The 72,089-nt window shown below is 42.5% G+C and overlaps 1 protein-coding gene across 1 annotated transcript; it reads right to left on the reverse strand.

Annotated features, from left to right (window-relative positions):
• Nucleotides 1-17,314: 17,314 nt before the first annotated feature.
• On the reverse strand, nt 17,315-43,852 carry E2F7 (E2F transcription factor 7). The gene is made up of 12 exons (XM_056847134.1): nt 43,760-43,852; nt 38,119-38,397; nt 34,532-34,700; nt 32,321-32,608; nt 31,574-31,732; nt 30,667-30,804; nt 29,896-30,090; nt 28,533-28,599; nt 26,368-26,869; nt 22,792-23,056; nt 19,397-19,821; nt 17,315-17,547 (listed from the first exon to the last, which is right to left on the reverse strand). Exons 1-12 carry the CDS (start codon nt 43,850-43,852, stop codon nt 17,371-17,373), a joined length of 2,757 nt encoding a protein of 918 aa, XP_056703112.1. The 3' UTR covers nt 17,315-17,370.
• Nucleotides 43,853-72,089: the final 28,237 nt, after the last annotated feature.

Below are 72,089 nucleotides of genomic sequence, written 5' to 3' on the forward strand. Positions count from 1 at the left end.
TCTACTGCTGCAAGAGTCTTGGCAGCCTGCTGCACAAGTAACAACACAAGAACTGCCCTAGAAGCCCCCTAATGTAGCTCTGGGCGAGCTCTTGCAGAGAGGTTTGCCATACAGCGCTAGTAGCTCCTTTCCTTTCCTTTCTGGATCTTGGGATCTAATCTGGTCATTCTTCCTTAGCTGAATTGCCACCTGTTTGAAAGGACGCATGGTCAGCTGAGCACAGAACCTGGGGCTGGAAAGGTTTGTTGTGCTAATCTCAGTTGATGGTGATGTTTTTGTGCCTTTTGGAAAGATAGGGGCAAGGTTTTTCTAACTCTGTTGAAGTCAGTGGGCTTAGAAGGGTGTACCTGTGCTTAGGGTGGCCCTGTAAGTCTGCTTGTTTTAGTGGACTAGTCAAGAATATGAGCCTTTAGTGGTCCAATCGAGCATATGAGCCTTGCCATGGTGATGGGAAGACTGATGAAAGTCTGTGAAGCACTTTGAAGTGTGAATTATTGTATTAATATTTTATTTGATAGGAGTTCAGAAGTCAACCATTCTTTATACAATGGTGGGAAACTGTGGCGAGGAGTGTGAGTTCCTATTATTAATGCACCACAGAACAGAGGCACCGGGTACATCTCTGACCCTTTTACATTATTTGTTCAATCAGTATATAGTGGGGCCCCATCTTTTTCATGCCAGATTTTACTTCAATTTTCTTAGTAATTGCAGCCATTAATTAAAGCAATAAATGACCTTCTTTAAAAAAAAAACACTGAACACAGGGGAAAGAGTTTTTAACGTGCCTCAGTATGATTTGCTGAAGGTCTTTTCTACAAGAAATGATTTTTGCATCGCTCAGCATTTGATTTCTCTGGCTAGCAGCAAAATCCCTTTTAGACCTGGGAATGACTATTAAAACACAATAAGTTTCAAATACAGGCATTTGTCTGGTGATGATATTGGCAAGAATTGTTACAAAAGTCCAGTGCTAAGCTTCAGCTTTGACGTTCCTGGAGGATTTACTCTGTTTTTAATGTGCTGTGAGTAGACTGCTCCATCACAAGGAAACAATAAGGCATCTTGATGAGAGCTATTGAGCAGAATAACTTTTCGTGGTCACCAAGTTCAGTCAGCAACACTCTGATTGCAATTATTCCACATCTGTAATAAAGAAAGTGAGGAGAGAAGAATAGTAGTGAGGCTGTCAACTAGCCTCATCAGCCGAGATAGAGACCCTTCAGGAGACTTCCAGAGTGAACAAGACTGCTTGAGTGGAGAGGTGCAGCACATGGGTTGTTGCTGAAGGCATTTGACAAAGTTTTGGAAGGAGCAGGAGAGCCAGCAAGGGTATCCACAGATAGGGTTGCTGACTCAGGTTTGGGCAGTTCTTGAAGATCTGAGTGCAGTGACTGGAGAGTACAGAATTTGAGGAAGGGAAGGAGCTCACAGGGATGGGATGCTATTGAATTCACCATCAAAAGTTTCTATTTTCCTCCAGGACCTCATCTCTGGAGACTGGTTGTAATTTGGGAAGAATTTCAGGCGCCACCTAGAGATTGATACCCTTATCCACTGACATAATTCTAGGAGAGGGAAAGGTCTGGTAGCCGTCACCTACTATTGTCTCACTTACTGTGATACTTTTTGGGTTCTGATATCTGAATACAAAATACACATGGATTGTGTCAGTCATGAAAGGGCTTGGGATGTGGTCATGAAGGGGACTAGTTCGTGGTTTTCTCACTATACATGTAAGAGGGGTCTGATCTCCCCCTGTCATTGCTTATGTGTGTTCTGAAGGAGAAAGTTGCAAATTCTACACATGTACCCATGATAACTGGCACAGTATGTATTTCATTTTTCAAAATGTAACAAACAGCCTCAGATCAGCATTGGTGGCTGCCCTTAGCAGCAGTTCTTTTACTAGTTAGTGTTTTCCCCTAATACTTGTGGGAAATGTCTGCATACTTCCCACTAAACTGTCACCCTAACAGCTGAATTCATATAGTTGATTTATAACTGATAACTGGATGTCACTTAAAAGACTCTTCTCCAAATTAATAATCCCAGGTTTTTCTGGCCTCCTCCAAATTACCCTGGATGTAGAGGAAGCTTTGGAATCATGCTTGTTATTCTGATCCAGGCAGAAGGCTATTTTTTTAACTATCTTTATCTGGGACCAAGTTACGTTTTTATGAAGTGTGGACACTGGACAGATCTCTTTTTAATAAAAGGGGGAAACCTTGTATTTGCAGATATTGGTTACAAAAAGGAAAAACAGGTATTGGTTTAAAAAAGCAAAAGCAAAAATTGTCAACAACTGCTGAGCAAAGGGGAAAATGAAATGAGCAACAAACACAATTCTCTTTCCATACATGTAAAAGTTCTCTGTATGATGAAGAGTTAAGAAGTAGACAGACTCATCTTTAAAGTATTTGATTGATCCTTTTTTATGCTAGGCTTCTTCATGAAGCCACATTTTTTAGGCCGTATCTTGGCATCCCTTTTTCCCAGTCATTTCTGGCAATTCCAAGTCAAGTCTCTCTTCTTCCAAGATGTTCTCCATTCCAACATCAAGTCTTTCTCTCTTTTTTTGTCAAGTTGTCTAAGAACAGAGTTCTTCTTCTAAGCATCCCCACACTTCCTCATTTGAGCTGGAGTAAAGGAGGTTTTCTTTGCTCTGGCTCAAAGGCAAAAGCCCCAGGATTCCCACAAGTCATGCTGGAAAGATCATGGACATCATGTGGAAGCTGCCCAGAAAGTGGTGGGATGGCTGAGGGGAAATGCCAATGTGCAGTCTGTCCTCATTTTTCTCCCACCATTTCTCAAAGTACATTTCTCCCTTGCCCTTTTTATACTCCCACTGTCAGGTTAAGCTGAAGTTACCTGGGCTGCATCGTGGCTAATTTAGTGTTTGAACCCAGGTTTTAGTCCTACACTCTAATCATAGCTCCAAATGCAGTATATCTATTACATCATCCTTTTATATGTGTCTAATGACATTCTCAAAAGACTCTAAAAGATTGATCCAACAGAAACTCGCTTTGCAGAATCCTCACTATTTCTTCCTTAAACATCTTGGAATGAGGGAACAGCGTAACCCAGGGGTGTCAAACTCGATTGTTACGAGGGCTGGATATGACATAAATGTCACTTGGTAGGGCTGGGCCATGCCTCGCCAGCCCAGATTGAGAGTTGGGGGAGGGGGTGGCTGCCTCGGCCGGCTCGCCAGGATCTGGCCTTTGGGCCATATGTTTGACACCCCTGGCGTAACCATTAAACTTTTCTCCTGCAATCATAACTGGCATAGCCAAATATATGCAGGCCCAGATTGGTTCATGCAGTTAAGTCATTTAATGAAAACACTTGTAACTGTAACAATTTTATTATGGGGCCTCAAGTTGTTAAACAACTAAAATTACATCAGTAGAGCTGATAAATAATTGCAGCTTTAAGCAGAGCGGACAGAAAGTTGGCCCAACATGTCGACTGAGTACATTCCAATGCCTCTGCCTATATCCTCTCTGTAACAAAAATCAAAGTGGCCTAGAAAAAGATATTTGGAAACTTGAATGCATTATCTTCTGTCTGCTCCAGATTCGAAATACAATCACTTGTTACATGCTGAGGCAATTTATTTCCGTTCATTGGAGACTGATAGTCTCACAGTGTATATGTCAGGAGAAAAAAACAGAGAAAAAATCATGTTTTTAAAAGCACACTGCATTTTGAATTCACCAAATATGAGAAATTGCATGTTTCTCGCAGACTGGAATGATGCAAAGTAATAATTTGTGGCCTGTTGTTGCTGCTAGTATGTTCACAATCAGCTATATTGAAATTTGTTGGGGTATGTTACCAAAGCAGAGAGATCATATGCTGCAAAGCCTTACAGATATGGCAAAACTGAGACATTTTCATTGTTCAGGTATTTATTCAGAATCTGGAAAAAAGACCTGAATGTGATCTGTTTAATATATGCATTGCAGAAAATAAGAATTGTTTCTTAATTTGGGGGCTAGATACAGAGAAGGAGCCCAGTGGCGGAGAGTGGTAAGCTGCAGTACTGCAGTCCAAGCTCTGCTCATGACCTGAGTTCGATCCCGGCGGAAGTTGGTTTCAGGTAGCCGGCTCAAGGTTGACTCAGCCTTACATCCTTCCGAGGTCGGTCAAATGAGTATCCAGCTTGCTGGGGGTAAAGGGAAGAGGACTGGGGAAGGCACTGGCAAACCACCCCATAAAACAAAGTCTGCCTAGTAAACGTTGGGATGTGACATCACCCCATGGGTCAGGAATGACCCGGTGCTTGCAGAGGGGACCTTTACCTTTAGATACAGAGATAGTCACATAGAGGTCTTTAACACATATGTTTTCCTGTGGTTAATGCCAAACTGCAGTGGTTTTTCTCTGAGCTACCTCATGCCATTGTTGTCCATTTGTTGCTGGACATTGTTGCCCACTTGTTGTCTTTCCTTGGGTTTCCTGTCATTTTTGTGTGCTTTCTCATACCACCAATGTTGAGAAAGCACAGAGGAACAATGAGGAAACCATAGAAAGACAAGAAATGGGCAACGGTCTTGTGAAGAGACATGGAGAAACATCACTGTGGTTTGGCACCCGAACTGCAGGAAAAACATCTGTGTGAAAATCCCTTTATCTGTGAGAGATGGAGATTTGCATCAACAAATATATTCCTGTGCAGATGAAAATGTTTGTGCACTCCCAACTGGACTGTGCCATCAAGACTGTGTTGATTGCTTATCTTCAAATTCACAGAAGAGCCTTCATGAACCATAGCTTAAGAGCAATTGGTGCTGGCCTTCTCCATAGGTCTCCCTTGAATAAGTGAAAGATGGCATAGTAGAAAGTGGTCAGCTGGCCCCTGAGCTTACTGATCAATGGGCTGGGTCCGAAGCCATTAAAATAATATGGCACAATTTTTTCCTGTTTGTAGTATCCTTGTCTGCATGCAGTGTGGCAATCTGCAACTGGGTATTTACTTATGCAAAGTAACGCTTATTAGATTGGTCCAGCATTTGGTATAACTTCGGTGAAAACTGAAACAGCTGTCAATAAAGCTGGTACTTAATTATGGCCATAGTTGCTTTGTACAGTGTTTTGAATCCTGTGGGCAGTCGTATTGCTATCTCATCTATTTTACGATCTTGTAATGTGAGGAATGTTAGAAACCAAAAGGTTGTCAGTTTGCAAATTGATTTATCGATTATCACTGACAGAACTCACGGTTTCCTTTACACCACCGAAGAATGTTATTAAATGGAATCAATGGGCCGGTGAAAGTAGGAATGAAAGAAAGGATACAGAAACATTCTGCTACCTTCAGCTTGTTTGAGTGAAATTAGCAGAAATGCTTCCAGGCCCCAGCAAGCACAAATATACTTTTTAAAAATGTAGTGACTGCACAAAAATTGCCCTGGAATGTGCTTTATGAGAAGCAATTTGGTTCTGCTTGACGGACAAACTAGACAGTTACGTAATCCCCCTCTTTGTGGAAGCAGTTTCTTCTACCAAATAAGTTAAGCTTTTGGCAGACTAAATAACAACAACAACAAAAATAATAATAAAAAACAGTATTTAAGAATCCTGATCCTGACCTGGGTGTCTTGATCTCATCAAATCTTGGAAGCTAAGCAGGATTGCCCTGGTTAGTACTTGGATGGGAGGCCACCTAGAAAGTCCAAGGATGCTGCACAGAGGCAGGTCACCCCTGTTAGTCTCTTGCCTTGAAAACCCTGTAGGATCACCATAAGTCAGCTGTGACTTGACAGCAATTTCTACCACAAAGAATCCCACATTGTTATAGGTTTTATAAGATGTGGCTCAAATAAATTAAAGCCTGGGTTTATTTATTTATTTATACCCCACTTTTCTCCCCAATGGGAATCCAGAATGGTTTACAACATCTTTCTTCCCCACGTCAGTTTCATCTGCATAACAATGTTGTGCAGTAGGTTAAGAGTGTATGACTGACCCCAGCACATTTCCATGGCAGAATGGGGATTCAAACCTGGGTCTCCCAGATCCTAGTCTGACACTCTAATTGGTACACCACGCTGGTTCTCAGTGGATAGCAGAAAAGCAGATTCTACTTGAACAATGGGTAGAAGATTCAGACTCCTGGGAAAATCAAAGGTCTTTTCTTCAAGGAATTTTATTGATAACTGTAATGCAGTATCAAGAACCCCCTTGAGTTCATAGTATCATATGGCAGGTAGAATCACAGTTTTGATATTTACATAATTATTTTTTAAAGAGGTGAGTATTGTGATCCACATGACAAATGAGCACGGAACAATTTTGCTTAATCAGACTGAGGTCTATCTCACTTAAGTTTTCCATAGTAGGATCCACCAAAGTAAATGTTGCTTTTTTCTGCTTTAGCGCATAGACTAGTTTTGATTTATCCCAAGGTTAAAATTGCAAATACTGGACAAGCATCTCCCTTGAGAAATTCATGTTGAGCATAACGCTGTGCTGAAAACGTTTGCCGCTGGCTTAATTTGTTTTCAGCAAATGAAATTCTATAGCAAGAGTTTCTTTATAGTTGCAATCCTAACATAAAAGCTTATTTCAAGATACTAGTCACAAAGGCTTTTTTTGGGCATGTAATCTATTGCACAGTTGCAGAAATGCCTAAAGGGTTACCATAGTGGTTGCCAAGTTTTGCTTTTGTTCATGTAGCACTGCTGCCCACAGCTGGTGACAGTGTGGGTAAAGCAGCATTCTGGGCCCATTCCTTATGCCAGCACAAAACTCAGATCATAGCATTGTGCTAGGCACAGTGGTCAATGCAATTCATCCAGAGCTCTGGTCTTGTAGCCGGGTTCCAAACAACTGAACAGCTAGCTCTGCGTGGCCACGGGACCTTTGGGCTTCTGTTTCTTGACTGGCATCTCCACACACACTGCTTGACAAAAGCACTATGAAACACAGAAGCAGTCTGTGATTTGTCACAGGGGTCTGTTGTTAAAAGAAATACATTTTTTAAAAGCCTGTGTATGCTAGAGATTTTAGGTGACCTAAAATTGCTTTTTGAATCCTAGCAAGGACCTGGAATTCTATTATTCTATTAGAAATTTTAAAAAGCCAGTTGCTAGAACAGCTACTTTGGGACTGATCCAGTGATAGCCCTGAGATCAGGTCCTTTGCGACCTATGGATACTTTTTAAAAATATATATATTTTATTCATTTCTAAGGGAGGATACAGAGGGAAAAAAAGGGAAAGGACAGGGAACCATCTGCTATTAAAATACATTTATAGAAAGTAATGATAATGTTTTAACATAAAAAGGAAATACATCCTGATTACCACAATTGTTTCTCTAACTGATTAGATAAAACAACTTGTTCCACTAAAAAATATTCGTTTTGCTATCATCAGTAGTTGTACCTTTATTATTGTTCTGATAAAAAATTACTTCACTTTACTTAGATCAATATTTTTACCGCTTTATAAAGTTTCAGCTACTGGTTTCTAGATACCTATAAAACAAACTCCATGTTTCATTGAACTGTTCAAGAACAGCTATTTTGGGACAGATCCAGTGATACCCCTGAGATCAGGTCCTTTGCGACCTACGGATACTTTAAAGCAGTGTTCCCCAACCCCCGGGCCGCGGACCAGTGCCGGTCCGTGGATCAATCGGCACCGGGCCGCCCGAGGAACTTCAAATCATTTCACTGTGGCGGGGGGCCGAGGCGCAGAGCATTGCGCCCTCCCAAGCCCGCCCATTGTGTGACAATAGCGAATGAATAGCGAATGAAAACCTCACGCCATTGGCTGAGGAGGAGGCGCCACGGGAGGACTGAGGACTCGAGGTCGGAGACGCGGGGACTGAAGAGAAGCTGCCGTGAGGTAAGTGCACGGAGGGGGGGGGGACTCAGCACTATCAAACGGAAAGAGGAGCAGCAGTGGTTTTATTAGAATGCCCTCTCATTCACCCAGGCCTATTGCACTTATTTAGGTCAACAACTCCTGGGTCGAATGTGTTTGTGCGGGTTCAGGCATAAGTGCACGGAGGGGGGGGGGCGGGGGTTCTCTGCTATTGAGGAGACTCAGCACTATGGCGCGATGATCTCTGTATTGAAAGGGGGAATGCTGGGGCATCTCTGCATTGAAAGGGGCGCGATGATCTCTGTATTGAAAGGGGGAATGCTGGCATCTCTGTATTGAAAGGGGGAACGCTGGCATCTCTGCATTGAAAGGGGCACGCTGGCATCTCTGTATTGAAAGGGGCACGCTGGCATCTCTGTATTGAAAGGGGAACGCTGGCATCTCTGTACTGAAAGGGGGCACAGTCATCTTTTGTGATTTATATAAATAAAATTAAATTAAAATTATTAAATCAAAACAAGCGGGCCACGGAAAAATTATCAAACATTTACCGGTCCGCGGCGATAAAAAGGTTGGGGAGCACTGCTTTAAAGTACTTTTAAAGGTTTGACCGGGGATCCTGTCTCAGTGGTCTTTAATCACATAATACAGGTTAGAAGAACAGTTGAGCCTTTTATACTTGGCCGTTTCCCTCACGGTCACCCCTCCGATAACTTTTGATTATACATGCTGTTTCCGACCATCGGAGGTTGCCTCCCTCTCCCCTAGTGTTTCCCCACGTTTTGCCCATGTTTTCAAATTCAAGACAAAACAGCTCTCTGACTGTCAGAAACGGCATGCATGATCAAAACGAAGACCCAAAGTCGTCAGAGGGGTGACTAAGAGGGAAACAGCCAATCATAAAATGGCCTTGGAAGTCATGAAAAATTGTGAAAGATTTGAGGGCGCAATCAGTTATTCTGGATTACATCATTTCTGAACTGTTTCGCTGAAAAAAGCAACAACAGTAACAAGCATCGGGTAGTAAGGTCAAGCTGATAAATTAGCTTTCAGGTTATGTTGAAATAGAAATCAAAATTACTGGAATGGCTCATAGTCATGTTCAGCTTATGCTGAGGTGTCAGCGTCTGTCAGTTATTTTTGCTGTTTTTTTCTGAGGAAGAAAAAGGGAGTGTGCAAAAATAGCAGCTTGTCTAGGGAAAAGCATGGCTGATTGATTTACATCGTATTTTACATTGCTCAGCATAGACTCTTGGTTTAAACAGCACATTTTGCTTTGGCATCGGTTCTTGATTTATTTTTGCAAAGATGAGTGCATTTTCTATGTTCAAAGGCCACTTTGAGCTACATGACATAGCTCATCTCTCTCAAATTCTCCATGAGATTAGTTTGAGCAGTTGCAAGACTACTGAAACCAGACTTCATTTCTGTAGCCTTTATTACTACTTTATTACTACTACTGAACCACCCCTTTAGGCTCCACTTTCAGGCACCTTCTTGTTCACTAAAAGCCAGATATTAGTGGTTTCAAAAAGTATATGCATGCACTATCTTCAGTTGGATTTAAATTCAATTGCCTGTTTTCCTCTTGTATAAATTGTAACATGCTCCTAGAATTTAGACATAGTTCTGTGGGTAGTAATAATGTGAATGATTAAGAGGAGAAATAGAATCTTTCAGTAGAAGAAATATTTAGAAACAATTATCTTATATTCTAATATCAAAGTCAGTTAAACTTTGGATACTCAAATCCAGTGACCGGAATTGCAAACGAGCAAGATAGATCTTTCTACAAACCTGAAAAGGCCCCCAGGTTTGCAGAAAAAGCTGAAATCTTTTTTTTTTTTTTTTTTTTTTAAGATTGGGGAGCTTTAAAAACTTGAAAATGATAAAAAGCACTAGAAGCTTTAAGTAGCGGATTACCTCAGTGGCTATTGCTAGGAAAACAGATTCCAGGTTTTAGTTTCTGTCAGTAAAAGGCAGGGGAAGGGGGCGAAGACTCTTTGGGGTCAGGCCTGGCAAGGGTTGCCAACTCCAGGTTGGGAAATTCCTGGAGATTTTGTGGTGGAGTCTCAGGAAGGCAGGGTTTGGGGAGGGAAGAGGCCTCAGCAGGTTACAATGTCATAGAGTTCACCCTCAAAAGCAGCCATTTTCTCCAGGGAAACAGATCTCTGGCATCTGCAGATGTAATTTTGGGGTATCTCCAAGTCCCATCTGGAGGTTGGCAACCCTAGGCCTGGAAGCAACCTCTTGGTGACTTGATACTACCCAACTTGCATGACTCAAGTAGGCCTGGCTGCTTGCTTTTGTTCAACAACAACCACTCTATGAAAGCCAGTGTAATGTAGCAGTTAGAGCTTCAGAGGAGGGTCTGTGAGACCCTAGTTCAAATCCCCATCTTGGTGTGGAAGCTCACTGGGCAATTTTGGAACAGTTACATACTTTCAGCTTAACCTCCCTCAGAGGTTTTTGTGCGTAGAGACTAATGTAAGCTGCTTTGGTCCCCACTGTGGAGAAAGACTAGATTTCCATGGTAGAGGCTGCAGCGGGGAGACAGAAAGCTTAAGACAGGGGGACAGATAAAGATAGGTTGGCTGTTGGGTGAGGAGGTAGTTGCCCATTCCATGTTGGGAAATTCCTGGAGATATGAGGTGTGGAGTGGACAAACCTCAGAAGGGTATAATGCCATAGACTCCACCCTCCAAAGCAGTCATTTCCTCCAGGTGAGTACTGGAGATGACCCAGAATTATGACTGAACTGGACAACAGAGATCTGTCCCCTTGGAGAAAATGGCTGCTTTGGAGGGTGAACACTATATTATATCCTGCTTAGGTTGCTTCCCTCCCCAAACCTCACCCTCCCAAGGCCCCACCCCCAAATCTCCAATAATTTCCAACCTGGAACTGCAAACCTTAGCAGAACTGATCTATGTAGTTGGGGGATCTGTTGGTTCCAGGAGAGCTGCTGGTGCCACTGCTGCTGTGGGGGGAAGGAAGCAGGTGAGTGGCTGGGTGATGTGGGGCCAAAAGAGAGAGCGATGGGGGCAGAAAAAGAGAGAAAATGACAGGCATGGAGGAGAGAGAAAGAAAGGGGATGGCAGGAGGGAGATACTGAGAGAAGGGGAGTAAGGAGGAAGCAAAGGTGGGGAGAATGGGTTAGCTGCTCCTGCGTTTCTTGTGGGTCCCTACTTGTTATATCTATAGAGAAAGAGCAGATCTCTCACGCATTTGGTTAGAGATTATTACAAGTAGTAATGCTGAAAACTTTGCCGCAAACATGGTTGCCAGGTAAACATACCTTGTTTGAATGCCCTCAGTTACATGTGAGGCATGAATGGATCACCTTGATGGCCTCTTGAGTTCATCTTGAGCACAGTGTACTGAACCAGTTTGCAGTTGCACAGTAACCTCTTGGTCACTGCAGCTACTTTCACCAAGTCCAAGAACTAAAGAACCTCAATTACCCAAAGAGAGACAATATCCCCCTAGGGTCAAGGTCATTAAGTTTACTGACTTGTATAAAACACGAATTTGCTTGCAGTTTGTCCCCACACTGCATCTGCACCTTCAGATGCATCATTTAAATGACCAACATCAGATAGAATCCATTGGTAGTTATGTGCCTGCAGTCAATGGCATCTGTTCAAAGAGTGATTGCAAGAACTGATCAGTTCATGGGCAGGCACCAAAGGCACAAGTAATACCGTATATACTCGCGTATAAGCCGAGTTTTTCAGCCCCAAAAAAGGGCTGAAAAAGCCGAACTCGGCTTATACGTGGGTCAATACGGTAGGGTAGGGTAGGGGGGAAGAGGGAGGAGGGAACTTACTGCCGCCGCCGCCGGTCCCACGCCGCTTCCTGCTGCCAAGAGCGGCCTGGGCGGCCTCCTGCAGCTGCAGGGAGGTTGCCCCGGCCCTCGCCCGGCCACGCCGCCGCTGCTTGCGGCCTGAGGCGGCTGCCCCGTCCCTCGCCCGGCCGCGCCGCCGCTGCTCGCGGCCGAGGGTGGCCTGGGGCGGCTGCCCCGGCCCTCGCCCGGCCGCGCCACCGCTGCTCGCTGCCTGAGGCGGCTGCCCTGGCCCTCGCCTGGCCGCGCCGCCGCTGCTCTTGGCCGAGGGCAGCCAAGGGCGGCCTGGGGCGGCCTTCTGCAGCTGCAGGGAGGCTGCCCCGGCCCTTGCCTGGTTGTGCCGCCGCCGCCAGGCCCACGCCGCTTGCTGCCGGGAGCCCAGGTAAGCCTGCGGGGGTGGGAGGGGTTATAAGCCGACCCTCGGCTTATACGCGGGTGCCTAATTTTTCCCCATTTTTGGGGAGAAATTAGGCACCTCGGCTTATACGCGGGTCAGCTTATACACGGGTATATACGGTAAGTCTCATTTCAAAACTCCCAAGTTTGAACAGATTCATTTGAGATACATCCCAGGATCGATTCGTATTCTTTCATTTGATCCCCTGGGAACCATTGATTCATTCATAAAAATTTCAGCCATGCCTGGTACTGCAGGCAACCGTGGTCACCTGACAAACACAGAAAACTTGTTTCAAGTTTGTCATCACTATGCCACATTTTCCATTTCATTTATGGAGGCGAAGATGACCTTGTTAAAGGCTGATTGGTTCTGCTATGGTTTTTGTTGAGCCCATGTTGTCTAGAGAAACCTCTAGACAAAAACATTATCTATGCAAACAGCTTTAGAGGTGAGAGAAAACACCAGTTGCCTCTTCTGATCCAAGGGAAGGGATGTCACCTTACATATATACCTTTACCTTTTCTATCACTTGCCTGCGATGCCCAGCATTTGAAGCCTTTTTAATCTGAGCTGAGGAGTCAGCAGAGATCACCTTCCATGCTACAATATTTCTTTCCCACAAGGTATAAAGTGCCTTCTGGCGCACACTCTCATGCTTCCTGCTGGATTGCAAACAAACCTAAACCACAGGGCTATAGTTACATTTCCTATTTGGCACAAAATCCTTCTAGTTTTTTGCAAAATCAATTTAAGAAATGCAACCTCTGAATATATTTTAATGTTTCACGCTTCAGTACTGCAGTCACTTTGCTGATTTTAATTTATTATCCAATAAAGCAAGCAGAAGGTATAATTGCAATTGACCTGACACTCATAGCTGCATGGCAGCCCAAAACAGGCAAGGAATTAGACCCCCACTGAGCAAGAAATACCAAAATCAGAAGCAGCAGGAGAGTTTGTGCTGCTGCAATTTTAAAAACATGCAGATTTAGCTTCATGGTTTGTCATACAAGTGCTACTGCCATCATGTGGTAAGCCAAAGCAAATCCTTTTGAAGGGCCAGTGGTACAGAAGGAATGGGAACATGCAATTCTTGGAAGACACACGTGTATCGCAATATTCACCCTTCCCCTCTGCCAGTTATCTGTAGCACAATTTACCCTTGGTGGCAGAAGCACCAACATGTTGTAGTTTATTCAGTGGGTAGCTGTGTTAGCCTGTCTGCAGTAGTAGAAAAGGGCAAGAGTCCAGTAGCACCTTAAAGACTAACAAAAATATTTTCTGGTAGGGTATGAGCTTTCGTGAGCCACAGCTCACTTCTTCAGATACAGCTAGAATGTGAATCCATGTGGCTCACGAAAGCTCATACCCTACCAGAAAATATTTTTGTTAGTCTTTAAGGTGCTACTGGACTCTTGCCCTTTTTTACTATGTTGTAGTTTGATACTTGTAAAATGATAAATAGGGTCAACTGAGCATAGGCAAAGAACAAAAATACCGTAGATGTCGTTTTTCCACAAATTGTATGTACTCCTCACAGAACTTTTTGTATTATTAAGTAGTCAGATGATGTTTCTGGAATTAACTCCTCAGTGTATTAACAGCAATATGTATCAAGCTGCCAGGTTTCTTTTCTTCTCCTCCAACAGATTTCAGAAATTACTCCAAGGAAAACATTTGCAGCTGCATGACAGAATCTAGAGCACCTACTAACTAACCCGAGAGGCGTGGGAGCCTCATTCCCTTCCTGCAAGAGATTTTCAGTGGCTAATGTCCAAAGGCAATTGGCCACTTTAGGGTCAAGGACTGTTTTATCTTTTCCCCCAATATCTAAGCCTGGTTCACACATGCAGTAGAGTTGTGAATGACAAAGTAGGCCAGACTGTACCACTTCAAACTGCAAATGGTGGATCACATGCTCTCCCATCTTAAAAATACCCGGCAAAGATTGAGGAGAGGACCCCCTTTCTTCATAATGTGCCAGTTTCATTTTATTGCCACCCCATTCTCCTGCATGCATGAACCAGACCATATTCAGGGGAAACACAAAACAAAGACACACTTGTTGCATTTACCAAAAGGTAGCTGCAACAAGGGGAAGAAAAAACGATTCGGAAACAGGTTCTCAGACATATATGGCAAATAACTTCTTCAGATGAAACACACAATTGACTTTTTAAAACAAAAACAAGCAACCTCTAATTTTTAGCTTTACCTTTATTATTTTACAAAGATTATCTAAGTGAAAGTATAAAAATATGCCCCCCCAACAATAGTGTGTGCTCTTAATATTATATGCAGAGTATAGTTAAAGAATAGACAGGAAGAAAGACATTTCTAACCACTGAAGAAGATTTACAAGCAGCTGTAAAGTTAATAACAAGATAATAACTAGCAGTGCAATGTTATAAACAGAAAGCAGCTTTACATAAAAAAATTACAGCTTTTTAAATACAGAAATAGCACCTTTTATAAAAGGAATTGATAAATGTAAACGTGGTAGGTTGATTCAAGTATATAAATTATACACACTCTTCCCCTGCCAACACTTTTGTACCAGATCAGGAAAGGTTCACAAGACCTGAAATCCTACGCAATGTAGCGCACCCGTGCTTGCATCAGTGCATACAATGCAGCAATAAGGCTGCCCCCAATGAAGCAGTTTTGTCAGATTTTTATGCAAGAATGATAGGAACCATCGACAATCACCGCACCATCAGTAAAGCTGTGAGTTTCACCAGTCACTCAGCATCACACTCCTGCATTTATTTACAACAACAGCACAGTCCTAAACAGTTACACCTTTCTAAGTCCATTGATATAAATGGGCTTAGAAAAGGTACAATTCTACACAGGACTGCCCTGTAAGTTTTGCCAATGATTAGTGGTAAAAAGGTCAGGCCCAGAAGTAATTGATTATGCTGTCACTTGCCCCATACCTGTCTCCATTTATGTACAAAGTGGAATCAGAAAGCCATCTAGCCCTGGCATTTCATGTCGCTTTCAGCCTCACTGTTGTTCCCCCTTGCCTTGTCCATGCAGCAGGTAGAGGCAGTAGCCAGGCAGCACAGGCTGCTGCATCGCTGTGGAGCCCTTTCAACATTCAAGGGAGTTTCTCATAATCTTCCTGCTGCAGGACAGCAGTAGTTGGGAGGTACTTCTGGGAGACTTCCCACGTCTCCCAAGTTAATGATGCCTGCTAATGGGCTCCAACTTTTGTTGTAATGAGTCCAAATATGTTCACACTTCAGATTATTTATGGTTATTTTTGCCCCGAATAATTTATGTTTAAATGCGCTCTTCAAAAGAAGATGTGCCAATGGAAGGGGTCACTTTGCCTCCTATTCTGTGTGGCCAGAGACAGGTGGTATTTGGTACTGAATGTGCATGTCTTCATCACTGACTTGCCTTATAATGTTTTAGAGACACGGTAGGAATGCGTCCATGTTAAAACCTCAGCATTCATAATTTAGAACTACCACATTGAATTCTGTACAGAATACAAGTGGAGGAGGGAAGACTGATAAAGAGCAGGCATACCTGAGGATCTTTCTGTGGATGCCAACAGTTTTCTTTGAGCCAGAACTGGTACTTGGCCTAGCTGAGAGGAAGTGACCAGGCCAGTAACTCAGCCACCTGCCGCAAGCATACTTGGCAGCAACTGTGTTACTAACAGCCATTTTTCACTGGGGGAAACTTTTGGATAAACATGCAAATTCTGTAGTGTAAGGATGTTTAAAAATGTAACTGTAAAAATGTTTTCCTTCTACATGTTTTTAATAATCTATGATTTGACTGTTGAAATTTAAGATGTCCTCTTTCAAAATCTCTTGTCTACATCTAACACAAAGCTACTGTATTTCCAATTTACTTTGCAGCTCCGCTAAAATTCATTTTCAGTTTCCTTTTAGAAATCCATTCCGCTATTCAGAACCAAAAAAAAAATCTAACACCCGAGAAACAAAACAATGACCAAAACCCCAAAACAATTCAAAAAGAAACCATAATTCTTCCCCAGGCCTGGTCAAATGACAAATCAGAATACATGTCTAATCTTAAGAAAAACACATATACCCAATGACTACAAAGTCACCCCAAAGTCACCAAAGAACCAGTCCGTTTACTTGATTATAAACTCAAAAAATACCATGATGGGAGTTTCTTTTGAAACCAGCATATGTGCCCATTTACAGTGCAATCCTAAACAGGACTCCAAAGGACTTAGAAGGTTTTAGCTCGGTTTAGGGTTATGCTGTTTGTCTATTAAACTGGTGAAGCAAACTGATACTCAGTTACTTTGAAGTGCCAATAACCAAGAGTTTTGGGGAGTGTGAATGTACATGTGTTTCCCACTCCCTCCTTACACGGAACAAGTAGTAGCCCTTCCTTATAATTTAACTCCTTTCACTGATCACTCCAGAAGTTTGTGATAATTTTGCTGCAAATCCTCCATTTTTTACCTTTACGTATTCTTTTGACTTCAACTGCCACTCAACACTTTGCTCAAGGTGTTATTTCAATGAAATCTAAATACCACAATTAATGTAACTCATATAGGTCTGGGCACATTAGTCACACTGGCAACAATTAAGAATTAACTCGTACGTTTCCTCCCCAAAACAACAACACAAGGGAGAAGCCACAAGGTTCATTAACACAAATCCTATTGAAAAGTTTAAACTTCACAGTTATTTTGGTCTTAAAGTATGTCACATGAATACATTCATTCATTCTGTAAGTTATTAACTTTTGCTTAACAAGTGCAGCAAAAATTGTACATCAGTCGATCAAATTCAAGTACTCTGCAAAAGTCCATTGTTCTGCAATTTCAAACACTTTTTGCTAAACTGTGCCCCTCTAGCAAAGAAGCAGCTACTATTCCACTTTATTCAGACGTCCTTCCCACCTCATGCCAGACAAATAGAGTGTTTGTATAGAGTGCTACCCCTCCATAAGTGCTGGCCAGCTCCTCTTTTTTGGGCTTTACAAGCAGACCGGATCTCTTCTCTCCAATAAGATTTTCCAAACCACAAATATAAAGTTTGAGACTCCGTTAGATCAGCATGCACATAATTTAATTTCTAATTGGTATTCATATTAGTTTAGTCGGAGTAATTCATAAGGGAGAAAGTTAACAAAACTGTGTGTGAATGCATAGTGGGCAATTGTTCTGGGGGAATGACAGCTTTATGTATCCCCCCACACACACATGTTAATGTAATAACTATGTCTGTAGCATATGAGGCTATATTCTAAGCTGCCCACACCTCTTGCAATGAGCTGGATTAGCCAGAGCTGCTGCTGGAGATTTCTAGCCTTCTTTGAACAGAACTGGCAGTTCTGCTCTGATTGCCTTCATTTTTTCGCCATGCGACAGGATCTTCAAGGCTGCCAGGGGTCTTGAAAAATGTTTCTTGGTGTACAGGACGAATGCTCTTAGGAGTCAGGGGGGCTGAAGAAGGCTGTTTGTAAGAAGAAGACAAAGCAGTTCAGCAGTAGTTTATTCTCAAACCCTATTCTTCCCCTAGCCAAACCACTCAAATTTTGAGCAATTTTTGTAGAACAGAATGGAAAACCTGACTGTGGGGGTTACCCCACTTGTATTCCCAGCGATATATTAAGAGTTTGAAAATGTTATAAAAAATACTGTTCGCACTTTCTATGTATTTCCACCCATGTATTAAGAGTTTGAAAACGTTATAAAAAATACTGTTCGCACTTTGTTTGGCCCTTTAGCTGTGAAGACGTCTTCCAACCATTTATAAGCCGTGGTATCCAAAAACCCTTTTAAAGCAATGTTTTTTATAACATTTTCAAACTCTTAATACATTGCTGAGAATACAAAGTGCGGTAACCCCCCATGGTAGAATTAGAACTTCACGCCAGAGGCCTGATCCAGCTATGCACAGGCTGATCTCTGCATGGCAACCCACATATCAAGATGGTTGGCAACAACAGTGCCTATCACTGACTGGGGAATAATAAAGAAGACAAGTCAAGGAAATGGAATTTTTAATTGTCCTCATTTGCAGCCAAGGAGAAATGATATGGAATGGGTGGTGGTGGCCTTTGGTTAGTAGAAAAAGGAGATTTGGATAACAAGGTTATTTACTGAGGAGAGGGCAGCTGTTAAGACTGATGAGATGACTTTAGAGGATGGTAGAAAGGGTAACTTATGTAGAAAGAAGCTGGGAGGTTCTGACATGGGAAAATTGTGGGTTAGGATGGAATTGCTGCAAACGTTTTGAAAGGCAAGATATAAGAAAGATGTCAAATCAAGGGCTTGATGGTAGTGGATATTTCTAGTTCTATTTCTGCTAGCTTTTGCAACAAAGCCAATGATTTTGGTGGTCTCTGTGTGATAAACATGAGAACATCGGTTAGGTGCACTGGTTGACCTTCAACCCATTTGAGTTTGCTAGGTCTAGCATTAGAACAGTTCAATGTCTATTTTCATAAATGTAGCAACATGAGAAGACAAGAGACACTGGAAAAGACAATCATGGTAGGAAAAGCTGAAGGCAGCAGGAGAAGACCCAACAAGAGAAAGGAAGCCACAGCGCTCAGTTTGCAAGACCTGAGCAAGGCTGTTAAAGATAGGACATTTTGGAGGACATTGATTCATAGGGTCGCCATGAGTCGGAAGCAACTTGACAGCACTTAACACACACCCAGAGCAACATCCACATAACCTTTACTAGTTGCACTCAAGCTTATCTATATGCCTAATTATCCAAACATGTTGTATATTTCTGACATCCCAAAACACATGGATGGATGGTCATTTTCATTTGGAAAGAAATGCTTTAAGCACATGTCTTGTTCCATAGACTTACATTCATTCACACCGTCACTATAAATCCATGAGTGTTTATGAGGGATAAGAATCTTACAAGGGATTCCCTTTCACTTCAATAGAAAGATAGCGTTGTGCATGGAAGGGGCTGGATGCTGAGAGCTGCCTGTTGCACTGAAGTGAATATGAAACTCTGTGAGGGCAGAAGCTCCATGTATGCACTGTAACATGTGGAGTTTTGGACAGTGATGAATGACTTCAGTCGGGATAAAACATAAATAATGCTGGAATACTATTTACAAGGAATTATAAATTGGATTATAAAAAAGGTTCCTTGTTTACAAAACAAAATAAATATTTAACAGTGGTATTAATCATTTTTAGCTGTCCCCACCCCCCTTAAAAAAAGGCAGCAGAACCTTGGAAATAAAAGAACATTTGGCAGTTTATAGGCATTCCACCTGAGTTTTACATTCCGGGTGTTTATGCTTTCCATTAATCTTTTCCATCCTTACCTGCTGCAATTTGAGAAGGGTAAGCGGGTGGCCCATGCAAGCTGACGAGTCTACTTTAACAGAGCCGCAAGCGGATCCTAGCACAGAGCCCAGGCGTGCAGCTGAATGAATCTGCTGGTGTGGGTCCAGGGTCGAGAGCTGTGATGAGTTTGGAGTAATAACTGCGGGGGTCCCAATGAACACAGGGGCCGCAGAAGTCAGGCCAGGCATGCTGAAATTCATACAGGAGACATTGGAGAAAGAGCCAGCAGGAGCAGAAGAAAGCTGGTTTGTGACCGCTGGAGAACAGATAAGAGGGAAAGACGCCAGTGCAGGAGACGGGACCACCACGCAGGGAACGCCAATCGAAGGCAAACGGCTCGAGTGGAGGCTGACCGAATCACAAGGCGGGTTGGCAGGAAACAGGAAATTAAAATTGTTCAATCCTAAACAAAAGACAGAAGAACAGAGGCAGAGACTGCAATTAGACCCTCAGGAAGTACATGTTTAATATTATTATGATTTTGATATGATCATTTATTAGCTTTTATATTCATTTACTTCATAAATACCCTGCCTTTCTTCCCAATAGGGACCCAAAGTGGCTCACATAATTTATATTAATGTAATCTATTGACTATGCCCTGACCTCGATGGCCCAGGCTTGTCAAATCCTGTCTGCTAAGCAGGGTCAGCCCTGGTTAGTACTTGGGTGGGAGATAGCCAAGGAAGTCCAGGGCTGGTACACAGAGGTAGGCTATTGGCAAACCACCTCTGGACATCTTTTGCCTTGAAAAACCTACGAGGTCGCCACAAGTCGGCTGTGACTTGATGGCACTTTCCAGCATCATTGAAGAAGAGTTGGTTTTTATATGCCAAATTTCTCTACCACTTAAGGGAGACTCAAACCGGCTTACAATCACCTTCCCTTCCCCTCCCCACAACAGACACCCTGTGAGGCAGGCAAGGCTGAGAGAACTCTAAGAGCTGTGACTAGCCTAAGGTCACCCAGCTGGCTTCGTGGGTAGGAGTGGGGAAACAAATCCAGTTCACCAATTAGCCTCCGCCGCTCATGTGGAAGATCAGGGAATCAAACCTAGTTCTCCAGATCAGAGTCCACCACTCCAAACCACCACTCTTAACCACTACACCACGCTGGCTCTCATTGAATACAAGGCATGGTATAAATGTTTATAGGTCCTTGTAAGTTTTGTAATTTAATAAAAATTTAAAAAGAAGAGGGCTCCTTCTCTCAAGACAGAGGGTGGAGGAACAAGAAGACAATAAGAATTATTGATTAATAACCCAAATACCAGGGAGGTCCATTCAATTAGTCTGTGGCTCTAATATGTTAGAGGTCTCTAACAACAGACTGATCATGAGCTACCAGAAGCTTGTTAGCTGCTGCAGAGCAGCTTGAGGATCCCGTACAAGACGCAAGAAAGATCACAAAAAGATCTGCTCTAGGCTGTTATTTTTTATGCTTTCATGTCACAGAATTTTACTTTGTGCTGCATGGCTAATAGCTGCATTTCTGATGTTCTTCCTAGTCCATGATCTGTTTCTAGGACAGAACAAAAATTAGTAACATATGGGGGGTGGAGCAGAGTAGCTCAAGATTATTTGTCATTACTCAAAAGAAGCTCTCATTAAATGAAAGTTGGGTGCTTTCTGGCCTTTGTATTTTTTTCTGTGCTGTTGCAGATGACTGGTGGGGTGGGGGCTAAAGATTTGCATGGCTGCAATTATACTATAGATTGGATTTGACTGCTGAATCTGCTAACTGTTTAAAAAAGAAAGCAGGTTTTAAGTGTTTATTGTTGCCCAAAAAGTATGAAAATATTGGTCAGTTTCCCCATTGAACAGGGACTGTGATTACCACCCATTGTCCCATCTCAGCCTCTGTGCCTTTATGAACTGATAATCAGACATTTTGCCTTAAATACCAATTCAGTAATATTCTGTAAAATAGATCTGCACAAAAGAAAATTTTGCCAACTGCAGAAAAAAATCACAATAAATAAACTTAACCTAATTTCGTTACGCTCATCTGCCCTGACCTGGATGGCCCAGGCTAGCCTGATCTCGTCAGATCTCAGTAGCTAAGCAGGGTCAGCCCTGGTTAGTATTTGGATGGGAGACCACCAAGGAATACCAGGGTTGCTGTGCAGAGGAAGGCACTGGCAAACTACCTCTGTTAGTCTCTTGCCATGAAAACCCCAAAAGGGGTCGCCATAAGTCGGCTGTGACTTGATGGCACTTTACACACACACACACACACATCTGACAACAATTTACTGGTGGTCCCTGGCCCTAAGAGTGTGCTGCTGTCCTTGACAAGAGCCAGGGCCTTTTCGGCCTGGTGGAATGCTCAGTCTGGTGACATCAGGGCCCTACGGGACCTTAAAGAGTTCAGCAGGGCCTGCAAGACAGAGCTATTCTGCCAGGCCTATGGTTGAGGACAGCCGTGAATATCATCATCTGCTGGCCTTCCTATCCTCCCGGTATACTATTAGTATCAACTGAGTGGTAACCTCCTGCATATATTTGGCAACATGAGCAGTGTTTAGGTGCTATCTGTATTTTTGTAGTTTTAAGTTTTAAATTCGGGATTTTATTGTTTAAAATTTAGATTTTTTGGCTAATTTTTTTGCTGATTATATTATCGTATCTTGTATGATGTTACCCACCCTGAGCCTGCTGCGGCCGGGCTATAAATAAATAAATAAATAATTTGCTGAACTAACCAATATAACCCATATTTTGGTTCATACCACCTTGTCTGCCTGCTTGGTGGCGAAGAAGAAGGAGAATAAGGAGAAGAGTTGGTTTTTATATGCCGACTTTCTCTACCACTTAAGGAAGAATCAAACCAGCTTAGAATCACCTTCCCTTCCCCTCCCTACAACAGACACCCTGTGAGGTAGGTGGGGCTGAGAGAGTTTAAAAGAGCTGTGACTAGCACAAGGTCACCCAGGTGGCTTCATGTGGAGGAGTGGGGAAACCAACCCAGTAACCACTGCTCATGTGGAGGAGTGGGGAATCAAACCCTGTTCTCCAGATTAAAGTCTACTGCTCCAAACCACCACTCTTAATCACCACACCATGCCGGCTCTCTATACAACTTCAGGCCACAATAAACTCAGCTTTTTGTCCTGGAAATCATACAGCAATATCACATCTGAATAAGCTGGTTTCAGTAAGTGTAATTTCTCCTCAGCTCCTCAAAATCTTGCATACAGGGAACTAAATCTACTTTTGAGAGAAAGACACTTGAACAGAGAAAACACAAGGGAGGATTCTAGAACACCACAGTTCTTCCAAAAACTGAAGGCATTTATTGAAATAACTTTTTTGAAATTCATGGCCTTTCTACAGGGATATTGAAAATATATTCTGATTAGAGTAGGCCTTACCTGATGTAGGCTGTACATAAAGATACTGTGGTAAGAAGGACTGTTTGCCATTTTCTTGAGATACCTGTTCATTTTCATTCATGTTTTCTTTCAGAACTTTACTCCTATATGGCTTTTCTTGAGTTTCTAAGAGTTTTGCTGTCTCCTTTATGGAAGCTTCCACAATGACAGGAATCCCTGATTCAACCCGGAAAGCTCTTAATTGGTCGATGGAATTGCAGTTATGATCTGGGGAAACCTCTGGATCCATTGGCTTAGTAGTCTTCTAACAAAAACAGAAAAAGAAAAGCAGAAATGATTAGAGATATCTTTCCTAATTATAAGATTTATTCGTGAGACCCCTTGCACAACTTATTTCTTGTACTGAAAAACTTAAAACTAGAGTTTAGAAATGGGATAAACATTTTTAATGAAGTAGCTTTCCTATCAAGAGTCTTTTAAAAATGCAAACGGGCTCAAAGAAATGGTTTTCCAACACTAGACTGAAGAGCACAGAAGGTAACACAGGAACAAGCCCCAGCATGCTGCTTTGAAATAAGAAGCTGCCACATTCAGAGACAGGAACCTGAGTAGTTTGAAGGTACATCCAATTACATGCCACACTCAAGGATTTTCACCCAGAAAAGATTGGCTAGCAATGTTTCTCCTGAAGCACAGGACTCATCAAAATGACTTAGCTTGAGCTATTTAAGGTCATCCTTCTGGAAGGATGTATCTAGTCTCTGCCCTTGGCATATTGTGGAGGCTAATTTGTGGAGGGGGTTGATGGATGATCTTGCCTTTCAGCAAGATGGCTAAATGGCTCTTTAACTGCTCTCAGCTTAAGCATAGGATTTTTTTTTAACTTTCCCCTTTTCCTTTACAAGCCAGGGATCACTGCACACATTAAGAAGAGTTGGTTTTTATACCCTGCTTTTTCTCTACCTTTGAGTCAAAGTAGCTTACAATCACCTTCCCTTCCCGTCTCCACAACAGACCGCTTGTGAGGTAGGTGAGGCTGTGAGAGTTCAGAGGGAACTGTGACTAGCCCAAGGTCACCCAGCAGGCTTCATGGGGAGGAGTGGGGAATCAAACCCAGTTCTCCAGACTAGAGTCTGCCGCTCTTAACCACTATGCCACACTGGCGTTTGTATGTGGGAGATATATCTGAAATATTCAGTAGAAACCTGTCCAAGAAGAACTGTGGTTTTCTAACAGTACTGTAAACTCTAGTCCCGTGATAATCCCATAAACAGACATCAGCAGACAGGCAGTCTAAAAAGAGTTGATTTATTGGAAAATCCACAAGTTAACAGAAGCCAAAAATCAAATGGACACAAGTGAACTATGGGATCAGTTCAGGGCATATATGGAAGAGCAAAGGGCAAATCGGGGTAGATCTGGATACCATGGCAACCCCCCTCCCAAGAGCTGTCAGGGTGCTGGGAGACTTCCCACAGAGAGCAGTCTAAACACACTGTTTACCGGACACAGAGCTGGCCAAGGCCAGCACCTGGAGAAACCACAATATTCCTTTCTCAGACCATGTCTGACAAGTACAGAGTTATATTCCAGTCTAAGCTCAATGCAATCAATGGGCGTACACTGTATGAACTCCACATCGGATTGACTGCACACACAGGAAGCTGCCTACCACTGAATTGGACCATTGGTTTGTCAAAGCCGATATTGCCTACTCAGACTTCCAGCAGCTCGCCAGGGTCTTAGGCTAAGGTCTTCCACATCCCCCACTTCCTGATCCTTTCAGCTGAAGGTCCAAGAGATTGAACCTGGGACTGTCTGCATTACAAGCAAATGAGCCACAGCCCCTCTCCACCACTGAGCCACAGCCCCTCTCCACTTCTCAGCTTCTAGGCATGAATCTACACATACTTTCAGTCCCAGTCATTACAGTGGAGACTGAATGCACAATTCCCCTCAGTTTGACGTGGAATGAGCTTGGTATTTACAAGTTTTGTCATATAATTAAATTGTGAAATTGCAGCTGTCTTGTTTGGGGGCTTCCTAGAGGCACCTGGTTGGCCACTGTGTGAACAGACTGCTGGCCTTGATGGGCCTTGGTCTGATCCAGCAGGGCTTTTCTCATGTTCTTAATTCCGGGGGGGGGGGGGCTTACATTTTTTCTTTCTCACAGTTCACAACTGACGAATGCTGCTTCATATGTATAACAATCTTGCTTTATATTTCAAGATTCAGAAGAACTCATGAAAATGAGTATGAAGTATAATACAGTAAAGTATTCTGATCAGGTGAACTGGTGTACATAACCAGGTAATTATTATCACCAACAGCATCTCTAGAAGAGACATGCAAAGAATAATAGACACTGTTTTGGTGTATGACAGGTTCCCCAATACAGTGCTCATGGTGCACACTGACTCCTTTCCTGGCACCCACCAAGTGATTTTAGAAAGTGGGCAAGTGGGGTCCTAACCCAACAGATCTTCTGATTGGCTGTACAGATTTTTTAAAAAGTTGCTTTGACAGCAGCTGCCACCATAGCACAAGGATCTTCACTGTGTGACTGAAGCTGTGTGTATGCAGGAAAATATTTTGACTGAAATGTTGAAGAGTTTGTATTAGAGTTATGCATGACCTCAGTCCAATATTTGGGGGTTTGCTCCACCTCCTGTGGTAACCACCCTCTGTAAGAATTTTAAAGGTCCCTTCAGGCTCAAAAAGGTTGAGGACCCCAGTGTATGGTGTGAAGCAGTACTCAGGATGGGCCTGTGTGTGTTTGTGTCAGGCTTCAGGAACTCTGTGGCAGAGTCTAGGGTAGTGGTGCCCTCCAGGGATACCTTCTTCCCAGCATGGACCTTACAGAAAGTTGGAAAAAAGGGGGGAGGGGTTCACAATCACCCAGTTCCCTCTCCCCTATCACCACCAGCACCTTCCCACACAAGAGCTCAGGATGAACCTTGCTCTTCCTCCCTGGCCCTCCCCCAATCCTCCCTTAAAAGGCTTCCCTGGAAGAGGAGCCTCTCTCTGCTCTTCCAACCCTTTGTCATTGAGGCCTGGGTCTTCCTCGCTAGCAGGGCTTAGTGCCAATGCGGTGCCTGCCTGGCCCTTTCCTACTAACCCCCCAACCCTGAACTTTCAAAGGCTGGCGGCTCTAGCCTGGCCTGAGGAAGCCTTGCCCTACCTTCCGTTTCCCCTCCCCCAGTATGTCCTCAGTGGGACACACCGGCCTTCAAGCCAGCTCCTACGGTTCCTCCTCACAGCTGACCATCACGAGCCCATCTGGACTCACAGACAGCTTCGGTGTGCTGGGCAGCTGGCTTTGAGCCCCTGCCGCTCATCCTCCAGCTCCTGGCCCTGCTGCTGTTGCCTGCCGCCACTGACCAAGTCTGAGAGGTTCGGAGAAGGCCCCTCACTGCAGTGAGTGCTGGTGAGGGGAGGGGAGTTGCCGGACAGTCTGCAAATGTGTGTGTATGCTGCTGCTGCTGTATGTACAATTCAGGACAGCATACTTTATGTGGGTGACATCATTGTCACTAAGGGAGTGGTGACATAACGGTCCCTTCCTGTGACCTCAAGCAAAAAATGTGGATATTAGTCAACTGTATTTTCCTTTACCTTAGATAGCACCAGTGATATGGGGCTGTCATTTTGCTCCATGCTTTGCCTTTTGGCAGTAGGTTCCTCTTCAGCTGAAGCGGGGGAAGCACAGTTTCGGGAACTCCGCTTACGATAGTCAAGTGGACATTCAGCAGTTTCTGGTGGGTGGGGTGAAGTCTGTCCTTGGAAGCCTATAATTCCCTTGTCCTCCATAGATGAAAGACTTTCATGAAGACTTCCACACAGCATATAGAGAGATGGAGACGGTAAGTAAACAAGAGATTGATTGGAGAGCACAGCGGATTTCCCAGTCTCAGTTCTGGAAGCTGACAGAGCAGACAATGGTGGAACGTGATCTTTCATTCCATTTGGTAGAGAGAGGTGTGGAGTATCTGAGCAGGCACTTGTTGACAGGTGAGGGAAGGCTTTAAGGCAATAGTCAGAGTCTCCAGGAACAGGAAGAACTGGGAAGGGAGAAATTATGCCTAGGTTTTTTGTTCTTTCAGTGGCAATAGCTTTACTGTAGGAAAGAAGGGGGGGGGAGTCAGTCCAGAGCAAACTCACATACGAATCAGTTCTTATCTTACTAATGTAAGCTAATTGATACCATCAGTTTAAAGATCATTAAAAACATCCAGATAAAAGTTTTAGTGACTATTTATTCTAGTTTATAAAATTAACTGATGAGAAAGTGAACTGAAATAATTAGGAGATAATAATTATGTTGTAACTTTCAGATACTCTGCGAACATATGTGTGTAGGGAACCAATGTGCAATATTAGCTGACTCATTATTGGTATTTTTTCTATGCTGTATTTCAGCTCTTTTGCACAACAGTTGTAGTATCTTAGGCCATGTTAATTAAAAACCCTCTCATTCCAGCTAAGAAAAGAAATGACTGTTGCAGCAGAAACATTCATTAACTCTTAATATCACAAGAAGATTTTCTGTTGACTGGACCTGTCTTCAGCACACAACCTCAAACTAGCATATTCTGGCAAAAGTGATAAGGCACCATAAAAGCACATGAGTAACTTTCGCCATGTAAAGGGGAAAAAGAAGTGTCAAAAGGGTACTTGGCTTACTGAGTGAGCAAATGTTTTCGAGGTGCTAAATGCAGATGTAAAAAAAAAAGATTCAGTGTCCTTGTAACAACAAATAACAATGGTAACAATATTCACTGGAGATTTCAAAAATCTCAATTATCTAATGGAAACGTAAGAGTCTGTAGCAGATGACCAGCAAACATGCTGTGTTGGTCATCTGTTTGAGGGTGTGATATATCTCTGCTGAGTTTTAACCATGTTTTATCCAGTCTTCAACTCAAATAAGCTCCTCCTACTCATTTCCTGGCAGTAAGCCAGTGTGTGGGCAACTGAACGACCAAGAAAATGTAAGCAATGGAACAAGACAAGTGATTCGGTCTCCTTGATATTCAGCTTCCTTTAGGATAGCTATTCACTATTTCCAGAGTGGAACATGCAGTTTTTGGAAATACTGTTCATTGCATTTATTGAAACGTGTATACTCAAACGCCTTTAGTAATATTCTACACCTTTAACATTTAGTGAGCCCCGTGGCACAGAGTGTTAAGCTGCAGTACTGCAGACAAAGCTCTGCTCACACCGAGTTCGATCCCAATGGAAATCTGTTTCAGGTAGCCGGCTCAAGGTTGACTCAGTCTTCCATCCTTCCGAGGTTGGTAAAATGAGTACCCAGCTTGCTGGGGGTAAAGGGAAGATGACTGGGGAAGGCACTGGCAAACCACCCCATAAACAAAGTCTGCCTAGGAAACGTCGGGATGTGACGTCACCCCATGGGTCAGGAATGACTCGGTGCTTGCACAGGGGACCTTTACCTTTTTTTTACCTTTAACATATAAAATGAGACACCATTCTGCATATTGACACTATTCCTCGGGAAACATTCTGTTCTTTGTGGATGGTGCTGCAACTTGGATATTTGCACAGGAAAGTCGCAATATAGTTGAATTTAATCACATCTGCCAAGCTTGGCTGCTGCATACCATGGAAATTCTTACTGAGATGTATACAGATGCATACTAAGCAGTGAACTATGAGCCCTTCAGAGGCTGGGAAACAGCCATGTTTTGTAGACTGAGTCCGATTTTAAGACACAGTGCGTTGTTTCTGTAGCATACCAGCTTTAATGTGCTGCATACCTTATATCACCTTCCATCCTCTGGCAGCAAACAGATGCCAGATTTATCATTTTGGAGCAGCAATTTTCTGAAGAATGAGGGAGAAAGCAAACAGTTAAATTAATTAGCAGCAGGTTGAGATTATCTTTGAACTGTGTGAAGCCCAGACATCCACACGCCCTCCCAGAGGGTTTGAGAGAGACATCAGAAAACTCAGGCACCACCGGCCAACAGCACCTCAACATCCTCTTGACAGCCAGTTTTTCAAGGGATTAAATCATTACTATTCCGAACTCTTTCCCATTTTCCCCCGTTGTCCTGTTAGGCAGCACTCTCATCTCCAGCTCTATGTAGCTCGGGACCTCCGTCACAACAGCCTCTCCTGCCCCCCATCCCTGAATCAGGTGAAGTAGCTGGCATTGGCATTCCAGCCAGAACCCACTGGGTGTACCATTCTCCAGCTTATCTCTTCCTGCCACTTTATATTTCCCAAGTCCCCTGAGCAGAAAGGGATTGGGTATCTCACCCAGGCATACGGAACAGCCTAAAAGACAATGCAGAGGTAGGGAGTCGTTTCTGATGTTATGAGGAGCTCCTGAGGAACTCCCAAGCGCTTCAGAAGTACACTGTGACTGCAGGGGACCATCACCTCCCTTCTCCCACAAGCTCAGGGATGGAACTCGCCCTGTTGCTTTCCAAAGCACAGAATCAAATGGATGGACCTTAGCCTCCTTCTGCATCCAAGAAGTGGGTGGATGAACATCGCCTTAATTATGCTGTGCCTCCATGTACTTGGGCCAGAGCATGACATTGGTATGGAGATGAGGATCACCCCACAGTTATGCTGCACTCAAATTCCAAAATCAGGATGAGAACAGGCATTTGTCATGTTTACCAAAGGGCCAGTATTTTCAAGTTTGTGTGAAAATGGCAGCCTGAGCTTCAAAATGAACTCTCCCCATTCCCTAGTTAAGTTGGCGATGTTCCCAACGAACATCTAATAGTACAAAGACTTTTCAGCCCAAAGCATGTAAGATATAAATGCGGCTCTAAGCTACACATTGCGCACTGCGCTGGCGGCATAGGCCCATTGTCAGAGATTCTAGTAAGACCTTCAAATCACTTTATAACTTTACAGCACTGAAGTGTGAAAGTATTTTAAAAGGATTGTTCCAGTCAGTTCCGTCGTACCAGCAACCACAAAATGCTCTGTTCTCTTCCACTTAAAAGAGCCTTAATCTGCCAGTGCCAAATTCCAGCACAAGAAACAGCACAGTAGCTTAAGCTCATTTGCCTGAAAAGAAATGCACAGCTGATGACTGTTAACTGGCTGCTGTCAGCGGAGCTGGGGGGTTGGCAGGCAGCAAGTCCCTCCAGCCCTTACCTTGCTTCCCTCTGTGCGGACTGCTGGGTTCAGAGCTGACCTTCCTCTTGACCACTTTGGAAGGCTGAGCGTTGTTAAAAGAAGCATGCCGTGAGAGACGCTCCTTCCCATTAACACAAGCTTGGTGTGGAACACGGATCCCCCCGTTCGCTTCTTTCAAAGAGGCACAGGTTGAATTGTCCACCTTTACATCACCTAAACAGATACATTCTTATTACTAAAATAGCCAAGGGGTGACCCCCACTGCCATGTTCCAGACCTGACACAGAAGCACAAAGCTTAGCCCTCCAGTATTTTATGTCCAGAAGTTACATGCTTGATAGGCTGCATTCTGAACTCAATCTATACCCCATTCTTACAGTACCCTTACCTTAACTTAGTTCCAGCAGTTCACTCACTGCTTGAAAATTTAATACAGTGCTGCTCTTTTTTTTTTAAGCGAAAGAAGCAGAAAAAGTTATTGCTATAAAGATGCTCACTGAAAATCACTGGGGTTGAATCCGATGACTCCCTGTTGCTAAATCAGATCCTGCAAGTCTCTCCTGCCAAAGTCTTTCTTTAGTGGAAAACGTTTTTCTTCATCGAACAAAGAATAGAATGGATTCATAGGATTCAGCTTAACAGAACATTTGGTTTTGTTTATATGCATTCAGATGATACCCAGCATTATTTATGCATGTACAAAGATACCTACAGAGGCTGTTAAAGCAGCTGGAAATTCACAATGAGAGAAATGACCTAATATAAATGTTATAATGTAAAGAAATTTACCACAATCACCACTGAATTCCACAGGCCCAATCCATTTGAAGGCTGGCTTACGACCTCTTTCTTCTGTTACATGAACTTTCTTTATGAGCCCCAGGCTTGTCAGGACATTGGCAATATCATACAGTCTTCGTACCTTTGCTAATGAAGAAAAGGCAGTTTAAATCAAAATGAATGAATGCAGTAAATATAAATGTAGTTGACCTGGATAAAGTAAGCTGAGTTTTCTGGTAACAGTTACCCACAGGGATCAGGTGGAGAAACAAAATGTGGTTTATAATTTGGGTGTACATGTCTGTCTGAAGAAAAACATAGCACTAATCATTTGTTGTAATCCTCCAGTCCACTCTTGTGTCCTATGTAAACCAATGTATTGATTTTAATTAAATAAGCAGAACTATCTGTTGGCTGTTGACTCAATAAAGGAAGCCACAGCCTTCAATTTGCAAGATCTGAGCAAGACTGTCAAAGATAGGACATTTTGGAGGACTTTCATTGATAGGGTCGCCATGAGTCGGAAGCGACTTGATGGCACTTAACACACACACACACACCTGTTGGAAATACAACCACATCTGTACAGGTAGATTAAATTACATTGTTGAAGTTGGTGTGTGACATTTTCATTGCAGTAAGCAATCACGCAATGCCAAATAATCATGAAATAGATCCTTGAATCACCTCTCTTACATTATTCTTAGCTTCCATTGGGAATGCTTCCTAGAAGGCTGAAAAACCAAGCACACAGTGCAATCCGAAGTAGACGCTACAGCCTTATGCAGCCATTGAATTCAACTGGTTTATAAGGGTGCAACTCTGTTTTGGGATGCTCTCTAGTTCTGTCAGTATGACCATACCCACTTCTCTTCACTGGCTGGATAATAACTTACCATTTGGAAATAAGCCTTACTTTTAAACTTGCTGTGATCTGCAGTGTCCTGACTTTCTTCTATCAATATTTTTGCTGCTATGTCAAGAGTGACTATCTTGGTCTTGGAGACAAGGAACAGCATGACAAATTTTTTGCTCATAATCCTCAGCGACTTGTCCTTTCTGCTGCTTGCAGATGCTGTATTACAAACACAACCCAAGTCTCAGCATGTCACATCTATTACAGCCAAGAAAACATTTATGAAGGTTTCTCATTCAGAAAAAAAAAAATTCCTTGTTGCAGAGGGTTTTTTAAAAAAAAATTCTGGTAAAAGCAGAAAATAATTGCACGTAACCAAATGGGCAGGCACACTTTTAACTCTCTCTTCAAGAACCCCCCCCCCCCAGTAAAATGATATACTGAAGCACTGCAGTGGGAAGTGAGACAATGAACAGGGTTTTAACCTCATTCTACAGTTTCGGCTGCTACCTGTGTTCAATATAATGGAGAGTGAGATAAGGCTATTTGACTTGTGTTCCAGAAAGATAAAAATGAGGGTTGCCAAGCAAAGAAGGATTAGGACCATATGGGGGTGGGGACAGAGCCGCAAGCTATTATGTAGTCCCACCACTTGGAGAAAAAGGAGATCAGTCTTCAGGAAGTAGCTTCCTTTTCTTTGCAGTTGTTTATTTTTCGAATTAAAAATAGAGTAGCACTGCACAGACTTTTGTACCGAAGATGGCAAGAATATCAAGCCTGCTTCGCCAGTATCCATAGTTAACTTACCAGACGGACAATCTGTCTCTGAGAAGTCAAGCAACTGTCTGTCTTGGAAATCTATAAAGGTCTCTCGTTTGTGTTCTCCAAATCTACACTCAAGGTCTCCTTCTTTATGCTGGAAATAAGCCATCAGCTCTTCATATTTTTGCAGCTCTCCGATTTCTTGGAGGTTTTTCAGAGTTTGACGCAGGCTGTGCTGCCCGTGCCAACAGTACTGGTTCTTAGCCACTCGGCTAACAAGATGAAGGGACTCCAGGACGTTCACTATGTCATAAATTCGCCTGCGTTCAACTCCTGGATATAGGGACAGAAGCAGAACAAAGGGTAAAAAGAGTGGCTAATTGTAATGTTTCAAGACTACGTATTCCCTCTATCTTCCAAAACCATTTACTACTTGACACTAAAATCTCCCTTTCTTGGTCACAGAAAACAACACATGGATGTTCTACTACCAAAAAATGAACAGACTCATAGTCAGTGTTCCCAGTTTCCTCTGTGTACCATCCACACAAGTGTTGAAGTGCTACAAATTTTTGACTTCACTGTAGTGGATGTTCTTTAAATGGAAAAATGTAATTATATGTAATTAATTTAAAAAGGTTTCCTTGTGACCATTATCCCTATATTTTAAGAGATGCTCTTACATCAGAAACCATTAGACTCCAAATTAGAAACCATTAAACTGGGAGCCTTTGTCCATGCATTGGCTGTCTATGCAACTGCTGGCCAAAGAAGGGAATTACTGGTTGGCAATTTTCTTCTTTATTTTTCTCCAGCTGCCAGTCTAAACAGGAAGAGAGATAGCCAGCAGGTCTCCCACCTTAGTGGCAGGCTTGGCAACCCTAGTGCCCAGTGAAGCTGTTGCCATGGCTCCATCCTTCTGAAATTAGGCACCCTGGCCAGGTCATGATCCAGCAGTTTCCATAAGGTCAGAAACTGATATGGAGATGCGTTACCTCAAGCGTGTGGTACAGATTCACCCACGTATAATATGTATTTCATATGAACATCTACACCTATGAGAAGGCACTGTTCCTGAACCCCCACCCATGGACCCAGCTAGAGATGGCAGTATTAAATTTGAATTTAGGGAACCATAAAAACGATGCTGTTGTATTAAGATTTGTAGGGTATCTTGCCCTAGTAACAAATGTGGAGTTGTGAGCCTATAGTGGAAACGACTTACTGCTCTGTTCTCATTTCTTAACGCTGTCACTTTTCATTACATTTTTCATTAAACTTCATACAGTGAAAGGCTAAACAATTCTACCCTGACAATACTATGACAAAAATCTATTTTAAGAAAATATCCTATGTGAACACAAAAATTAATACTAATTTTATACCTCAGTCCTGAACCAATGTGTTTAGAAGAAAAGCTATGGATTATAATGAAATGTACTGTATTTATATTCAGTCACAACCCAATTAACAATCCAGTTAAACAAAATTTATTTGGGATTCCTCTGATATAGTGTTAAAGAAAACAAATAAACTGTATCGACCTAAATTCAGCTATTTCAGTTGAGCGAAGTGGTGAACTCAGCTGTTATCTGTGTGAAAGAATATCACTAGCAGATTATAAGGAAGCCACCATGATAAAAAAGCGAATACATAAAATTAACTTTCAGCTAACGAACAGTACAATGTATGTACAAAATACTGTCTTTGCTCACATCATCAACACCTAGAATTATTATCAGTGGGGAATGTTTTCAGTTTTATATGTATTCACATGCCATTTCATATAAGGCACAGAAACCAGTCTCAGACATATTTTCTCTAAAGTCTCCAAGGCTGCATTTGAACATAATGAAAAGCTATACTTTTTAATTTTAGTTTTGAACAGAAGAGAAAAAACAATAGTCTGTCAATTTGTCCAATCCCCCCCCCCAAAAAAAAGAGGAGGACGGGGAGGAGGAAAGGGGACAACTGTGGACCTGAAGCCTTCCAATACAAATTCCCATTATGACATTTTTTAATATTGTCTGAATGCATTCTATGTATTTTATTTACAAATATATAGGCTTGCGGCTGATTATTTAAGAATTATATCCATGCCTCTTTAAACAACATTTTCCTCTACAGAAGTACTTTACGGTTGTACCAAAGCAAGCCCACTGAGAAGGACAGAGATTGTACAACAGCCTAACTCATTTACATAGTTCATTAGGAACATCCATTCTTGCAGTCAGTGTTGTTTTGCTTCATACATACCGAGACTAGAAGCTACTTCATCCAAAGAAATTGTTGTTTTTTCTGCTGATAGAGGGTAACTGGGGTAACGAGCTAAAAACTTTTGGCACAACAGTCCTAAGCTTTTCTGCTTTCTGCTGGGCCTCTGCTTTTCATAGTCATCTGCTGTTCCTTCGTCTACTGCATCACTCTATTAAAGAAACAGATACAAAGGCTTTCAATGGCACTCTGCTATTGGCCTGGATACTGACAGAACCTATAGTATTCCAAATATGTCACATGTAGACTTCAAACTGAAAAATGAATGTAAAGTTTAGAAAATAGAGATCAGAACTGAACATCTAGTTAATGCAAAACAGCAAGTGATTCTGGGTCGGATGAAACCAGTTTTTTTACTTCTGAAAAAGGGAAAAAGGGATCCCCTTTGGCTGTCAAAAAATACTATGTTTGTGATCATGGGAACCGCATGGACAAAAAGCAACATAAGATGGGGGCTATAATAAGGAGTGAGCATAAAAGCTGGCTGGATCTAACCCTATCTGCCACTCCCAATGTATACTAGCAATCAAGAAAATGTCCTCTGCATGTCTAGGGCACTGTTCCATAAACCACAACAGGTCTGCTGAATCTGACCTTTCTTCATCCCTTCTGACTGATGGCTGTCTCTGCTTCTCACAGTGGATAATGGCCAGACTTGGGCACCAGAAGCAACCATGAACAGCAGGCTGATGCACAGAATAGGTTATGTCCTCTGAGGTGCACCGTGGAAAATCAGTAATAAAGAAACAGTGCTTATTTAAATGCTTTTCTGCCACCTTAAGAAGAAGAAAAGTTGGTTTTTATACGCTGACTTTCTTTACCACTTAAGGGAGACTCAAACCGGCTTACAGTCGCCTTCCCTTCCCCTCATCACAACAGACACCCTGTGAGGTAGGCAAGGCTGAGAGAGTGTGACTAGCCAAAGGTCACCCAGCTGTCTTCATGAGTAGCAGTGGGAAAACAAATCCAGTTCACCAGATTAGCCTCCACCGCTCATGTGTAGGAGCGGGGAATCAAACCCGGTTCTCCAGATCAGAGTCCCCAGTTCCAAACCACCACTCTTAACCACTACGCCACGCACCATCAGCAGAATTACACCCTTCAAAGTCCACTGAAGTCAATGGGATTAGAAGGGTACAACTCTGCTTAGGATGGCATTGTTAAGGTGGCAACCTACATTATAAAGAAAACAATATTTCAACCCGAGAAACAGTATCACAATACAAAAACAAAATTTAACCCCAAACCTGACACTGGCTAAAGTAATTAAGGGGAAAACAAAAACATTAATTCCATTCCTCCCAAAAAAAGTGGACATACTTCGATCTGTAAAATAGTTCCCAACAATACTCGTTCTTCAGGACACAAAAATGAAGTGAATTGATGAGGAGCTTCTCTGCTTGTCTCTAAAGGAGTAGGGCTTCGTGAAATTATCATTGCTAAAGAGAGCAGTCTATCAGTTCTACAAAGACCAAGTGCTACACCGTAAAAGGCCACTTTCAAAGTCCATTCACTCAGGTGCGTTTTTTCAGCTAGGAAATCTTACGGAGAAGTTGGTATGGCTCTAACTTAATAGTCCAGAAAGCAGTGTTCTTAAATGCAACTGAAAGGTTCTTAAAAGGACATTTGTTACATCAGAGCAAAAAATGAAAGAGACTACAGCTTTCATCTTTTGAAAAATGTCAAGTTTCTTTTAAGCAATAACTTATTCAATTCTGACATGAAGAGGAGCTGGGAGTGACAATTCCTAGTAACATTTAATTTTACAGCTTATAGTATCTACCTTCTGCACCATTATGCAGGGGTGGTTTAAAATTGATGTTGAGGGTGTAGAAGTGCCAATGTTCATATAAGTTTTTAGAAAGTATTTCTAAACAGTACTTAATATACCTAATAAGTCAAAAGCAAGCCCATGAACACACCTGTCCTTTGAACTGAGATCATTTGAAGTAGGTAGAGTAATCCATCATAAGGATATTACAGCAGTTGGACTAAATTATGCTGTAAATAAGGGATGGGCTGACCCTTTCAATCAGAAAACTATGAAAAGAGGGAGAAGTGCACATAATTTACTTATTCTGATCACAAGTAATTGCATAATTTATATTTCATTAATATGGTGGCTGCCATACAACTGACAGGCAATTTACAGTCTCACATATTTATGAGGGAATATTTGATTCCTTGGTAGAAAAACACTCTCTAAGAAGCTGTAAAATGTATTGTGCATAAGATTTGGAAACACAGAGATGTGTGGCTGAGGAGGATACAAAGTCTGGGCTCAGAATGGGAGCCGAGAGAGTGTACCGTAGAGACAGCCTGGGGGAAGGAGGAGGACAGGGGTGACTTACCCCCCTTCCCTTACCCTGTTGGAGGCCACGGGAGGACTGAGCCAACTGTTGGGAAGGTGGCTGAGTGCAGGACCCCTATAAGTAGGCTTACTTTGATAAACCAACAGTGCCTTCTATCAGATTCTGAGTGTCCAGTTTCGCTGAATGTAATTATGAAATGAAGAACTATGACTGATCTGAATTAAAGAATATAAATTATTGGATTTTACAGTGTATTCTGAATTACAACCAAACTCATTTGAAATTAAGAAGATATTTGGACTGAGATGTATATGGAAGTGACTAGCCAGAATGTTTCTTGTCACACGAAAGTGATGGGCTTTGGTGGAAGCTTGAAGGCTGGAGGAAGTGTTTCAGCCTTCTAAATACACTGACGTCAGTGGGCTAAGAAGGTGCTGGGTTGCCCTGTTGGCTTTAAATTAGTATGGGAAAGAGGGGGTTTAGTGTTGCAAAACCAGATGTGTACATTGAATTTAACTGTACTTCCATGTAACTGTGTACTTTTATTCCTTTGCTAAATTATTCCAATGCTTCCATGCAGTCTTTTCTTTCAAAAACCATTTAATTTGTTTCAGTTAGAATTATAGTCTGTACTTTCCTAACTAGTTCAGTGTTTGTCTACTCAGGCGATATGAGGACCTATGCTTTTAGTCTCCAGAGATGGAATAAAGACAAGTGTTAAACCAGAATAAAACTGCAAGTAATTAAAGAAATGAAGAAAATGCAAAGCAAAGACTAGGTATCCTGTAGGACCTTGATGTCAAGACTGGTCTTGTCTTTTTTTCAGGTGAGCTGGCAGTGTTGTACAAGGCACTGCGAGCAGGAACTCCTCAAAGCACCTGCAGGTAAACAGCATCCACACCATATCAGGCAATTCTTCCAAATGTTCTATATGAAGGGTCTTGCTGGGAGCAAGAGAACCCTCTCTTGCACTGCGGAGTCTGAAGTGTGATGCATCTTCCACTGACTGTTACTGTTTAAATCAGAAAGGACCAGAACCTTTACTGAGGCCTCAGCTCAAAAGCACAACCTTTTCATCTAACAGAGGCAGAGGAAGCGCATCTGGAAGGAGGCAACGGATGGGTTCCCAATCAGCACATAGCCCAAAGACGATAGGGTCACAGTTATTTCACATGAAACAGTTTGAATGTAGTTTAACGGAAGAAGACATTAAACTACCATTCACTCTCAACAAACTTTATATGGCAAGTCTCTTACCTGTGAGGAATCAGGAAAAGCGTCACCAAATTCACTGTTCTCAATAGGTCTAAAAAGCTCTTTTTTCTTTTCCCTATCCCGCATGTCAGGGCTGGCAGCACTAATAAGCATCTTCAGGTTAGCTGTGGGCGTCCATGGATCTGTCAGGGGCCTATCACTCAGCTTAACAGGTGTAATTGGATTTCTCTCTGGGGTACAGCTTTTTTGCTTTGACAAATCAATGGGTTCATTTTTCATGGGAGTCTTTGGAGTCATTCTAGGGAGATCAAATATGTTTTCCTGTAAAAGAGAGAAGACAGCCAGAAGGTACAGAGGCCACCAATCAATGCAACCGTATTTATCATTACTTCATGTCAAAAGACTTTAGAGCCAAAGTCTTCCTTAAGGGGGACAGGTTGGGAAAAAAAAACCCACAAAAGACTGGAGTGTGAATCCTTGTACCCCAGGGTATGCTACCACCAGTCCCCTTGACTATCCTGTCACCCAGAGACCAAGGGACTGAGCTTCTAGTCTTCCTGGGTCTAACGTCAAGAAGTCAACTCTGCAAAGTAGGCCACTAAAAGGTACATTCCAGAAAACAATTTTCTGATAGCTGTAGCCAATACAGGCTAAAGTACTGGATTCATATTGAAGCCCCAAAACCACCACAACATATAATTACAGTAATTTAATAAAAGATTGTGCAGGAATATACAATAAAAGAACAGTAAACAGAGAGGATAAAATAGTGAATCTAAATATCTAAGCTAAGCACATTTACAAACATTGGCTCAAGATCCAGATGTTACCTGGCAAGACTGAGTCCAACAGGGCTTCAAAGTCCAAGATAAAGGTTCTGGCCAGAATAGCCCACCCAGAATCAAGAAGCGTCCCAAAGTTAGATGTAATACAAATAAAGAACAGAAACCAAACTGAAGAACCTTTATGCCCAACGACCTGCCGTTGGCATGATTCTAATTACCCAATCAAGTGTATGCCCAATGATGTAACTTGACCGGTCAGGTATGTTGCCAACCAGGTGACTCAACCTGTTAGGTGAGTTGCCTTAATGAGACCATATACAGCTGCATAGGGCCTAATCAAGCAATAACCTTCTCCCACCCATGAGTCCATGCACTATGGACTGCACAGCCAAACTTCCTCTCAAATTCTTTGACCTTGAACCTGCTAAGCATCTCTGTTGCCTCCCATCTCCCTTATCCCACTCTTTGAAACTGCAAGCAGCTTGACCTTAGTTCTTAGAGAGAGCAGCTTCCACAGTTTTTTAGGCCTCAGCCTGAACCATTGTTTGAATTGACAAGAGACTGCTAAAAGGGACCAGTTTCTTGACACTTGTGAAAGGACTAAATGGTTGGCAGGATCCTATCACATTCCAGCACATCAAAAAAATGTAGGCTGGGGACATGCAGATGAGGAGTTTAAACTATGCAAATACTGGCTACCGACTGAGATCTACAGGACAAAATAACTGGGTTAGTTTGGGACACAGCTGAGAAGACGCTAAAGCCTTCAGCTTAGAGCTTGAGCCACTGGGGGGGGGGGTAAAAAAGAGTTTTAATCACCTATCTTGGACCCACCTGGAGTTCCCCTGTACGGCCCATTACTTTCTTCTATACAAATGTATAGATGTTATTAGCGTATATGGGGTGCATGGGGAAATAAATGCTGTGTTTATGGCAAATCTTGTCTGCTGCCTTCTGCCACGGGCCCTGCCCAGAGGGGATGTGATAATCTGCTGTGTGCAGAGCATGTGGAGAAACAGTGAGCACTCTCAGGGATATAGAGTTCTCTCATAACCTCCACCCAGAATGACAGGCAATTTGTTCTTTATACAGAGACACATTGAGTAGCATAGCGGAAGCCAGACTATCCAGTATTATAGTCAGGTAGTAATTCTCATTGAAAATGTGTCCCTTAGGGCAGTAGGTTAATTATTGTCCTACAACATTAATAGCACCCCATTTCTATGGGAGAAAACAGATAATATGATATAACTGAAGACATAACTGAGTAGGACAAAACTAATAACCCAGTTCCAGACAGTGATAACACAATATGTGGGAGGATTACTACTCAGTTACATACTAGATTGAACTCTGTTTACTCTGAGGAATGTCATGGAAGCTGTTCATCTGCACAATCCCACCCTTTTGCCCATCCCTTCTTTGGGAACTATTCTTTTTAATCATTCTATGTGTGCACATGTGTGTAAAGGGCCATCAAGTCGCAGCTGACACTGACAGAATCTAGGAACTGACTCTTTTATATATATTGATGTGTGGCCTAGGGTGTTGATGACTGAGAAACCTGGCAAAACCAGTTTTTGACTCTTCCTGGAAGAAATACCACAATGATGTCGACAATAATCAAAATCTTCATTAGCTATATTGAAATAAGTTGCTGACATTCTCAAAATAAGAACTTTTTTTCTAGTTCAGAACTGTAAAAGTACATTGGAGAAAGTAACCAGTCAGAAGCAGAATGGTTTTTATAACTTATCAGTTATAACTGGATACTCCATAATTCTTCAGAAAAGCTGACATTTTTACCTTGCAACTTTTGTTTAAAAGACATTTCTACCAGTCAGAGTGGCTGATGTATGCATGGACAGGTAATGGCAAAAATCTGATGTAATTCTCAGTGCAGAACATTTGGTTCATTCCTGCTTTGTATGATAGATCACACTGACTCATGTATTATTCAGCCAGTTATTAAATTCATTTAACTGTGATTTAACAGACTTATTAATCTAGACTTTTGCATATTCAGTTGAGACATAGAATCTTATCAACTGTGTCCCAGATTGTAGATCATTTGCTTCATCGCTAGAACTCAACAAGGGCCATTCTTTGGTGAAGGTCAAAAGGGTTTTTGCAGAATCCTTTTGAGCGGTCCTCCACCCTGCTCATCTCCAGTCAGTCACATCTGTTTGTGTTCCACCTTATCTTGTGCACCCCAAAGAAACCACATCTTTCAGCAGAACAGTGGTGGCTGTTGCTGACATGGTCAATGGCAACACAAATTCTGTATCAGTGAAATGCTTCTTATTTAAATCCTGAAATATTGCTCAGAGTGGAAAAATTCTGCTGGGCTAGAAGCTTAACACATTAATTTCACTAGGACAACTCTTTAGTTTCAGTGAAGGGAGTTAGCTGGCTAGTCTGAGACCCGCTTAAGATAATAAATGGTGACAAGTGGGCCAAATGTAACTGTTTAATCTGACTAGAGTGACACCTGCAGTCTTTTTATTCTTCACTTGGGGACATATATCAGATTTGGAACAATGGCTAGAAACTCTCCAAATTAATAAGTGCAAATCAAAGGGTACAGGTTATCCCTCCAACCAAAGTGAAATACGTTTTATGCTGCTTTGTCTTCTAAAGAAGGACTGTGTCACAGACTGAACTAAGAGATGGACTTTGGAGAAAAACTGGGATAAAAAACATGCTTCCCTCCACCCCCAGCATATAGTTGCGGGCAGTGACGGTATACAGCAAATCTTTCAGCCGGCTTAGACCTTGTGGGGGCCCCCTCCCACATTATGCATTGTTGCTTTTTTAGCACCATCTATTGTATTGATTTAATTTAATTTATTTATTTAGAGGTAAAAGTAGTCCCCCATGTAAGCACCGGGTCATTACTGACCCATGGGTGACATCACATCACGATGTTTACTAGGCAGACTATGTTTATGGGGTGGTTTGCCATTGCCTTCCCAGTCGTCTTCCCTTTACCTCCAGCAAGCTGAGGGTACTCATTTTACCGACCTCAGAAGGATGGAAGGCTGAGTCAACCTTGGGCCAGCTACCTGAAACTGACTTCCGTCAGGATTGAACTCAGGTCATGAGCAGAGATTTGGACTGCAGTACTGCAGCTTACCACTCTGCGCCACAGGGCTCCTGATATGTATTTATTTAGTTGTTACCTGCCCTGAGCCCTGCTATGCAGGGGGAGGGCGTGCTATAAATATAGGTATAAATAAATAATAAGGGGTTCCCCCCACTGTTTCCAATGGAAAACCCCCAAAACAAAAGCCATATAATACCTTTTATTACACCCAGCCAAAATAACACAAAACAGTATGCAAGCTTTGAAGTCCTGCAAGAAAGTTTTAGAAAGATTAATGTTAAAAATGAGAGGGGGAGAAAAACAAAAAGATACTCCAGATCCTGATGTCAGAGGTCTCTTGTTAGCATCTTGTGTAGAATGCCAGTCTTGAATAGATTGGGTGGAACAGATACCAAATGGTACCGTTAGCTTTCTGAGAAGAAGGAAAAAAGGCAGCATCCCATTGAAAACATGAAAACCCAGGATCATTAAATTTGTTAAATATGCCCGGCACAGGATGCAGACAGGAGGCCCATCTCCCCTCCACCCTTTGTGTTTTAACATTCAGCTTGAAGAGGAGTTCTGGCATAACTCAAAAGCTTCCATGGTCTTGTGTTATTTTGGTTGGGCTTAATAAATGTTATTTACACGGCTTTGTGTTTGGCTTTTCAAACCAGCGTGGCTACCTGCAATTTCTATCTTGTAAAATAAGCTATCTTTAGAAATAATGACTAAAATGCTTTTAAGCCAACAATTTAAAAATACCTTTCCCACCTTTCTCTCCCTTAAAATGTTTTCTAATAACTATGTAAGACAATCTAGCATGCTAAGTGATTACAGTTCTCATATAATTCCAGACATATACAATTCTCAGATCCTCTTCTCTACTTCAAATTACTCCATCTTCTACAGGATGTGAAAAAGCTCATATATGTTTGGAAATATATACACTAAATTAAGAAATGAACTAACATGCAAGTTTAAAGAAGCTTGCACCAACCTGTGCAAACCTTCAGTTCTCTGCAGTTGATAGAGAAAAAAACTTTATTACGGTCATAGAGAGATAAAAATGACATTCCAGCATCTGAAGCTACTGATCGTTCAGAAATTTATTCTAAGTAAAGAAAGATGCTGTATTATTTTCAATGGTGTGCTATTTACAGTGCAATCCTAAAACTTCCTTGGGAAGAAACCCCATTGATTAGACACAAGTAGGATGCTGGTAAACCAGATTAGGATGGGAGCAATTAAACAACATTTAATTTTCATGCGGCCACTTTTGTCCACAGTCAGTATGACACCTATTCAGTGACATAATACTATACAGAAACCAGCATAGTTTATAAGACGTTGGTTTATAATCCCAGCCCCATATGGCACACGCCTTGCAAAACTTTCATCCATTTCCCTAGTCTAAGTGATTCGCTACTTCCTTAAAAGGGTAAGAGGGAAATTGACTTTTTTCTGAAATTAGAGCCAAAAGTAAGTTTTTCTCTCCAAACTAAATCTTTAACAAATTGGAAGGGTAATGTTAAACTGAAAAACATCATTTTTTTAAAAAAAAAATGCAGAATTACTATTTTCTTTCTTACACTTTGGATTTTTTTTGAATGAGCCACAATAATACAATGTAACAGTAATCTTAATTAAAAACACATTTAACAAAACTTTAAAATGTCTTCAGACTTTAAAAAATGGCAACACAAAATTTAAAACAAAGCCAAACTATCCCCAAACATCTGGAAATACACATTCAACTATTTATATGCCAAACAACTGTTCATAAACTGGACAATCGATTCTATTTATTTACCTTTTGAGCATTTTCCCCATCTTCATCTGTAAAATTCATCTTCGTGTGCATTGGACTAATCAAGTCTTTTAGTGTTAAGCAATTCACTTCCATCTGCAAAAAAAAAAAGGTTGCACGAGAACATCAACGTGATCTTCTCGGGAAAAAATTAGATTTCCCAAACCGGTACAATGCCTCTTCAAGAACATTTCAGATCATAACGTGATCTTCACCCACTCGTCAATGAGGAAGAATCAGGTCTTTTTTTATTTTGTTTTAAGGGAGGGGGAAGGTTCAAGACTGGCAGCAAAGGGGCGGGAGATCTCCGAGCAGTGGGAAACCTCCTGGCGAATCTGTCACCGGGGTTCAGCGAGCCTTTACACCGGGATCAGTTAGTTTTGGCGCAAAGAACCCGGAGGAGGAACTCCGGCTCGGAGAGCGCGCGCCTGAAACCATCCACCTCGCAGCGAGGCGAGGATCGACTCCCTCAATGCCCGCGCCCTGAGCTCGGGAGCCCCTGTCCAACCAGTTAGGGAACACCCCCCCCCCAAAAAAAACCCTACCCGCTTTCTTTCAGCAATAAAAACCAGGATGAAAAGAGAGGAAACTTTCCTCCTTCTCTCTCTCTCCCCGCTTGCCTGGGCAGCTTCTGAGTCGCACAGACCCCACGGGAACAAGCCTGCCCCCCCCCCAATTTCTTCCCGCCCCCAAACGCGCCCTCTCGTTAAGAGCTGACCTTCCCCGCGGCTCTCTTCTTCTCAGAGGGACGCCTTCGCTTGGGCGCCTCCAGGGCCGCGCCTGAGGCGCCGGGGTGGGGGTGGGGTGGGGGTCCCGCGGAGGCGAAAGAGGCCCCCCCGCATCCAGGCCGGCCGCGGCCGCCTCCCCCTCAGCCCGCCGCCCGCTCCGTGCCAAGGCGGGCCGCGCTCGCGACTGCCCGGAGGTGCCGCCAGGCGCTCGAGCTTCTATTCTGGCGCCCTGGAACATATTTTTACAATCCGGCCAATCAGGGGCTTCCTGAAGGGGCGTCCCCGGGCGTCCCCGCCAATCCGGGCGCAGCCCTGCTCGGAGAGTTGGCGCTACACTCGGCGCGCTCGGCCGCGGGTCCCGCGCCTTCGCTTGGGGCCGCTGGGGCGGTTTCCCGGCGTCTCTGCCGCCGCTGCCGCCTCCTCCCACCTTATGGTACCTGGGAAGCCGGGGGGGGGGGGAGGGGGAGGCTTTTGTTAAGTCGCCCAAGTGCAGCCCTGGAGAATGGGAGAAAGTGAAGGGAACAGATGGAGCGGGGAAACTTAACCCTGAGAGACGCCGTTCAAGGTGTGTGTGTGGGGGGAGCATTATGCTTTCTTTCCCCCTCCACTCCCGCCCGCCCCCCTCAGCCTGCTGTTGTGGAGGTTTGTTGGTTGCCTTCACTACTCTGCGCTTCCTAGGATTTCTTAAGAACTCAACTGACAGGAAATTTCCCCCTTCCATTCCCCCCCCCGCTCGTTCCCTCCAAATTTGCCAAGAGAAAGAAAAGGGACGTTGCTTTCAACTGGCAGGTGTGCCTTTCTGGAAAATGGGCGTGGCAAACGCGATGCAAAGATAACAACGAAACGGCGTGTGTCTTTATTCGTATACGTTCACACAGTGCCGAATTTTGTGGAATAGCTCTACGCGATATTGGACAAACCCCTGAGCCGCATGGTGGGTATCCTACTGTGCACACACGCATATGGGTGAGGGGCCGTGTTTGGCTTTTTTAAGTGTCCACCAGAAACACACATCATCGCACGTTATAATTCATAACAAAGGTTTCCGGCATTTTCCCATAGAAAAGAGCAGGGATAATGTGGCAGAAAGATTTTTTATCCAGTCCCCTGCCCCATTTGAATTGCTTTCAAAAGTAGCAACCAAGAGATCCTAAAGGTGTTAACATCTCGGCGTTCATGTAGTCTCCCACCAGTCTGTGCAAGTGCATTTGTTCCAGAACTGAAGTTCTTGCTAAATGGTGGTGACTTCATTATACAGCGTAACTAGGGGGGGGGGGGGAGTTGAGCGTGCAGAAAAATGTACTTCTGATCCCCAAACTGGCATGAGTGTGGCCACTGAGAAGACAGAAGCTAGCTACCCCAGATCTAAAAGCATGTCTACATACCTTTTACTTTGGGGACAAGTGCATTATGTGAGTGCCTATGATATAGGGCAGAATGTTTCATCCAACGGAGAGAGTCAGGGCCGCCAACCGTTCACATGGCTGACCCCTGCTCCAAGCTCACTAATGTCAAAGCCAGACTGGTGGGAGACCCATTTGTTTAACCCTTGATCTGCCTCGGTCACATAAAAAACTTTGGCTTGGGGGTCTAGTTTTTAAAGCAAAGAGATCAAGTGAGTGAAGAGAGACAAATCCTTTCCACACTGTAGCCTCTCTTACCCCAAGTGTTTGCCTCCCAGCTCAGCGGGTCTCAGCGCTCAGCTCAGAGGAACACCTGGGGAACAGAATGCAGGGACATATGCCTGCTTATGGGAAGGGGTGAAGGTAGCACTCTTCCCTGTGCATTCCTTTTGTCTTAAAAATCAAACCCTGCTCCAGATGTACTAGGGGAAGGCTGGGGTTTAGACAGATGTGCCAACCATCATCACATCTAATTAGGATCTCAGCAAGAATGAAAAAACAACAATAACAGAAGGCAGCTATGAATTTCAGAGGCTGTAAGGCATGTGAACAAAGGCAAGGGAGAAAAACTATTCAGTAGGGTGGGAATATTTAATACGTTTATTGTTTAGATGAATCAATTAAAAATCAATTGAGTGAAAAGGCCAACAGCGTTTTTGTTTTTATGGATAAATAAATACAGTGCCATAGGCAGCAAACGCTGCCTTGACGTTCCCCTCATACACAAAAGATGGAGAGTTCTTTGACTAAAGGCTGGCATCAGAGTGCAGCATCACTGGGCAGCTGCTGAAGTCCTTGGGCCCTGCTGCAGCTTCCCCTCTCTGGGCAGCAGTGGTGGGAGTGGATCCCCCTGAAGGGCTTGGCCTGTTCTTCCTGTGACCATCCCTGATTTCACTCCTCTTCCTGCCCCCTCCTGTGCTACTCCAGACAGCACAGAGCAGGCAGCAGGGCTGGCTGCTGCCACTAGTTTTCTTGACTACTCCCGTGAGTGAACAATAACACCTGCTGGGAGCAGATGCTGCCCAGAAGGAGAAGCTTAGGCACACAAGTCGTTGCAGGAAGGTTACAGCTGTCACAGCACCTTTATTGCAGTCTTAGCTGTCAATGACTCTTGCTTGCTCATGAGTAGCTAGGAGCAGCTCCAGTTGCAATCCTAGCCATGACTTTTGACACTTGATGTGGGTGAATGGTAGGGTTGCCAACCTCCAGGTACTGGCAGGAGATCTGCTATTAACAACTGATCTCCAGCCGATAGATAGCAGTTCACCTGGAGAAAATGGCTGCTTTGGCAATTGGACTCTATGGCATTGAAGTCCCTCCCCGCTCCAAACCCCGCCCTCCTCAGGCTCCACCCCAAAAACTTCCTGCTGGTGGCGAAGTGGGACCTGGCAACTCTAGTGAATGGGCAAGTGGCAATGGTGGTTTGGAGCATCTGCCAACGCTTGCAGCTGTCACCTTTTCTCTCATTGAGAATGGGTACCTTTGAAAGGATTGGGCCCACCTGTGGCAATGGTTCCTCCTGCTCCTAGAAAGTAATGGCTCCTGCCTGCCACTCTTTGGGAATTAACCTGAGTGAGCAGCCTTAGTTGCTAGGAGGAGATGCTAAGGCCCAGAGAAAGAGAGGTAAATAAGGGGAACAGCCATTGCGTGGTTACAATGGCAAGCAACAACCACTCTTGTCTACTGTCTGCCCAAGGAACGCTGCCAAATGAGCTGCCTTGCTTGGGATATTTGCTTTCAGTGTTTTCACTTGGTATTTAAGATTTCATTCTCTTTTGCTGCCTTTGATATAAATCCGCTGATTCAGCACTCATGTTTTTGTTCAGCAAAATACTTGTACTGCCCTCTGAAATTACTTGTGACTTTTAAATGGGAACTTTTATCGGTTAGTTTCATGATGTGTTAGTCTGTCACTAGCAGTAGAAAAGAGCAAGAGTACAGTAGCACCTTAAACACTAACAAAATTTCTCACTAAAGTGAGCTGTGGCTCACAAAAGCTCATGCCCTGCCAGAAATGTTGTTAGTCGTTAAGGTGCTACTGGACTCTTGCTCTTTTCTACAGTTAGTTCCAGGTTATCAGGTCCTAGCTAATTGATAAAATATTAATTTTTGAGTAATAATTTTGAACTGATCAAACGTGTACTATAAATAAAGCTTTTCTAAACAAATGAAATATAATTTTTTCTGAAATACATTTTAAAAATTAAAATGATAGTTTTAGTCTTTCTTTTGTGTTTTATAGCTCAATCCAATGCATATTCAATGTAAGCGAGCCTCACTGAGCTCAATGGGACTTTGTTACTAGTAAACAGGCTAGGATTGCAACATTAATATTAAAAGTTTAATTTCTAGATATAATAGTTTAAATCTATTAAGAATCCAGTTTAAATCTATTAAGAATCCACTTTATATCCTTTTTAGACGTTTATTTGCAATCGCACAATATGTTTTTAAAACACTACCTATCAATAGATAAAAAGGTAAAGGTCCCCTGTGGAAGCACCGGATCATTCCTGACCCATGGGGTGACGTTACATCCCGACGTTTACTAGGCAGACTATGTTTACGGGGTGGTTTGCCAGTGCCTTCCCCAGTCATCTTCCCTTTACCCCCAGCAAGCTGGGTACTCATTTTACCGACCTCGGAAGGATGGAAGGCTGAGTCAACCTTGAGCCGGCTATCTGGAACCAACTTCCATTGGGATCAAACTCAGGTCGTGAGCAGAAGCTTGGACTGCAGTACTGCAGCTTACCACTCTGCTCCACGGGGCTCCTATCAATAGATAAACAATGTTGTAAATTGGGTTTGAATTAGAATGCATCTCCTTTAGCCTTTCAAGGGCCCCACGAAATAAGAGTCCCCTAAATCCCCTGATGACACAGGAGTCTGATGAGTATTCTCTTGATGGAAGCAGTGTCTCACCAGGTCTGAATCAAAATAGTGTGCCTTCCATTAAGGGCCAAAGTGGACATGATGGCATTCACAGACCCAACCCGTGGATGCAGCTGCTATTTTAAAGTGATTTAAAAATGTCATGAGGGCCTGATCCTGATTGGGCCCATAGTGCTGAGGGATGAAGCCCTTTTGTTCTCCACCACATGTATTTTCAAGTGCATGGCGTGACGGGGAGGGACGTTTTGGTGCTAGAAAAGGCACTGAGTGAACAAGTGTGCTTCAGCTTGCTGCACTGTGGGCCTGGTCAAAATCACGCCCTCACAGCATAAATCATTTTAAAAGGGCAGTGGCTTCCACGGATACCTCTTCCCTACCCCCATTCCACTTGCAACACCTTCATTATCCATATTGTTAGGGACAATTTTTGCCTGAACACCCACAGAAAATCTGAAGGCAGCCCATGTAGAACTTCATTTCTTCTAGCCCTCAAAACAACAGACAAAATTCAAGAGCTGACCTAGTTCTGCAGCATATTGCTCTTACATGATAGATCCCACTGGTCAGCAATTAAATGACTACCATTTGATGATGATTTTACAGGATAGGTCACACTAAAGTAACCTATTGCACCAGTAGGTTTTTGAGCGCTGTAGTTGTATTGACTGTAATTCTGATCTAATGTGCAGATTGCCTGAGCGATTAAAAAAGAGCACAGGCATCTCCTCAGCTGGTGAAAGACAAGCAGGCAGAGGTCCAAACAATTGTCAGCATCAGCTAGCGATCATGAACATGATGTATCTTCTGACTTAAGTGCTACTCTGTCTCTTCATTGGACGGTTGGCAACAATTGTTGGAATAACCTGCTGCATTGGCTAGCCTTTCTCTAACTTAAAACATTCTCCGAATATACATTGCTTGATATTATAGAAATGCTATCTCTAGTTTGGCATTTTCACTTATTTAATGTTTTAAACATGAGCAAGTCTAGAGACAGTAATATATGCAGTGAACTTTTGTACAGAATTCAGCCAACAGTAAAAGCTTCTTAGCTGGCCACAGGATGAAGCAAATAGGGGTGGGTTTTTTTTTGTTTTGTTTATTGAATAGCTTCCTGACAAACGTTGTAACACAGCCCACAGTTGCACATGGTTAAGCTTTGCAAAACTGTATACAAAGTCTTTTTACCCAGCCTCAAGAAGGCTTTAGAATGGAAGCCAAATAAGAGTGGATAGTTATAAACATGCCAACTATATATTGATGAACTAAAGAAAATGCTTTGACTGTATATTAAAGGGATTTATTTCAAAGCTGCAGGAGTAATATCTGCCCCATACAAACACCACCATCCTAACCCTTGTATGCCCATTGACTTCAGTTAACTTAGATGGTGTAACTCTGTTTAGAATGGCACTGCCAATGTTACTGAATGCAGTATAAAACATAGGGCTCTTTCACGGCATTGTAGTACATGGAAATAACCGTATATGAAAAAACTGTGATACACAATTGTGGATGAGAGGCAGATGGGCAAGTTAATCTGTGACAGTTATGGAGATAGATGGGGGAAATGACATCCCAGAGACTGGCAGAAGATGGAAAAGGTACACTTCACAAATAGAGAGGATTAGGAAAACAGGTCATGTCTTTGATGTGTTAGTGCCTGGTGTCAATGAGGGGAAGTTTGGGGAGAAAGCGCCCGTGAGCCTCTACAACTATCACATATGAAAACATACAAATTGTGATTACATATGCTTGGAAACCATTTTGCCTCTTTTATTCAATGCCTCTTTGTTAGCCAAATTGTTTAGAGGGTCTGTTTATGTGTTCTATGGAAAGCATAGCTTGGGGCTTGCATATTGGGGGAGATACTGGAAAGTAGGATGTGGGTCATGCAGGCTTTTAAATATACAAGAGGGAAGGAATCTTATCTATAAACTCTTAATGATGTTACTTTCCCCGTTGGTATTCTGTATAAACTTGTAGCTCTTTTCCCATTCATGCCTCTAGCTTGAATGCTAATTGGTATGGTCGGCCAACACCTGTCATTCTTCATACCAACATACTGGAATTCATTCTCAGTGGCTACTGTAACTCGATTATGTGTTTAAATTTGGATTTCTATTTTAGAGTGAGGTTCTGAAGTATGTTTAAACAAAAAAAGCTGTGATTTTTGGGGAGCTCAGCAATTTTATCTTGGGAATCCCCCCCCCCCATGTTTAGAGCAGTATTGCTTCTATAACAATAAATATAACAAACAAGGGAGTGGGATTCCATGGTAAAGGGTTTCCTCTATAATATTTCCTCAAGCCAGGAACTGTTATTCTTATTACGGTACTTCTGCTATGGATTTTGCTCCTTGAATGACTTTGAATATTAACATCTTCGTTGTCTCTACTACTGACCACACTGTTCAGAAGGTTTCCACCATAAACCCTATTGGATTGAACCTACAAGTAACAATTCCTAATGCAATACTCGCCTTGCTTACCAATCACCTGCGGTTGCCTTTTGCTCTTTAATATGAATGTTCATGTTTTTCTAGAGGGAAATAATTCCTTGACATATTGCCGAATTCTTCATTGAGGTAATCTCCTTTCATCTGACTAATCGATTAAAGATGACAGGGTTGTCATTAAACAGGTAAAAGAATGTATTCTAAAGCTTTGCACATTTACACAGCAGTACATTACTAGAATCTATAATAGGAATGATGTCCTTAACTACAAAGCAAGGAGAAAGACGTCAGGCTATGCCTGGAGTTAATGACCATGTAAAGTAAGACTCAGCAACTGACAGCCCTTTGCTCCAAATCTGGGTTCCTTGCTGTCACACAAAAGTCTAAAGAGGACTACAAAAGGAATGGTAGCTGTGGTATGATTTGCTATATGGAAAGAAAGATGGGATATCCTCAGCAAAGTTTTTCACAATGGTTATTTCAGGGAGCCCTTTCAACCACTTGATTTGCATTGAATTTTGAGATCATTCAATGTTCTCCAAGCTCTTTCTTTTATGGATATTTGTCTGTCATCTACAAGGAGCAGTGCTTTTTCTGTGGTGACCCCAGAATGTGCAATATTTGTCATTGAAACGTCAATTTATTCTCTTGTTTCAGAATCATGCAAAAATATTCTTGTGCGAAACCTTTGGGAAATGAATTGGTTTTTCTTTCTGTTTGTTTTGAGCTCTTTTCATATATTGTTTCATACTGTAAACAACCTTGGACACTTTTTTGAAAGGCAGATAAATAAATAAATGTGGTCTTCCAGCACAAGCAATAGCTAAGCATGGATGTAGGACAAGGGTTAGCACTCACTGGGACACCTGTATCCAGTGGAATTCATTTCAGCATCAATTCCAAAAGACAGTCTTGATACATACACATTACAGGAGTGTCTGGTGTGCCTGCTCCAAGCCTTTAATGCCAGAAGAGGGAAGCATAAATTAGTATTGGGAGTCTGACTGGATACTCCGGAGTTGTTAGAATTAAGAGATACAGAGGTCTGGGGAGAATATCAAGTTGGAGTACATGGAGAAGTCTCACAGGGAATCTAGACTGAATCTAGAAAACAAGTCTATTTATTTATACTCCACTTTTCTCCTCAATGAGGATCCAAAAGTTTACAACATCATTCTCCCCTCCTCCATTTTATCCTCACAACAACAATCTTGTGAAGCAGGTTAGGCTGAGAGAGAAAGATATTTTGATTGGCCCAAGGTGACCCAGCAAGCTTTCATAGCAGAGTAGGGATTCAAAACTGAGTCTCCCCAATCCTAGTTCAGCACTCGATTACACCACACCGGAACATCCAGATGTAATACAGGAAGGACAATCCAAAGACAAAGATGACCACTGTCCACAGTAAGAGCTAAGGCATATGCATCTGGGATAGGATGAAGCAGATGTACAAAGAAACAAGAGTCAGCCAGGCTGAGGAGGACTGCCAGGCAGAAAAAATAGCAGACATGGCTAGACTGTAAGACAGCTAGTGCCCACATAAGAAGAAGAGTTGGTTTTTATATGCCAACTTTCTCTACCACTTAAGGAAGAATCAAACCGGTTTTACAATCACTTTCCCTTCCCCTCCCCACAACAGGCACCCTGTGAGGTAGGTGAGGCTGAGAGAGTGTGACTAGCCCAAGGTCACCCAGCTGGCTTCAGGTGTAGGAGTGGGGAAACCAATCCAGTTCACCAGATTAGCCTCCGCCACTCATGTGGAGGAGTGGGGAATCAACCCTGGTTCTCCAGATCAGACTCCACTGCTCCAAACCACCACCGTTAACCACTATACCATGCTGACTCTCATAAGTCCCACAACTGAAGTAAAAGCTAAGCCATGGGCACTGAGGCCCTTTGGGTGTTTGTGTGTGTGAGCAAGTGAGGTGGTAGACTAGGAGGGAAAAATACAAATTCCCTGTAAAATTTAGAAGTATCAAACTGGCCTGCAACCTCATATATATATATTTATATTTTTATAACCTCATATTTATGAGGCATGAACTTGGTTTGTTACCCACAAGCCACCTGAAGATCTACGATGTCATGCTAAATATTTGTTTGTTTTACTCATTTGTAACCTGCATTTCTCCCCAAAGGGGTCCCAACGCAGCTTACATTGTTCTCCATTTTATCCTCTAACAACCCTGTGAGTTATGTTAGGCTGGGAGAGTGTGACTGGCCTAGGTCACCCAGCAGGCTTCCATGGCAAGTGTGGGGATTTGAACCTGGGTCTACCAGATAATAGTCCAGCACTTTTAACCACTACGCCACACTGGCTCTATTAAATGACAAGATTTTATTTTTAAACTTGGCACCCTCTTTTTGATGTGAGTAAAATCTCCCCTTCCAATTAGTTTCTTCTCACCTTTGCCCTGTGCGGTCTTATCCTGCCTTGCACAGTCACTGTGTCCTCTGCAAACAAGCTAGCTTCTGTGGTCTGTCTGAGGCATGTATGGGCTTGTCCACTTGGAACTGGTTTTTGGTTTGGTTTTGTAGCTGAAATGTTTGCATGTGAAAAGGAGAAACTCCTTGATCCTGCTGACAATCTCGTAAATACATTTATTATTTTTCCAGCCCTGCGCTGCCCCCAGCATGTTGGCCGATTCACGAAAAGCATTACCACTGCAGTTACATCTGTGCAGTTGTGCTGTCATTAGTTGCTGCATCGGTGCAATGTTAGGAAATCTCATTTAGAAAAAGTTGTTAACTCTTAGTATGTTGCTGTACTAGGGTAGTACGATGGCATGCTGTGCTACACTGATACAAAGCCTGTTGTACTCGGTCTTGTCTAATCTGCTTTTTTAAAAACCTATGTATATATTTACTAGGTCATAAGCCATAAAATGCCATCTGTGAAACTGGCAGACCAATGATCTATTGAAGTCAGTATTGTATGCTCTGACTGGCAGGGAGGGGCTGAGGCTCAGCTGGAGAGTATATGCTTGGCATGCAGAAGGTCCCAGGTTCAGTCCCCAGCATCTCCAGTTGAAAGGATCAAATAGATCATGTGGTAGACTTCTACCTGAGACACTGTACAGCTGCTGCCAGTCAGAGCAGACAGTACTGACCAGGGCTATGTCCGCACTGCACGTTTGCCGCTCCGATTTCTGCGGGGTTTCCTTGCATGTTCCCACTCCATCTCACCCGAAGGATTCCGAGAACGTCTCCAGAGCGCAATTTCTCCGCGGTAAGAGGATCCGCTTATACAGCGGATTATAAAAATAAAACGTGTTCCTCACGCGGAGCAATTAAGTGGGAACATGCAACCCCGCTGAAAGCCCAGCCCCCCATCCTTCCTAACCGCCCACACTCGTTCTCCCCCCTTTTCGGCTTTGCAAAGGAGGAAGGGGGGGAAATTGGGGGGGGGGTTGCAAGCGTCGCCTGCAGGATTCCAGCACAAACTCCCAAGTCAACCGGAGTGGGGCGGCATGAGTGGGGGGGAGGGGGAAGAGGGGGGAGGGGGGCGGAATCGAGGCTTGCAAAACGAGCCCCCCCCTTTAATTTGCGTGCTTAGATGCGAGAGGGTGGGGTGACGCTTTCCCCTCGAACTCCCGCCACGCAGTACAATTCTCGTTTTTCCCCCCTTTTTTGCTGCCATTTTCTAAATAACCTTCCCCGCTACCGTTATGGGATGGCCCATGAATTCCTGGACCAATCACCAGCCTTCCTTTGAGCGCAGTACAGCGGAGAAAGGCGGTGCAGTGGGAACAGAAATCATGCGGATTTTATCAAAAACCCGGAGAAAGGTGGCACGGTGGGAACAGAATTTTTATTTCGTTTTCGATTCTTTTGTACTCGACACGTATAAATAGCGAGGTAAGTTGCTGGTGCGTTCACGGGGCTTGATAGACCATAGTCCGATTCAGTATAAGACAGCTCCTTGTGTTCAGGGCACATTTATTTATTTATTATTTACACTTATATCCCACCCTCCCCCTGCATAGCAGGGCTCAGGGCAGCTCCCAACATAAATATAATACAAGTAATTTAAAACTATTAAAAACCAGAACTATAAATATACTTAACTACATCTAAAACAATACGATGGCACTTAATAAAACAACACAATAGCCCCCCTGAAATTAAATCTCAAGTAAAATAAAAATCATACTGAGCCGGGGGTGGGGGGTATAATAACTGTCAACGACCCCAGCAATCATCTGGGGGTGGGGCTGGCAACGGGGTGGAGAAACTGGGTGGTAAACAATAAACATGACAACAGCAGAGGTTCGCAGGGTTTCCAGGCAGAGGACCTGACCATTTTAAGTGAAGGTAATGGAGATTGAACATGAGGCCTTCTGCATGTAAAGCAGACGCTTTATCACAAAGCCCCTGCTTATTAGCTCCACTTAAACCACTAGTAAATCCAGCCCCAACAGTAAATCTAGCTCCATTAAAGCTAGGCGGCATTTTTCCAGGGTTTAAAATGGGAGATAGATTGCCCCCAGTAAGTTTTTTAGTATCCACCCAAGCTTTCGGGATAAATAAATAACTGGAATAAAACACCTTGCTGCTATGATCTCAGGTCTTTTTATATAAGACAAATATCACAGCGATGCTCAGATGTCATCATTAACAATGAAAATCCTGATTAAAATGTCATCACAGCAAATGCTGCTTCATTGTTGTGCTTCGTAGGTTTTCCTGGCAAAAGTACATTTTAACAACTGACCCTGCCCATAGATCTACACCTGCTTTCATATGAGAGTTGTCATAAGGACAACAAGCCAGATTCATTTTAAAATGCTTCCTGAGTGTTTATGTTTAATGAAACACTGAAACATCTGTTCATGGCCAGCTGTGAAGTGTTGCTGTAACTGACACTCCCATTGCCAGATCAGGGGGATTGGGGGTTATTTTGTAGCTAGATTAAAAAAAAAAAAGTTAAAAGGTTTATGTTTGGAATCCTGATCTAGGATTTAGCCTCCTGGGTACTAATGCTACCATTGGCATTGCAGACATAAACTGCATAATTATGCTGCAGTGGTGTTTTCTCTAGCCTGGGTGGATGAGCTGCAATGTGCAATCCAACGCTTTTGGTACCTTGGGGAATTTTGCTCATAGCTTGAAATTAATCTCTTACAGCTGCTGTAGCAAAGCAGGTGAAAAGTGAAAATAATTATCAAAGCTCTGTGACCTCTGATAATTGTGTGAAATCCTCAGAATATGGGCTGACAGGGGTCGCTAACATAGCTTGCAGTTTACTGAAATGACATGCTGCTTAAAATAGATAACAGCATAGATTTTTTTTTTCTCCTTAAGGAGTTGGTAATCAATTCTGTAGGGTGAGGGAAACAAGTTCAGTCTTTGCAAGACATGCTTTGAATGAATGGCTCATGCAGTAAATGTGAAGGCTTAAAGACATGCCTCAGATCTGCTGCATTCAGAGGTTTTTTTTTTTTTTTTTTTGCTTATTTCCCCTTCAGCCCTCAGTTCTTTTAATTCTTGTGAAATGATGGTATGGTGTAGATGTTAAAGGTCTGATCTAAGAAGATCTGGATTCAGAGCCCTGCTTGGTCATAAAGCTCACTGGGTGATTTCTGTCAGCTATACTAACAGGGATGATGTGAGGATAAAATAGAAGAAGGGAGAACAATGTACTCCATCCTGAGCTCCTTGGAGCAGAGCATAAAAATTTGATTGATGGATTGTTTTAAAAATTATTCCTAATTAAGAAAAATTGGCTGCTAGGTATGAATATGTTATATGAGTAAATGATTTGTATCCTCACGAATCACATTGGTTGACCATGCTTGCAGGACCCCCCCCCCCCGCAATTGTTACTGCAGTCATTAACATGTTTGAACTTCTATCCAGTACCAGGGATTATATTTCAGCATTTCATGTGATTCACAGCTCAGTCCTAACCCCTGGGTGCCAATGCATCCCCAAAGCTGGCACAGCGCCAGCAAAACTGGTCAATATCTTGTGCCACTGCCTGCCATTGATGCCACTGTGCAGGCTATGATGGAAGCAGCCAACCAACACAACATCAGTAAGCCTGCCTAACCTCACCCTGCTTCACACAAAGCCCAAAGGAAATAAAGCATGCTTTGCTGCAGGGAAATCTGTGGTATGCTTAGCAGGAGCCCTGTGACTACCCTGAAGGCCTCTTATGCAACTTTTCAAAGAGGTGAGGCAGCTGGAAGAGAGGACATCCTGTATTTTGTTTGTGTGAGTCTGTGTTTACCCCCCCCCCCTAGACTGTTGGGATAAAATTCCAGAAGAATAGGTATATTAGAGCCTTTATTACAAAAACGACAGAAAGTCTTCTGTGTTTGAAAAACCAACAGTGGCTCAGTGATAGAGCATCTGCTTGGCATGCAGAAGGTCCCAGGTTCAATCCCTGGCATCTCCAGTTAAAAGGACTAGGCAACTAGGTGATGTGAAAGACCTCTGCCTGAGACCCTGGAGACCGCTGCCTGTCTGAGTAGACAATACTGACTTTGGTGGACCAAGGGTCTGATTCAGTATAAGGCAGCTTCATGTGTTCCTATGTACCCCCTCCCCCCGTGAGTTCTGTATATGGGGGTGCATATCCCCTCCCTCAAGCACATATCCTTTGAATAAGCAAACACATAGTGAAGGGAGCATAACTAATTAGTCCACGCTACCCAGACCCCTCTACAGCTCACCTAGCAGAAGAACTACCAAGGAAAGGCTGGGGCTAGTCCCAGATGGGGGGAGAATGGCTGAAGGAACAGCTTTTTGCAAGAGAAGAGAGACACAGAGGCTGGGATCACCCCCCCCCCACCCACACACACACACAACTGCATATTTACAGATGGCATTCTCGTCATTTCCTCAGTAGTTCACTGGGGAGAAACACTGATGTCGGAAACCGAAGTTAGAGAATCAAATCCTCCATTGGTCCTGGTGTCAAAATCTGGCATTTATAACAAGGCAAGAAAGACTGCAGGAAGGCATAGTGCAGGGGTGGGGAACCTTTTTCCTGCCAAGGGCCATTTGCACATTTATGACATCATTCAGGGGCCATTCCAGGTGTAAATCTCCCGGTGTGGGGGGGAGAGGCTAGGGTTGCCAGGTCTCCAGCCACCACCTGGAGGTTGGAAGAGATCCAAACAGCACTCACAAGGTAATGTAAGAAAAAGGTAAGTTTATAAAAGTGCAGGTAAGTGCAAAAAGTGAGCATATATATAAACAAAAATCAAAGAGATACACATACAAGTTTTCTCACAAGGAATGCAAAATTAATCCAGCAAGATATAAAATACAACAAAGACCCATGCAGAAATCCTTTTGGTCCCATTTGAAATTGTGTTTATTCTATGAACTTCTTTGATACATGTAGCTGATGAAGCCATATGCGAAACGTGTTTTTGATCTAGACGACACGTCCTGGCACCGCATACTGCCCCTGGGCCTGAGGTTCCCCATCCCTGGCATAGTGCTATGGAACAATACAGGCTTAGCATGCCTGAAATTGCTAGCTCAAGCTCTGCATATATCTAACCACCAAATAGCCCTGGAGGGAGTTACAACTGAGACTTTACACCATCAGATCTAATATCTGAGGATTTTTTGCATACCTAATGAAGCTGTGGTTATCTGCAGATTTAGCTGTGTCATGGCTGTGTAGGTGTGGTAGAAGGCTGGCAGAGGGAATTTGTTTTTCAAATTCAGTGGGAATGTTTCTCCTTATGCCAGCATTAAGCTTGTGTTACCTGCAGGATATGGACTGAGGAAACTAAGGACACCATTTTCTTGGAATGTCCCTGCTATTGCCCATTTCTGGCCCTTACACTAGCACAGCCATACTTCTTCCAGGGTTTCATTGGGATGCTCTTTTCCTTGGGACATTGTGTTTGTATATCTTCATGTCATTCTCCTAGGGGGCTTAGTTGCCATCTTAAGCAGTATATAAACTGCCTTTAGGACTGTACTGTCAGTGTCTTTGCTGTCTTTGTTGCTATCAAGTACAAGGTCATTCTTTTATAGACAGGATAGTGGATTTCTTACATTGGTATTATTTGCATCAACAGATTTGTAGCTTTTATTCACCAATGTACTTTCCAGTGTTTAATTTTGTATGCTTGTACAATACTGTACAATATTACTACTACTACTAATAGTAAATATTTTCACCTAAGGATAACCATGGAAGATAGGTTAGTCCCCCCCCTCCCATGGCTACCCAGGTATCCTCTGGATGGATACAGATTTAAGCCTAGTACTTCTACAGTCAAAGCTAGCCTTCCACATTCACAATTATAGTTAATTGCTAATCTACCACGACAGCTCACTAGTGGGGGAAAATGACCACAGATCAGCCATCATAGACAAAAATACTCAACAGAGGCAAACTTGTCACTGTTATTGTTTTAGTAACTACCAGCTCAACTAGTTGTTTGAGTTGTTTCATAAGACTTGTACAGACTTAAAAATTTTTTTTAAGAAAAAAGGAATCGGGAGTTTCTTAACACTTTTGACTGGAAGCAACTTCGCTTCAGATCACACCTTTACATTATGGAAACCTAGAGCTCAAATTACAATTCAGAGTTGCTGGTGAAATGTAGATCTATACCTAGCAAGCACATCTGTTGCAACTGAGATGGATGTACATAACTTGACTATGAATTTCACGGATACAAACAATATTACTGATTTTGCCATGTAGAAAGAATAATTTGGATTATACATTTTATTAGCTTTTCTCAGGCTGAATGCTTTCCTGCTCTGCTGCACAAGTCCTTGTATAGTCCTTTAGTACAAAGATCTGAAAAGCTCATGCAATGCTGGTTGCTTCCAAACAGGGACAATTTCAGTTGTGCTCTCATTGCTGCAAAGGCGTTTGCAGTGGCAACAAAGGTTTAACACAAAAGGATTATCAGTGGTGGCCGTTTGTGTTTGCCATTCTCGCCCTGGTGACCAGAGTGCTTTTTGCCTACTTTTTAAAAAAGTTGTTAGTGGATGTACCACTGTAGTGTAATGGTACTATAGAAAAATGCCTACTACATAGGCAGCAAAAAAGGCAACTAGTGGCAGGGGTTGGGTAGGCAAGAGGGGAAATGGCACAGGATGTGGTGATGGCTGCCAACTTGGAAGGCTTTAAGAGGGGAGTGGACATATTCATGGAGGAAAGGGGTATTCATGGCTATTAGTTAAAATGGATACTAGTAATGCTACATACCTATTCTCTCTAGTATCAGAGGAGCATGCCTATTAGGTGCTGTGGAACACAGGAAGGATGGTGCTGCTGCAGTCATCTTGTTTGTGGCTTCCTAGAGGCACCCTGACCTGGATGGCCCAGGCTAGCCTGATCTCGTCAGATCTCAGAAGCTAAGCAGGGTCAGCCCTGGGTTAGTATTTGGATGGGAGACCACCAAGGACTACCAGGGTTGCTGTGCAGAGGAAGGCACTGACAAACCACCTCTTGCCATGAAAACCCCAAAAGGGGTCGCCATAAGTCGGCTGCGACTTGAGGGCACTTTACACACAAACACACAGAGGCACCTGGTTGGCCACTGTGTGAACAGACTGCTGGACTTGATGGGCCTTTGTCTGATCCAGCAGGGCCTTTCTTATGTTCTTATGTGGGCTAGGAAGTGCAGAAATATGTACTTTCCTATCTCCATGATTCTCAAGGCCACTTTGAGTACCATCTTTTCAGATCTTTCCAGTAAGATCATACCAAAGAAGTTTTGGGAAAACATGCAGGGAGGCAGGGGAAAATCTGCACAACAAATTCATGTGGAAGACCCCTCCCAACTGCACTTATTGGTAGGGACATAGAACATAACTTCAATGTAGAAACAACCATTAGCTCCGCAGGAATACCCCACTTTCTCTCCCCCCCCCCATGTTTTAGAGGATATACACTTCGTCTGTCCCCAAGGATTTCTATTTGAGTTTTTGGATGTTTGTTGGGAAAACAGGTTTCCCCCCCTCCTGTACTAATCCCTGCTGAAAGACTCCCTTCCTACATAATAGTTGAATTGTTTGTCACAGTACCCCTGAAGGAGCAGAGCTCTGGGATGTGAGTAGTGAAGAGCAGGGAGTTGCTTCTTTTGCTCCAGAAAATGAGCAGTTGTATCAGCTCTATGGGGGTTACTGCACTTTGTATTCCCAGCGATGTATTAAGATATTGTCGAAGGCTTTCACGGTCAGAGTTCATTGGTTCTTGTAGGTTATCCGGGCTGTGTAACCGTGGTCTTGGAATTTTCTTTCCTGACGTTTCGCCAGCAACTGTGGCAGGCATCTTCAGAGTAGTAACACTGAAGGACAGTGTCTCTCAGTGTCAAGGGTGTAGGAAGAGTAATATATAGTCAGAAAGGGGTTGGGTTTGAGCTGAGTATTGTCCTGCAAAAGTAATGTGCTAATCATTGTCCTGTAAGTATCAAAGATAATGTGTTAATGAGGGTGTGGTATGTTAATATGGAACCATTGTATCCTGAAGTGATCTGTTAATGTGTGTAATCCAAAGCTAATCTGCATGGCTATTGTTGAATGTTGTCTTTGTTAGTCTGGAGGTTTTTTTAGAACAGGAAGCCAAGCCTTATTCATTCTTAAACTCTCCTCTTTTCTGTTAAAGTTGTGCTGATGTTTATGAATTTCAATGGCTTCTCTGTGCAATCTGACAAAATAGTTGGTAGAATTGTCCAGTCTTTCAGTGTCTTGGAATAAGACCCTGTGTCCTGTTTGTGTCAGTCCATGTTCAGTCCATGTCAGATTGCACAGAGAAGCCATTGAAATTCATAAACATCAGCACAACTTTAACAGAAAAGAGGAGAGTTTAAGAATGAATAAGGCTTGGCTTCCTGTTCTAAAAAACCTCCAGACTAACAAAGACAACATTCAACAATAGCCATGCAGATTAGTTTTGGATTACACACATTAACAGATCACTTCAGGATACAATGGTTCCATATTAACATACCACACCCTCATTAACACATTATCTTTGATACTTACAGGACAATGATTAGCACATTACTTTTGCAGGACAATACTCAGATCAAACCCAACCCCTTTCTGACTATATATTACTCTTCCTACACCCTTGACACTGAGAGACACTGTACTTCAGTGTTACTACTCTGAAGATGCCTGCCACAGTTGCTGGCGAAACGTCAGGAAAGAAAATTCCAAGACCACGGTTACACAGCCCGGATAACCTACAAGAACCAATGTATTAAGAGTTTGAAAATGTTATAAAAAACATCGCTTTAAAAGGGTTTTTGGATACCATGGCTTATAAATGGTTGGAAGACGTCTTCACAGCTAAAGGGGCCAAACAAAGTGCGAACAGTATTTTTTATAACATTTTCAAACTCTTAATACATCGCTGGGAATACAAGTGTGGTAACCCCCTTTGTCTCAAGCTAGGATCAGCTCATGCACCACAGATCTGCTTTCTGTGTCTTCATATCTACACTGTTGGTTTTGCACTGATGAAACCACTCAATGGTAAAAAAAAATCAACTTTGTCTATGTGAGAAAATTAGCTCAAATCTATGAACTATGTAATTCCAGTGTCTTTTACTGCCTGAAGTGTTAGACTGATTGCAGCAATCACCAAGGGGATAACATTCTGCCTGGCAGAATGATTGTTGAGTTTTCTGATAGAAAAATTCTACTGTGCTGTGGAAATTTAAATGCATACTAAGGAAGGAGTGTTGTACAGCAAGTGGGTGAAATATTCAAAGATTATGTGCCTACTGCAGGGCTTTTGCATTTTGCTCTTCAGCATCTGGTATAGGCATTGTTGGGAGACAGGATAATAAGCTAGATGTATCATTTACTATGGTAATTCTTTCCTTTTTGCTCAGAGAGAAGCTTATTCATTCATAGGATGTATCCTACTAGAATTCTCAAGATAGTAAATTGTTGTAACATATGTGAACGTACGTAGTACTTTGCTTTGATGCATAAAGTTTACAATTTTAATAAAACTAGCTGTTGGCTATGGAATCTAGGACAGAGCTCTTCAAAACATTGACAGTATAAACTTTAAATCTGCCATTGTCTTTTTTCAGCCTTCTGGTTATTTGTGTGGGATGACATCGCCTGTTGTTTGATCTGAAATAATACAAACAGTGATGTTGTGCAGTTTCCGTAAAATCACCAGTAAATGAATGGTAAATGGAAAGTCTACAGTATCTAGTATATCCTCTGTGTATGCCAGTCTATTTTTCCAGGAGAGCAAATATACTTTCAGCTGCAGGGAAAAATATGAAATATTAGTACATCAGTGAATATATGTGCAATCTTTAATAATTCAAACAAATGGAATATTAACAGTAGCATTTTCAAAATCCATTAAAAAATTAATTCTCCCATTGTGGTCTTATCAATATATCTAATTCTCAGTGTGGCCACATCTGTGGATACTTAAATCCAGAGACTGGAGCCATGAATAGGCAAGACAGATTTTTCTATAAAACTGAGAAACACCCATGTTTGCAGATAAATCTGAAATAAATAAAAAAATCTGGAGGGGGGTTAAAACCACCCAAAATAATACAAGCAGCACCTGTAGCTTTAAGAAATGAATGCCCTTAGTGGCCATTTCTAGGCAACCACAACAATATAGCCAGCCTTCAAACGTTTGTTTCTGCCAGTAAAAAGGAGAGGGAGGGTTGTTTTAGTCTTTGAAGGAGGACTCATTGAAACCAGGCCCAGTAGCAACCACTGGGCGACTTGGTACTACATGACTTGCGTGCCTCACCCAAGATTGGCTGCTTGCCACAGTTAAGAGATCAACACCAGGCCTCAAGCTTTGTGCTTTCTTTTCCCTTCCTTCCCTCTCTTCTCCCACCTCAGCTGTGATAGCTTAGTAATATTAACTAGAATCCATATTAATTAGGGTTCACAAACTAGGGTGAGAGAGCATGGAATTTATTGGCTCCTGGCCAGTCTCTTAATTTTAGTCCAAAGGTTCCTAGTATGTCTTAATTGATCCATTGTTCCGAATTATAAACCCTTGAGCCTAGGTTAACATTTCTGCTATAAAAATTTCCAGACATGCAGGACAGATTCAGAAGCAATTGTTCCCAGTCACTCTGTAAATTTTATAAATATGAATCACTAACATGCACACATTCCTCCCCAAGGTAAGTGTCCAGTCCCCATCCATTGGTAACTCTTCTATCACAGAATTTGGGATAGCAGTAGTTTAGCGCTAACTAAAACCTCTAACTTTAACAAATTATTTGGAAAAACCTATATGTTTAAAAAAATTCTGTTAATTCCTGGGCATTGGCATATCTGTTTAGACAGTAATGTTCTGTTGGTTCAATAAAAATTGAGTCAGTGGTTCTTGGAAACAGTACAGACTCCATAGGTAGAAGAATGTTTTGCAAACACTTACCTGTAAATCCGGGGGCTCCTCCTACTGGATAACTGAATTCTTGTACTGAGCAGAATTAAGGAGAAAAAATCAATCTTATTCAGGCAATCCCAAATAACTTCTAGCTAAAAGTTGTAGCAGGGTAGTCTTTAATATAACTGTTCAAATAAAATACATGGATTGATTGTAAACAAAATAATCATATTTTTATTTCCTTCGATCAATCTACATTTGTTCTAAACATAAGAGCACCAGAATCTGCAATGGCCTAAGGACATCATTTTGTGGAAGAGCCATTAACTTCTTCCTGTTTGCCTGAATAACTTTGTGTCTGGAGGGGGAAAATTGAATTCTCTTTTCCTTGTAACAAAATATTACCTTTTATATTCTATATATTGCTTTTGATTTGTTTACTTCTTGAGTCTGGCTTCAGACATGCAACAGGAGTTTTAAGGAAGGAGGAGAGGCAGATTCCAGCTCACTTGAAGGAAAATTGAAATAGATTATGGAGTGATGGGGATAAAGGTAAAGTTGTATGCACTTCAGCTGTAAAGCAAGCCTTGCTACAACCCTTAATTTAATTTCCATTGCAATCTTATGCAGAATTACTGCCCTCTAAGCCCAAGATTTTAATGGGCTTATACTAGAATGACTGTACATAGGCTTGCATTAATAGTAGAAATTTCCACTTCCTCACTTCTCTTGAATAAAACTATTCTCTATAATTAAAATGCCACCAGAGCTTTTAGGAACAACTGTATTGAAACTACAGGGCACTTTGAGAAAGATCTACACCTGCAATTTGCTCCTTGTATTTAACAATGAGGGCCTTGGGGTCACCTTGAGCAGGAAGGTATATTTCTGAAAGTAGCCTACTTAATAGGTTCCCTATTGAGACTCAGTATACTCCCTCTTAATTTCATTGTGTAATGTATTCCTAACCCTGGGAATCTTTCTTCGGTGCCTCACATATACCCTTTTGGGAAGTATTGATGAGTTTCCAACTACAGCTGAGGATTTGAAATTATCTTCATACTAATGAAAAGGGGAAAAAAACCACGTAGACCAGCTGTGGAGGATAATGCTTATTTATATGTAAACTTCTTTTGAACCCTATTTAGCCAAATGCCAACACGCAATAACTCATTGTACACTTGCTTACTTGAGATAGCTGTTCGTACCAGACATAAATTGACCACAATTTTCATACTTAGGAAAGAATACTGCTGGAATTGTTCTACTATGTCTGTGGGTCAGGAGAGAGCTACATGTTATTGTTTTGTTATGTGATCATTTAAAAAAATCTCCCCCCTTTTCAAATGTAACAACTTGGGGGCTGCTTTTTGAAAGGATGGAGGGTGAGCCGGGGTGGTGGGACTCTTTTCTCCCTTGCTGTTTTCCCACTGAAAAAAGCCACCCCTGAGCAGCTTTTACTTGTACTGGGGGAATTTATGAGTACTTGTAGTTATTTCACCAGCAGGGATAAAAACGACTTGAGGCTGGTGCTTTTCAGTGGAAAAATGGTAGGGGTGGAAACTTCGTAAAAGATTCCCATGCTGTTCTGCAGCTGCATTTGTGGACTTTTCAAATAAACATGGTCCCTCTGATATTTGCTTGACCTTGCTAGATGATGAGGCTGGCCATGCTAGTAACTGTTTTAAATGGCAGTCTTAGCTCTGGCATATATGAAGTGATATAAGTGTGCTGAAAGCCACATGCTTGTTGCTTTCCCATTCCTGTTGAGTAACACAACAAGACCCCACACACCTGAGAACATAGGGAAGAATTTCTGGGTCAAATTACAAACTTCCATTTTACAATTAAACTCCATCTCTGCAGTAAACACGTATCAGTTAAAATGCAATGAACTATAGAACAGTTCATTTACATCCATGACTAATAGTGCATCCCTGAGCTTTCAGCATGCGGGGACGGCGGGGAGGAGGTGCCGCTGCGGTGCCTCCTAAGCAGTTCTTCACCTGCCAAATGCTTGAAAAAAGCCTTTTGTGGCTTTTTTCTTTTAAAACGGGGCTTTTTGCCCCATTGAGAATAACAAGGCTGTGCCTGCTAAAAAGCAGGCGCAGCCTCGCTTTTCTCCCCACCGGCATACCTGGGGCGAAAGGGGACAGAAGCCCCCGGGATGCCCCCCGGAACACCAGTGCAGGCCTTTATTCCAGTGGGACGCCGGTGGAAGGCCTCGTCAGCATCCTAGGGTGGCACTGCAGTGCCAGGAAACCAGCGTCCATCCTCCCCGCCGGCGTTGGGGCCACTTATGGCAGCGTAAATAGCACAGACACCGGTATGGGGGCTGGCACAACCCCTTCCTGGCCTCCTGAGGACTTTCATCCTCAGAAGTCAGGAATGTGCTGTATGTGTGTATGTCTGACCTGAAGAAATATATTAAGTGATAGAGTATCTCATCCATTGTTTTCTGAAGCAGCTGTAAAACCAGCAAGGGAAGTATTAGATGTAGCCAGTCTAATTTAATGTTTTATCTTGGGAAGGCCATGGCAGCCTTTCTTCATGTACTTCATGGCATCCTTTTTTATCCTGCATACAGCTTTGATGTAAAAGAGGCTGGATATAAATTGATAATGGTGTGAATGCCATCCTTCACACCATATAGCTGTGCTAGAGAATAAATCATGATGGGTAGCCATGTTAGTCTGCTTGCAGCAGTAGAAAAGAGCAAGAGTCCAGTAGCCCCTTAAAGACTAACAGCATTTCTGGCAAGGTATGAGCTTTTGTTAGTCTTTAAGAAGTGAGCCGTGGCTCATGAAAGCTCATTTCTTCAGAAGTGAGCTGTGGCTTGAAGAAGTGAGCTGTGGCTCACAAAAGCTCATACCCTGCCAGAAATGCTGTTAGTCTTTCAGGTGCTACTGGACTCTTGCACTTTACTACTGCTAGAGAATAAAGCCATCCTTTGTTCTTAGCCGTTGCATTTTATTCACTGTTTTGTTATATATCCAAAAATATATATATTCATGACAGACTTTGGGAATGAGCTACAGAACCTTTCCCTTTCAGTCAACAGTCTGAAGCTGACTTGGATTCTAGGAGTTACCAAAACTAATTAAAAGCTGAGGGATGTTTAACCAATGTAACATAAGGGGTCAGTGCAATTAAAATGCTTGCTGGCTGCTTCAAGAGCATCCAAGAATTTCAATGAGTGTGAATTTCCAGAGGCAGTGTCTCCGCAATGAATTCAAGGTACAAAAATCACATTGCTGTTACTTGCTGTTTAGCAATTACCACCACTTTCATTTATTTTTATTTATTTAAAATATTTATATTCTGCCTTCTCTCCTTAGACGCAAAGCAGCTAACAAAGCAAAAACAATTTGCAAATACATAAAAACAGTAACGGCCAATCAGTACATTAAAAACCACAGACAAGTTAAAAACGCAGCCAGATCTGCCAAAACAATTTACTCTGCCCATTGAAATAAAACTGTTTGACATGCCTTCTTCAATGCAGAAAGTGAAAGTGCACTGCAGACTCACTCTGGTAAGCCATTCCAAAGGACTGGACTTATCACACAAAAAGCCTGCAGTGTGACTCTTGCTATATGGATGATCCTAGGAGAGGTGACCAATAGGGAGAAGGCTAACTGAAGAATGCAGCTGGGGGAGTATACTGGAAGATGTGTTCAATAAGCATGAGGCCTTAGGCCATGAAGAGCCCATGGGTAATAAATGATACTTGGAGGTTGCAAAATGAAACAAATTTCCAAGGCCATCCTCTTGACTCATGTCTGTGGTGGGAATTAGACCCTGTTGCAAGTCCAGTTTTCTATCCATGGGATCACAGGTGGAGCTCACTGATGTTTTGATCTTTATGAGATCAATACAATGCATCCTATGATTAGAATGCTTTAGATTCAAAATATTTTATTTATTAAGTAATTATACCCAACTTTTTTGGTCAATTGGGATCAAGAATGGCTTATGACATCATTCTCCCTTCCTCCATTTTATCCTCACAACAACACCAACCCTATGAGATAGGGTAGGCTGAGGGAGAATGCCTGGCCTTGCATCTTCTGGTATGAAATGGCCTGGAATTTGGTATGAGAACCTAACTGTCTTTCCTCTGCCACTTTCCTTTTGTGGATGATGGAAATAATTGTGTCAATAGTATTTGATCTATGACATGATTGTATGGTCAAATGTGGCATGGTCACCTCTCTTCAGGGGGTGGGCAGTTTGAGTAGTGGGCCTTGGTACTTCTTTTATTGAGTTTATACTCTTATGCTTTAAATCCACCTGGGCTTTATCCACCCCGCCCCACCCCCCGAATCTGTGTGTGTCTTGTTGTCATGCACAGGTCCATCACTTCTCTTATCTGCTCCTGCTATGCCTTTCTCCAAACTATTCCAATTGTGCAAAGCCTTGGACAGCAGCCAGATAGAAATCTTTGACTAACTTGAAGCTAAACAGCAACCTTACAGAGGGCTGATCCTGTAAGAGGCACACAGGTTCAGAGAGGAACTAGGAAATTAAATGCCAGTCAGCCTAATGTCTGTCCCAGGCGAATTAGTAAAAAATATAATCAAAGATAGAATTTTTAGGCACATAGAGGAACAAAGCCTGCTGAGGGAAAATCAGCATGGTTTCTGCAAAGGGAAGTCCTGCCTCACCAACCTTTTGGAGTTCTTTGAGAAAGTGACCAAGCATGTAGATAATGGTGACCTGATATACGTATACTTGGACTGTGGCTCAGAGGTAGAGCCTCTGCTTGGCATGCATAAGGTCCCAGGTTCGATCCCCGGCATCTCCAGTTAAAGGGACTAGGCAAGTAGGTAATGTGAAAGACCTCTGCCTAAGACCCTGGAGAGCCACTGCCAGTCTGAGTAGACGATACTGACTTCGATGGACCAAGAGTCTGATTCAGTATAAGGGAACATCATGTGTTCATGTGCTCAAAGACTCCTGAGTAAATTTAGCAGTCATGGGATAAAAGGACAGGTTCTCTTATGGATTAAAAATTGGTTAAAAGACAAGAAGCAAAGAGTAGGAATTAATGGACAGTTCTCACAATGGAGGGAAGCAAACAGTGGGTATGACTGGTACAATGACTGGTATTGGGGGCTGGTACTATTCAATTTGTCCATAAATGATATGGAACAAGGGGTGAGCAGAATAATGGCCTAGTTTGCAGATGACACAAAATTATTCAGTATGGTGTAAAGCAAAGATGACTGCAAAGAGCTCCAGGAGGATCTTCACAAATTAGGTGAGTGGGAAACAATGTGGCAAATGAAGTGCAATTTTGGTAAATGTAAGGTGATATACATTGGGACAAAAAGGGGTCTGAACTTGCTGAGACTGCGAAGGAAAGAGATCTTGGGGTTATAGTAGATAGCTCAATGAAAGTGTTAACCCAGTGCTGCAGTGGTGAAAAGGCAAACTCTATGTTAGGTATTATTAGGAAAGGGACTGAAAATAAAACAACCAATATTATAATGATACCCAGGACCTAAATTGAAGGGAAGGCACGTAGAAAGTGCCTTGATGGAAGACAGAACGCTGTCTTGATTTTCAGGAAGGATCGCCCTCTCCCTCGAGCGTCCCAAGTTTTATTAAGCATCAGACAATGAACACCAAAGTTAATGAACAACAAGACAATAGGTTATTCTATTCTTAGGACAGAGTTTACGGGAAAACACTCTCAGGTAAAAGGATTAGCTTAGGCAAGGACTTTAATCATTCACAGTTACTACGTGACCAGTATCCACAGTGGACTTTGACCAAGAGCCTTCCAGAGACAAGATGCAGAAAGCTGTTGCAAGCGATGACCTTGTGACCTGGGCGTGCCCACCAATCACGCATGGCCTGCAAGAATTTCCTACATCTCACCTTTTTCTTTTTTATATTGCGAAAGCAAGTTATATGCATATGGAAGATGGTCCCTGGTCAGGTAGAGGACCTGTGGAGCAGGAAAAAATAACTGCTTGCTTTGCTGGAGTAAAGTAGGGATGCATTGTAGAAAACAACAGCTGGTCACACAAAGAAATAAAAAACAAAGGTCATACATATTAAAGCAACACATATTTTGTACTTATTCACAGCCTAACTGATGTCTAAAAGGTAGATAGTCACTTGCAACACGATTATCCAGAATGGCTGATCGGAGTTCTTGCTGTTCATGATTTAACGCAGCAAGAGCGGTAGAGGTTATATTAAGTGTTTTTTACTAAAGAACACACAATGGCTGAGATTTGACGAAGATTGTAAATGGCTAAACCAGGCACACCTACCAGTGAGGTGGCAAGAGCAACATATTCAGTTTTTTATTGGGAAGTAAAATGGCAAATCGGCTAAGACAACATTGTACTGTTATCAATTAGCAGGAACATAATTAAATGTTCTCTGTCCACATATAAAAAACCATTCAGATGGCAAAGGAATATGGGCATAATTAAAAGACACATTTTGAGGTTTAGAACAGTTCCATAAAGCTTGCTTAAGTAAGATGGACACATCCTCCAGAAACCTTAGAAGAGGTTCAATTTACCATGTTAAACCAAAGAATGTTTTTATGTGAGGCAACAAAAGGAGTATACAAAGACAAGGCATCTGCAGGGAGTTTACATACAGGAATAAGACAAATGCTCAAAAACATGTGTAAATCATTATGCTCAAACAAGCAAAAGTGTGATACAGTAACTACAGTAAATACGTTAGATAAACGTTCCTAGATATTAAATTGTAGACGATCGGCAAGACTGACAGCTTGAATTCCCTGACTTCCTATAATTAACATAATACACAAAATCATCATTGAATTAACCGTGAGCTGAGCAAACAGCAGCCCGTAAATTTTCTGGAGTTTGTTCACGACCCTGACGTTGCAGCATCTCTTAAACTTTGTTGGTGAGTGTCTTCATATCCCCCCAGATGACTGGATGTGCTGCTTTGTTTGTCTTTGTCTTTCAAGGCATGGCTTGTTGCAGATAAAGATTAAAGTTCAGAATGGGATTTTGTAGACTCTGATGCCATGCTGGTTGCACACACCCAAAGCTGACCTGTAGGAATAAGCACAGCAGCATATCCCTGTCCCCATGTAATTAAAGGAACAGGACTATGCCATACAGGGTTAGGCAATTGTTTATTGAAAAGCCATTGGTTGGGGCAGTTCCCAAGAAGAGGCAAAATGACGTTCAACAGGTGTAAAATTCTGAAAATTAACAGTCAAATGATTAAGAGTAAATAAAACTATGTTCAGTTGTGATTGTATCCACTTCTGATGTGGAGGTCCACATTTCATCCTTTTTAATTGTTTTTGTAGAACTGTTTTAGAGTAGCCTGGCCAGTAGAATTGTATGGAATTCTATGGCGTGACTGGATATCTTATTGTGTGCAAAATGTTTGAAATGCTTGGGAGACATATGCAGGGGCATTATTAGTGACTCAAGGGGCATAGAACTGGGCATCCTAAAGCAGGTTGATATAACTAATTAAGGCAATATACATATTAAGAATATAAGAACATATTTCA

This window comes from Euleptes europaea, chromosome 3 (genome assembly GCF_029931775.1).
Source record: "Euleptes europaea isolate rEulEur1 chromosome 3, rEulEur1.hap1, whole genome shotgun sequence".
NCBI classification, from domain to species: Eukaryota; Metazoa; Chordata; class Lepidosauria; order Squamata; family Sphaerodactylidae; genus Euleptes; species Euleptes europaea.

Coding starts and splice junctions, on each gene's coding strand:
- E2F7 (XM_056847134.1), bottom strand. CDS start 43,852: ATGGAAGTGAATTGCTTAACACTAAAAGACTTGATTAGTCCAATGCAC. Junction 38,398..43,759: donor ATGGGGAAAATGCTCAAAAG/GTAAATAAATAG, acceptor TCTCTTTTACAG/GAAAACATATTTGATCTCCC. Junction 23,057..26,367: donor TATCACTGGTGCTATCTAAG/GTAAAGGAAAAT, acceptor TGTTTTTGTTAG/AAGACTACTAAGCCAATGGA.